We start from the raw sequence: 72,089 nt of genomic DNA on the forward strand, positions 1-72,089 counted from the left end.
TCCCACACTTAGACATATTTGGACTAACATTGACTTCAGCTTGCCCTAATACTATTCAACCAAACCTCCCTTTCCTCCTTCGTTCTCCACCTCCCACAAAAACCATCCTCCTCTTCGTTCTCCGCCTCCGACCATAACCCTCCTCCTCGTCTCCATTCTCCGCCTACAATCACAACCCGACCCTCCTGGTCCTCCTCCTTTTCTGCCTTGGACCAGCTCCTCTGCTCGAAGATGGTGAAGAGAATCAGCCTCTTCGTTCTTCGCCTCCGACAAAAACCATCCTCCTCTTCGTTCTCTGCCTCCGACCACAACCCTCCTCCTCGTCTTCATTCTCCGGCTACAATCACAACCAGAACCGCCTCGTCCTCCTTCTTTTCAGCCTCTGACCAGCTCCTCTGCTCGAAGACGGTGAAGAGAATCATAGATCGAGGCCGACCTTTTGGAGAAAATTTGAGTTTTTTGTCATAGGTAATTGACGAATTTGTTCAATGCATGTCTTCGAAGGATTTGTGAGTCCTTAATTCAATGATCTGATTTTGTTTCTTATTTTGCTTCTAAGGATTTGTGTTTCATCTACCGAAGCTTTGTGGGCTGCAGTCGAGCTTTCTGGGCATTCATGTTCTGAGCTTTCTGGGCATTCTCCATATCTGGTTTGCTCTCTTTCGATTCTTCTCATTGTTTGTTATTGATTTTGGGAAAATTTTGCACTTTTGTTGAGTTATAGGTTTTGGGTCTTGCAGAGGAGGCTTCGAACTGTGTTATCTAGTCATGAAGGTTTCTGTAGCCAGGGCTTTGATGTTACTGTACTTGAAAATGGTAGTCTTGATGATGTGGGTATCCATGGTAAACATCAACTTCTGTTTTTTTTTTTTTGCTTTGCATTTTTGTTACTTTTTGGATTTTAGAAACTGGGTTATGCTGATCATACATGTTTTTCACTTGTTTTTACTGAAGTTGGTTTTACCAATACTTTTTCACTTTGTTGGATTCTGATATATTATGATACTGCTGTTTTAGGTTATTGGTTTCCCTACAGGAATATATTCAGCCTTGTTGATGAGTTGGAGATTAAACCCTTCACTAACTGGACTAAGTTTGCGCAATATTCAGCTGAGGGATTGGAGGTAATCAACACCTTTTTTGTATTGGCATTTCTTGCTTACAATGTAATTTGGATTGATTTTAGAGGCTTTGAGATGTGTTAACACTGGCAAGAATGTTCTGCAGGTTGAATTTCCGGTATTTCGAGACCTTCCTCAGTTGCCAACTCCATCAGGAACCTTGTACTATTTACAGGTATATATTATTTGCTCACCCTCTTGTGTGCCATTTCTAATTCCAGTGGAAAAGTTAGCAGCCTTTTGGTGATGAATGAGACGGTATAATGTGCATTTCGTGCAGTTTGTTTAGTTTCCGTTGGTTGATAGATTAACTTCACTTCCTTTAATGGCTGCAGGTATAGTTTCCCTGCTTGGTTTTAAACTTTCAATGCCTAATGAGCAATTACCAATTATTTGCTGAAGGATATTGTATAAAATCCTAGTGAATTCTGTTACTCATATATCTTCTATCAAAATGTTACTCAATTGTTTTATTTGGAAAGGCAAAAACTGATTGCGGCGTAGAGTTGCTTGTAGTGTATGTTGAGGAAATTTTTGAAGGCATTTCATCTAATTCTTGTGAGTCATGCACTTCCCAACTCATAAGTGCATATTCTTTGCAGTAATCGACTTTGACAATACTGATATCGCCTGGAGACAATATGACTCAAGTAAGGATCTCTATCACTAGAAGTAAGTTTCAGCATTTGGGTTAGTAATTATCACATATGTCTGAATAAATAGAAGTTATTAAGAGGTTTTACTGGTAGTTACTGCAAAGGAGCTCTTTACGCAGTTTGGCTGCTCACAAAAGCTTTATCAGAAAGTCCTAGCACCATTGCTTCAAGTGGGTCTGTTTGCACCAGCAGAACAATGTAGTGCTGCTGCTACTCTGAGCTTGCTATCCTACATCCTTGCTCACCAGGTTTGATAGGTTTTCTTAAGTGTTCAGAATCATTTATAAAGCTCTCACATACTATTAGTATTATCTTAGTGGAGGCTGACTAATAGTCATAGGAGTCCATAATGAGTTTTTGACATCAAATTCTACCATCTTTGGAAAATAAAGACCGCAGCAAACTATCACTCTGGGAAATAAAAAATAAAAAAATTCATGACTCTCATAAAGTATCCTCTCTAAAGTCCTATGATATATTCCTTATTCCAAATACCACACAAGTCTCTACTTTACCTATACAAGATTTCCCCATAATGAGATTTCTAGTACACTTAGCATGGAATTATCACGTCTTTTTTGTTATTGTAATAATTGTATTAAATAAGTCCATTCACTTGTCACTTTTCAATTGTATTTTCTCCTTCCTGATAAATGTAATCATATATTTTTTTTCAGAAAGATTTTGATCTAGTGTTGTGTTGTGGAACAACTAGGGAAAAGATCTTTAAGTCGTGGATGGAGTCTATGACAACCAAAGGTTGCAAGTTTGAGAAAGGTCCAAGTGTAACAGACCTTTTGCTTAATGAGGAAACTGGCTGTATTTCTGAAGTAGTTTGTGGCAAAGAAATGTATAGTGCTGACGCAGTTGTCCTAGCTGTTGGAATCTCCACGCTTCAGAAACTTATTGAAAATAGGTATTTTGTTATTGAATCTCAGAATGTTTTATGCAAATATCTGTGATCCAATGTTTATTACAAATCAGGGTTTTTTTTATTTTATTGAAATCAAATCAATTAGTATTACAAGATATAATAGTGTTACGTTTACAGTGAAACTAGGTTCGTCCTGACTATCATTCACATAGGGAAGTCCATATACTAGTTTTAGAGCTCATTTCATGTATAAGACTGTGAAGTGCATGTTAGATCTTAAATTAACCCTATTCCTGCTATTTCTACCTTAATTAGCAGTACTTGATAGTGCAGTGTTGTGTACGAGGGAGGAATTTGTCAAGGTTCGAACCTGGCTACCATCGATGTACTCTCCGTTAAGCTCTGGCTCGATAGGAAGGTGAGTAGAGGAAGTTTAATTTTTAATTTTAACGTCACTATCTAGCTTGTCTAAATGACTCTTCTCTACATTTTAACCTTTTCTCCTAATGTGAACTGGGGAATTTTACGAGATTCCTATGAGCCAAACGAAACTGAGCATGTCCTTTGATTCTAGCTTTTATTTCTACTATGCTTTAGATTTCAATTATGGTTCTAATGCCTACTTTGCTAATTAGGCACTTTAATCTGGAAAATTTTAATATAAAAAGTCAGTCGATGGTACTTTTTCGGTCATGATTTGATGGAGTTGATTCTTTGTTGTGGACCACATAATCAGGTGAACATTCCAAATGCAAGCAATGCTTGCTCAGGTTTTGATGATTCGTTTGGGTGGTCTTTCTTTGATTTGAATGTAATTCATGATGACCACAAAGATAGTACAGTAATAGTGCTATAAGCTGATTTTGTGAGTACCAATGCTCCTGCCTTTCTTCTGATTTTGTAATTATTAATTTCATAAGTTCAACCGGACTTCTGTCTGATCCAATTTTCTTGTGCAGTATCGTGCCAATGAGTTGTTAGTACTGACAGATAAGCAAATAGTTGCCAAGGTGACATCTTACCTATCAAAGTGCATCAAGGACTTCAAGAATGCTACTGTGATAAATAAGGAGATTGGAAGATTTCCAAAATCCCCGACTCATTTCTTTCCAGGTATCAAACTTCATTGCATGATCTATGGCATCTTTTTATTGGACCTTGATTGTTTAGGATACCAAATCGATTTAGTATGGTAATGTCTTTCTAATTCAATAATGTGAATACATAGGGTGTACCTAAACAATCGACATTGTGTTTGTGGCTATTATGTAATGAGATACATGAAGGAGATTATAAATGATGACACGTTTTCGTTTCCGACTAAGGTGTATGCATTATAGTTGATATAAACTTTAGTTTAATTATAAATAGCACGTTTACCCGATGATTATGACTTACGCTATGAAATACATTCCTAGTGGGCAGCAAAGTCGACTCGGAAAGGATACACCCAACAACAACTTGACGAGGTGCGCATTGAGGTGCCTGACTATTTGCAGACTTTGCTATAGATGCTGACTAGCAAAGTGATTTTGAGTAAGGCTAGCTAGATTTTTTGTGAACCATTTTGGAGTAGTACATTGTACTATTGCAGCAACTGTGAACAAAACTACATGTACACTTATGTCAATGGTATGTTTTAGGCTAGCCTTGAAGTAGGTTGGGGTCTTTTTGCCTATTTTTTGAACTACTAACATCTTTGATGTTGGATACAAATTAATGCAATGCCGCATATTCAAATTATTTGGGATTTCATGTTGTCAAATGTGGATTAGATTGATTTTGTAGCAGCAATTACAAAGTTAGTGGACATCATGCTCATGTAAAAGACATGATGTATATACGTCTATTTCAAATCAGTATTAAAAGTCAAAAACAATGTCATTAAAGAGATGATACATCAGATTGGAAACAAAAATCGATGTCTCTTTCTTCAGTGCACATTGAGTTATTAAGTAAGAAACGATGTAACACAACTCAATGGACATCAACTTATTAAGTAAGAAACGATGTAAAACAATGCAATGGACATCGACATTGTGTAAGAAACGATGTAAAACAAATCAATAGACATCGATTTATTAAACGAAAAACGATGTCTAGTATAAGTATGAACATCGGTGCCAACCTCAAAAACTGATGTTTAATTAACAGAAAAATGGACATCACTTCATAAAAGGAAACGATGTTTAATAGAATAATGAACATCGGTCGCGTAATACAAAAGAATGTAGATTCAATCTTAAATAGTGTGATATATGGCAAGTACCCGTAAAGCTTATAAACAGTAGGCAAACTTCAAAAACACCGATGTATAAGAGAATATAACACATCGTTTCTAGAATGAGTAACGATGTTAAAATGAATACTAGTGTTGTTGGACCTATATTTCGTTAAGCCTTAAATGCATAAATATGAAGGTTTAACAATATCTAAAAACACAAATTTGTGATCATAATAGCAGTTTAACATCGATTCTGGAACATAATCCGATGTTTATTATTATATGGGACATCGGTTTTTAACCGATGTCTATTTTTTTGTGATCTTTTACATCACCCACTAACACATGGGTACAAATTTTTTTTTACATCGGTTTCTGGCCGATGTATATGAGAAAAATTCTAGTAGTGTATTGATACTAAAGTGCCCATGACTTTGGCTTGAGTGCTGCTGCTTTTGAAACTTAGCCTTTCCATCCTATTGAATTGTAGGCAGCCAAATGATGCCTTTCAAGAGGGGTTTAGACTTTAGAAGTTTGGTACTACATTTTCTCAAGCAATATTATGTTTCCTTATGCTTTTTCCCTTTCAAGTCTCATCCCCTTTCTTCAGCTTCCATCTTCGTGCTATTTGCAATTTTTGCAAAGGTTAATTAGAGTTCTGAAAAAGCAAGTTGACATGCTAAATTTGGTTGGTGATATAGATAAGTTTGCTGATCATTAGTTTCCTTATTTCTTGATGAAATTAAGTTAGAGGAAGAAGACTGGATGTTCTGGATTGAGAAGATCATTTTAATTTCTTTGGGTTTGTGTGCCTGCTGCTTTTTAAGATGCCTAGGTAGCTCTTATTAGGAGCTAAACATGACATTAAGTAGAAACTGATACTGAACCTCTTCATTAGAGTCAGAACATTATAAACAGAGATATTAATTAATCAATGATATATAGTGATCAGGACCTCAAGACGTAACAAAATGTTTTACATAAGTACAATAAAAAGATTATACCTGCTATTCCATGGCAGCCCATAATAAGATGTTCCAGTTTTTCTCAACAAATTGGTAATTGTCGACAACAACCTTCTGGCAATAACAAATGCAATTCACATTAAGATCCCTGCAATTTCTAACATATTGTTATTTCAAATCTGTTCCCTTTAACAAAGTAAGGGTCCAGATTACTTAGCAACTATGAGTCTATGACTGATATCTGCATATATTGATTTCTACCAAATTATTGTGCCTCCTGTGCTATATCAATGACCCTTTTACACTGCAGATTTTATTGAGAGGAAGCACTAATTTACACTGCTAGTTATCTCAGTGCTACTAACAAGCTAAGTTTTCTAATTACATTGATTTTGCTTCCACGTTTCATTAAACTTTCTATGTTTTGGATTGCTGCTTTTTGGTTTCTTGGTAAGTATTAGCATTTATTTCAATTGCTTTTTAGTTAGTTGGTTGAATTGTAGTCAGGTAGAGCATTGAAGATTCATATCTTTGTTTGATTCAAATTATTTAGTTATATAGTTTATGAACTTTATTTTCCGTTGTTTTGTTGCTGAGAAAGTGGATTTAGGATTAGAGGAAAAAAAAAAAAACCTGTTAGTTTTGTCGTCTGTGATTAATTGAGAGCCTCGATTTCAAAACCTATTGGTTAACATTACTCATCTGCTCTTCTTGATTGCTTTTTTAAGAAGAATGTATTCTGATGTTTTGCAATTTAATGTAAGCTTGGCTTTTGAATACAGTTATGGCACCTAAAGGCTAAAAGATGACAAGAAAAATGAAGGCTCTAGAAAGTGATCATAGCTCAGCAAATAAAATGAAAAGCTTATCAAGTAAGGGAGATATGGGAGAAATGAAGAATGATCAGACTATAGATATGGGAGCAAGTAGAACGATTATTTTTTGGAAAATGTTCCGGCAGCAACTGTAACCAAGTTAAACTTAAACTTGGATAGCCTATTTCTTGAACGCTACTATAATGGAAAATGCTGCCAGCTGTCGATATTGGAAACTTTGATAAGATCTCAAAGATTGGGCATGATCTAATTTATCTTTTGTTTTAGATGTTCTGCAGTGATGATATTGAAAACAATTCTGTCTTTTATATTCTCTCCCAAGTTTAGGCAGTAGGAAAAGGCACTATGATCCCGCAGCATGCGTGGGTATCTTTGCTAGAGATCACAAAAAAGCCACAAATGATCCAAATCCCGCAGCAACGCGCGGGCACGTATGCTAGTATATATTAAACATTGAAACGTAGCTAACATTTAAAAAAAAAAAAAAAGTATACTCAGTTGCCAAATGTCAAAAGCTCACTGGGGCAGCCGCCCCCACGTGTCCCTATGTGCGTCCGCCACTGAATTCATATATGCATATGTTTCCTTCCTGCTTATTGTTTTTTCCTCTTTGTAGTTTGACTAGTTTCTACACAAGAATTATACACCGTGCAAGCTGAACATTTTTTTTGTCCCGCATTTCTCAATGCCATCAATGAGGGTACAGAGAATAGTTTTAGAATTGCAATGGGCGAACTGGTCGAACCCTCTCCTGGAGTCTTTACATTTGAAATGCTTCAACCGCATTTCTGCGAATTGTCAGTATTACAGGTATCATTTCGGGTTCATGATATATTAGTTTTCCTGATTTCTTGATTTTGCTTGCTGACGTCGAGAATTTTGAATGGTGGGTCATGAGACAAGATTCGGAATCATGCGACCTAACACAGTGAACAAATATGGTGTTGTTCTTGATGACTTTGGCTTCAAAACTATGATTGACAAGTTAATAGAGGAGTTTATATGCCCTATATCTAGAGACATTCGTCTCGAATTTGTTATAAAGTTATAATTAAACCCAAAATTATTACATAAAAATTTGAACTAATGATACATGCACTCTTTTTTCTTGGGTGGGGCTATTATGTAGTTGTCTTTCCAGAAGTTGGTGGAGCCACAGTGGATTCTCATCATGGTTTTGTAGCTGAATATGGAATCGAGTAGGAACATAGAGCTTGGTAGTTGCTACTCATCCATCTGTGATTTTGGATTTCAATAACTTCCTATTCTTTCCTTTTTACGCTACCGAGTTTCAGTGAGTTATGCTGGGGCTTTGATATCTAAGAAAATAATGGACTCTATTGGTTATATCTACTGATTTTCACGTACCTCAGACAAAAATAAAATAAAATCATTTTTCACATAGCAGTTTTGTTTGATTGTTCAGCTGATACGATTTCTCCTTATTTGAATTTTACTTTATGTATGTGTACCCTTTCCTTTCCTTTCTGTTCTTAAGCATTTATGGACTCACAGTGGCTTTGTATTGTAGCTTTTCATGTGGATGACTCAGAAGTCCCCTTGAATGTTTGCTTGGGTAAGTAATTTACTGGTGGGGAGATGTATTTTCGAGGTGTTCGATGTCATAAGCATGTGAATTCAGAGATACTTGCAGAGGTATGCTGATCTTTGAGATCAGGTTTTTCAGTACAGTTTGATATGAGGCTACTTTTATGATAACTTTAGAAGTACAAATTCTTCAGACTATCATTTTGGATATCGTTCTAATTCACAATAGCGTGTTACTCTTCAGTATGCAAATTGAAAATTTAAATGACAGAAACTTGATATGCACTATGAATGTTTTTTTTCTGATATACAGTGGCATACTGTTCACTTATTAATAGGGAGGTTTTTGTTTCTTTGGATATCGTAATTGTATAATATATATAGGAAGTCTTTGATTATCCTTATTTTCTGGGAAGAAAAATTATGGAGATCAACTGACTGAATTAAGACTTTTGTGCCTTAATATAGCGACACCAAATTTTGATACCACTTTGTAGAGGGTATAACATAAGCTCTGAACTGCATCCCTGATTGAGGTCTCTCAGCTTTAGGAACCAAACTTACAATGGTTTTATTCTGAGCCATGAATTAGGACTAAAGCATCTACAAAAATTCTGACCTCACCCGTATTTTCTGATGTGGAATTTGCTTATCCAAGTGTCATGTTTTTGTTAGTAAAATGTGGTTTATGGGAAAGTTTACAAAGATATCATATCTGATAACACAATTGTAGCCATAAAGAAGAAGGATTCCTACAGGGTGAAAAAGAATTCTTCACCGAGATAGAATTGAGATGAAGGCTACACCATAAAAACTTGGTCTCTTTGGTAGGATACTGTGAAGAAGAAGGGAAGCAGGTGTGGAGCCTGCAGTCTTGAAAAATTAATCATTGCTTACAACTTGCAAGTTATTATCTAAATCTATAAATTATATGTTGGTGAAATAAGCAGCAAATAAATGTAAAGAGTCTCATATTGTTTTGTTTGGCAATTGAGTGAACGGCAGGGTAATCTTTTTGCATTACAGATACATATCTTTCTTCCTTCTCAGTCTGCACAAGGTCAGTTTAGTCTGAACTTTATCAATTGGAAGTTGAACTCATAAATGGATCCACTTTGCCGTTCTGCTTAATGAATCTTCACTGCAAAATCTTTAATCTTAAATTGCATGAATGTAAGAAATTGGAGTTTAAGCATGCGCTACATAGTTGTTTCTATGTAACATATATGTGTGTGGCATGCTGGTATCCTTGAATGGTTCACTGTTTTAGGACCACATGAAATATCATTAATCGAATTGTGTTTATTGCTACAGATGTTGGTTATGAGTTCATGTCTAATGGTACCAAAGTGACTGGCTGTGCGGTATGAACTTTGCAACATTTGAAGTTTTTAAAGTGGCTCCTCCCATACGATGCCTTTCTGGCCAAAGTTTCATTAGCTAATTCTGTTTACTTAATTTGATACGAGTCACAGATAAAATCAAGAGGAGCCTGGATTTTAGTATGAGGTTATGTATTGCTTCATTATGAGGCCACTAACATACTTTTGGACTTCAGTTTCTGAATCATGCCAACAGAGTTATGGGAATAGGCCTCAGTAAGGTAAAGCCAACTTCATATTAAAAAGCATTTCTATATATGTTTTCTTCTTCTCTGCATCATATGAACACAAAATGTGCTTATACTGCCATCCACAATCCTAATTCAAGTATTTACATGTCAAATAATACTGACATGAGTATTGTATAAAATGTCGGGACCTGGATCTGTTTTTAAACCTGTCTAGGACAAGCTACATTTCACTTTACATTTTTCTGTGACTGAAAATTGTGTCCAGCATATTTGACAAATGCAAATGCTCACTGTTTTTGTTGATATGGGGGATTTTTTTTTCCATGGTTGATCTATAGAATTAGCAGTTTCTCTCATGGTATTTCTTACCATGATCATGCCCGCATCATTGTTCTCTACTAGAAGATTTCCATCCATTAATTCATCTCTTTTATCTGTTTTCTTTTCTCCTCCTACCTTACTACTAACCAAATAACAGGGTAATACATTCATTATAAGAATAGAAAACTTAACATTCATTAACAGAGCTATATGGCAAAAGCTAGTCCGACTCCTAGTTTTTCAAAAACTTCTCAACAAAGTCGAACTATGCATCGTAAGGAGTTATTGTGTTGATTTAGAGTTTTGCAGGCAGATTTTCGCATTTGTGCAACAGCTAACAAGTGTATTTATTATATGTCAATAGTGTGAGTACAATCAGATGCATCTGACTATCTTCTTGCGATGGAGTATCAGATGAGCGATTGAGTATAATGGCTTTGAAACTGTGGTTGTTGCAGGAACTTGACATTTAATTGTGCATTGGTATCTCACATGCAGCTGTAAAAGTAGTTGGGCACTCTTGCTCAGTGAGTTTTCTTTTTTGATTTTGGTTTCGTTTCTGATATTCCTTTTTGTTAGAAAGGAACTGAACTTCATCCTTTTTGTATGAAACTGAACTTTATTTAATTACTGTTAGTTGTTAGTTCAGTTAGAAAGAAAGCATTTGATACGACTTGAATGCAGCAGCAAAGCGTGGGATCTCTAACTAGTGAGTACTATAGTCTAAATTGAACAAGTGAAGGATCGGATGTGCAGCTTTAGTAGATGCTTTGGCTCTAACATGCCCCACCATGTAAGTAACAAAAAAAAAAACAAAAAGACTGAAGCACTTGCCAGCTAGCTAGGATCCCTCAAGCTCTGCCTTGTAGTGAGGGGAACTCTTTTTGTTTGTTCTCTTACTTAATTATTCAACCTTTTGGCAATACTTCCACATCTTGTGGTTCGTTTTCTTCCCTCATTGTATGTGTGTGCATTTGTGTGTTGGGTATCGGCCCACCTGTTGATTCTGTTCCACATATATATAGCTGTGTGATGGATATTCTCAAGTTAATCATTAACAGAGACACCACATACAAAAGAGCGAGATAAAATATCTCAATTTAATCAGCTATAGGTGAATCCTCAAAGTTTATTTTAATCAGCTATCTAGATTCACCTAGCTAGTGATCGACTAAGAATTCATGCAAAATTGTTTTTAGTATTACTGTTGCCCTAGTATTGAAATTGATCAAATTAAGTTAATCCCTGAACAATGTTGAATCCCTGTGCATGCTCTTTGTGACTGTGTTCCTAATTTTCTGAAAATGTATGTTTGGATTGTAGCAATAATGAGTTTGAGACTTTGAGAACTGGCATACTATCTAATTAATGTCCCATGGGATAGAAAGAAATCTATCTTCTAATGCATGATATATAGAGCCACCTTATGATCAATCTGACAAAATTAAGTTTTTTGAACATAGATGTGACACGAAGAGTAGACATTTAAAATGAAGACTTCATGGGGACTTTTTAATCAACAATTTGAGATCTACTTTTCAATTACATTATGACAAATCAACTATTAAATATTTATGTATGGATGAGTAAATCACTTCTAAAATATATATATATTTTTCCAAATTGCTAATTATTAAGGTGTCGAACTAGATCAAATTAATAGACGAACGAAATCTGTCAAACTTAAACATTTCATGCCTTAACGATTTTCAATTTGATTAAAAATTTACATAAATGATCTATAATGAATATCTAAATATCTAACGGTTGATTGACATAAATATAATAAAAAAAATAGGTCTCATAGCTGTTGATTAAAATATTCTCATTGGAAGTTATCTCTAAAAGTGACACTACTAGTACTCCTTTTCGCAGAATTCAAACACGTGCTTATGCCTAGGTGCAGAATGTGCACGGTCATTTTAGTTGGTCAAGAAGGAACTAGGTTGTGAATAGATCGATCTTCTTTAAATTTGAAGTTGTTGAGTTTCTTCATTCATCAGAGTGTTAAACTGTTAATGCATCAACAATATGCAACCACTGGTGGGCCGAACATACACTATGACAAGTGAAGGCTGCTGCCCTCAGTGAAAACAAATTTCTCTTTTTTTCCTAGTAAAACATACCGTACAATAGTGCAAAGTCTCATCAAAATTTAATGCTTTCTTCCCCACCACTTTTACTCTCTATTCAGTTCATATTACCATTCTGTCCCTATATAAACACAATCATGGATCCGCCATTGAATACAACGACTATAGCTTCATGTAGTGGTTGCTGGATAACGAACGGGCGTGCAACTAATTTAACATTTTTTTTTTTTTTTTTTGAGAAGAGCAACTAATTTAACATTGAATGTAGCCATTCCGTGTTATATATTAGAGTAGAACATGGAAAAGACACATGACTGGTTAATGTTAGCGTCAATATATTAATTACTTTTCCCTTAGAAAGACTAGACTGGTGATGTCCATGGGAACTAGCTAATTGGTCAATAATTTGGAGAGTCAAGCCTGCCTGCCTAACCTTACGGCTAGCTATCAACTTCTTCTGACACTCCATTGAAGATTTCTGTTTTCATACAGTCTAACATGTCAAAGGTTCATGACTAATTTGTTGAGGTGATCAATCCCCAATAATTTTGAGAGTCAAGCCCGGAGTGGACTCATATCAGTGGTACTCCGTGCAGGGCATCTGGTAACTCGTCAACTCAAAATCACAAGGTACAGATCTAAGTTTTTTGTGGTATTCTAAAGGTGGGGTCCTACAGCTCCGCGATCCTAAATTAATGAGAAACCGACACGTTATGTAAGGCATCCCGATAATTCGTCAACTTGATTATTTTCTTACTTTTGACATAGGAGGATCCAAGAATTAAAGATTTAAATTTCAAAACTTTGTATATAAAAACAAAGGCTCTTAAACCATGAGAACAATAAGAATCTCCATAATGATAATATTTCTAAATACTAAAGTTTAATGTTTCTTTAGCTAGTCATTCCGTAATTCAAACATAGTATTTATTGTACTTACGTGCATTTGCACAAATAAGAATAGAAGTTTAGATAATATCAAGTATATTTTATTAAAAAAATGTTATCTATATATATATATATATATATTAACGGTTCAGAGCTCTGCTGAACTTGTTGGTTCACTTATATTGCCTGTACATAAAAGAATTTTCCTCTGAGTACCCTTCTAGCATGTTGCCCTTGTAAGTCTTGCTGAAGAAAAAAGAGAAACGAGTTATAGATCAAGCTGTTATTGTTGCCATTTTGTTGTAATGCTTATATTCGAGTTATAATGATTTTATTTTTCTATCAAATTTCGTCCCTAATTCCCAATCATTGGCTTCCATGTGTCAAAACCATTAAAAATTTAAGTGGTACCCATTAAAAAACCAAATAGCATTATTGATGTAGCAAAGACTTGCAAGTCATCATACCTTTTAGATGTGGTGGCTTTACTCGTTAACTCTCCCCATGTGTAATGAGGGAATAAACCCAAAAAATTGACATGCCATTTTGTGCAAAAGTGCCCTACGTCCTCTTCTTCTATCCGTCTCTGCCGTCAAGTTGGGTCCAAAATGCTCGAGTGGGTATTTGTCTTGGAATCCCCTCTTGAAACTTCAAACCTTCTTCCTCTACTTCATCTTGATTTTCATCTTCGTATATATACCACTCTTATATATGATTATGGCCTTATGGGGTTGTCTATAGGATATTATTGTAATGATATAAGAAGTAAATTAGTTCAATTCATATGTATACTGGCTCAAGATATTAATAGACTAGTTTGAGACTAATCTAATGTTGTATTAAACTAATTTACTTTTACATCGTACTAAGTCCATTTGATATGTGCGCAAGTACCTTGAGTCTAGTGAGGCCAAACTTTTGATAGCAAATTCTGTACTGTAGAGGAATCAAAGTGGCAAACAATAGTGCATTAACAAATTGTCTGGCTGTCTGATAATGAGTGCCCAACTTCCACTCTACCCTAATCTCTCAACTCTCAACCCCAAGACAAAATATACCTTGAGCTAGTTCTAGCTGTTTGCTCGTGAACCTTGACTATTCTTCTCTCAAGTCTCCCTTAGTCTCTCCTATATATGTATGACATTGTCTGTTAGATTCGTAATGTGTGCAAGCAAAAATGGGTACCAACAATTCTTTCTTTGCTTCAGTTTTGCTTTCACTACTTCTGCTACATTTGTGTTTGCAACATGATGTAGTTGAAGGTGCTGAAAGAGAAGCCTTGGAAATAATCATTGGTGGTGGCGGCAGCTACAGCCCTCCTCCTGCTCCCTCCCCCGAATACGAAGAATGCCCTCCCCTCCGCCTCCTCCTTGCCCGCCGCCACCATTCCCGCCACCGCCACCTCCATCACCACCGCCGCCGTCACCTCCTCCACCACCATCACCGCCACCTCCACCGCCACCTTCACCACGACTGCCACCATCACCTCCACCACCACCACGACCGCGACCACCACCGCCACCTTCACCACGACTGCCACCATCACCTCCACCACCACCACGACCGCGACCACCACCCCCTCCGAACACCAGACTTGCAATTGCCCTCCGAGTAATTCGTAAGTTCCAAAAGCTAATCGTCCACGACCCATACCACATCAGAGACACATGGAAGGGCAATAATCCTTGCAAATTCAAGGGCTTCACCTGTGCAATGTTCCCTGACGATAAACAAATGGCAGTCGCCGGAGTAGACTTCAATGGCCAACTGTTGGCCGGCGATAAAACCCTTCCCCTTGACGGTTTCCTAGACCAGTTACAAGAGTTGGTGTTTTTCCATGCCAACTCCAACAATTTCACAGGCTCAGTCCCGAAAGACACATCAAAACTTAAATACTTCTACGAGCTTGACCTCAGCAACAACAAGCTTGATGGGGGTTTCCCATATGAAGTTCTAAGTGCCAAAAATTTGACATTCTTAGATCTCCGGTTCAACAATTTCTATGGGTCAGTTCCACCCCAAGTGTTCTTCCTGGAAGTTGATGTACTCTTCCTCAACAACAACAATTTCATTGAGCAGATTCCTGATGCTCTTGGCTCCTCACCAGCACATTATCTCACTTTTGCCAACAACAAGTTCTGGGGTCCAATCCCAAATAGCATTGGCAAAGCATCAAAAACGCTTTATGAGGTCCTCTTCCTCAACAACCAACTCTCAGGTATAAATGCTCCCCAATCTCGATAAATGTTCGTGTCCTTAACAAATTAAACATGTTTGCCAAATTCTCTCTTAAAACATTACGATCCTAATTTCATATAATATCTAGCATGGATATTCAACAAGCATGATGATGTTCTCTTGCTAGATATCTGATATATTAAGTAGTCGTCAGACATGATTCGTAGTTAGCAAGAAAGACCTTATCCGTATCTACATATTTGTTTTGTTAAATATTGATATCTAATAACTTGCTTAACAGGGTGTTTGCCATGGGAAATCGGCAAACTTAACCAGGCAACCTTGTTCGATGTGAGCACCAACTACTTAACAGGCCCAATTCCTCATTCCTTTGCTTGCTTGGCCAAGATGGAGATTCTGGTCTTGGCTAACAACCAGTTCTATGGAACAGTGCCTGAGTTGGTATGCAAGCTGCCCGGCTTGAGGAACTTGTCGTTAGCAAACAACTACTTTACCCAAGTCGGACCGGAGTGCAGAAAACTGATCAAGAAAGGGTTTCTCGACGTCAAGAACAATTGTATCTTGGACCTTCCAGATCAAAGATCAAAGAGTGAATGTGGTTGGTTCTTCTCTAAGGCCAGACACTGTCCCAACGAGCGGTCCATGCTTTACATTCCTTGTCAAACGCACTATTCAAATGAGAAGAAGCCTGAACATCGAGGACAAGCTTCTGCCCCATTAAGCTATGGTACTCTTAAACCTCATAATCCGTGATCTTCATGCTCATAGGGGACTCATCAAAGATGAGTCATGGTGGGTCTTGATCTGCAATTTCTTATGCATATATGTTTTACTCGTTAATGTTTATAACTTCGATCATAATTTTATGGAGCAATGTAACCTGATTTGTAGTACCGATTAAGGTGCAAATAAATAGAATAATGATGAGGTTCCATTAGTTAATTTAAGTGTGGTCATTTTCAGAGAGGCGGCTCTTACACACACAAGGCTCTTCTAGTAAGAGATCCCATTTTTTTTTGTCTTTTTTAGGGATAGGAGATTAGACCAACTTTTTGATCATATATTTGCATTTCAATCGTTCGATTTTTAGGCCTTAATGTGTAGATCATTTTTGTAAATTTTCAGCAAAATTGATTATCGTTAAGGCATTTAAAATGACGATTTAAGATTATAAGTATGAACGGTTTAAATTTGACAGATTTGGTTCGTCCGTTGATTTAATCTAGTTTGATACCTTAACGATCAGTAATTTGGCTGAAAATTTATAGAAATGATCTACACATTAGGATTTAAAAGCTGAACGGTTGAGACACACACACTGTGTGTGTGTACAAGGCCCTGTATATATAGAGGGCCCTTCTAGTAAGAGATCCTTTTTTTTTTTGTCTTTTCTATGGATAGAGCATTAGATCAACTTTTGATTCATTTTTTTATATATCAACCGTTCAGTTTTTAGGTCCTAATGTGTAGATCACTTTTGCAAATTTTCTGCCAAATTGATTATCGTTAAGGCATTCAAATTGACAATTTAAGATTATAAGTATGAACGGTTCAAGTTTGACAGATTTGGTTCGTCCGTTGATTTAATCTAGTTTGATACCTTAACGATCACCGATTTGGCTGAAAATTTGCAGAAATGATCTACACATTAGGACCTAAAAGCTAAACGGTTGAGATGCCGAAATGTGATCAACAAGTTAGTTTAATGCCCTATCCCTAGAAAAAAAAAAAAAAAGATCCCTTAATGGATATATATATATATACACACACACACACATAAGTCCATAAGTCCAGTGATCTGAATTTAGCCTATTAGTTTAATCTAGGTAATATGTTATAATATTTCTTTTACTAGTGGAGAGATTTGGGGTGGGAAATTTCTACAAAAAAAAAGAGGATTAAATACTTGTTACTCCTCAAACTTTTGCTAGAAAAACAGTTTAGTCCATCACCTTTTAAATTAAACTAGATAGTCCTTATTTTCTCTAATTCTCACACAATAGGTTCTCAACATACCTAAATTGACTATTATACCCTCATTCATCTTTTTTTCATTTTTTTTAATTGTTCTCTGTCTTTTTAATTTTCCTTTCTTTTTTATTTCTTCTTCTCCTCCTCCTCTTTGTCTCTCTCTACCAAGCCACCCTCCGCGACCTCTGCACCTCCTGCGTCTTCTGCCTCCACCTGGTCAGATTCTCCCCTATCTACTTCCTCTTCCAGGACATCTAGCAACAAAATAGCTACAAACCCAAAAAGAACAACCAGAATCCATCGAACCCATCAAACAAAACTTCAAACTTTCAAATTCACATGATTACATAAACAATTACGAGACCCTAAAACCCAGATTCGTGAATCGAAACCAAGATCCAATCCCGAAAGCAATGCAAATTTACCATATCAAAATAATTGATAATTGAAATACGAAATTGAAGGTTGCATGGCATAGACGAGAAACTTTTCCATCTCCAAAGTCGCTGCCATCTCACTCTAGATCATACCCAAAACCCAAGTAATCAAACAAACAATTTGAGCCTTTGCCAATGACAATGAACCAGATTGAATGCTCATCACAGTATCTGCATTGTTTTCAAAAACGTAAGAGCATTTTATTAAATTAGTTCATGATTCAAAGCCAAGTCTATGTCTTTATCAATAGCTAATGTCTTGCCCATTTTCAAAAACTGTTTAGGGTCATAGTTCTTGACAAAGCTATGTCTCAAACACTTTTCCAAAACCCAGAAATCAGTTTCCAAAACTTAACATTAACTAGAAATGAAATGCAGAAGAGAACTTGAAAACAGAAACAAGCTGGGTCTGATCGAATACTTGGATGAAATTATTACAAGGGCCACTAATGCCCTAAGTGCTGAGATGCGTCAACAACTTCTTGCCTCGGAACACATTTCAACTCGTTTCTGTTGACGCCGGCGACGGCTTTGGCTGTCCGTACATTAGCTGTGATGACGCGGCGAGGTGGTAGGGCGGGATCTGGGCATCGTAGGATGAGGTTTTCCGATAATCGTAATCCATTGATTGAAGATCGGAGACAGAATCATAGAGACGACAATGAGGGTTTTCGATTTTCAAACGAGTGTGATTTGGTGAAGAAAATTGAAGAGTCTAAAAGAGAAGAAGAAGGCGGGGATGTGTGTTGATGTCTGATATCGTTTCGTTCTCAGAGAAGAAGAAGAAGAAGAAAAAGAAGAAGGAATAGACTCGAAGGAGGGCGAGGATGGGATGGGTGTCTAGAAAAGTGAGGCTTCTGGAAATCTCCATGAGAATTTGAGAGAGTGAACGAGGTGAGAGCTATGGTTAGGGTTGCCCTCGATCAAGGCGTGATCGAATGTAGTAACAAATATTTAATAAAAAAAAAAAAAACTTGTCCCAATCAAGCCTCATCCAATCTCACTCCTACAATTTTAAGTCGACTACAAGTTACATTGCTTAAGGTTATATGGGTCCAAATTTTGGCTGTCACAACTCTCATATGTTGCCAAGACTTGGCCGTATATGGTTTATCAATGACCACGACTTGGAGATTTTAAGTTGCTTTCTTGGCTGGTGATAACTTGCATTGGTCACAACTTACCCATAAACTTAGTCATTTGACTTCGGTAGTTAGGTCACGACAAGAGCAAACTTGTGCATTGGTGAATATAAAATATTACAAACTTGTCTCCATTTTTTAAGAGACTACATCAATGCTTCAGGGTCGATTATGCCTATGAAGCTCGAAAGATATATGATAACGATCTTATAAGTTAATATGAGTGAGGTTTAGATTTTATTTTTTTGTTTTTTTTTTTCTTTTAAAAACAAAGATAAAATTTTCATTCATCTCATCAGAAAAAAATGCATCGAGAGACATAAGAACCAACTTTCTAAAAAATTAGTGATTACAGAAACCATGAACCAAAAATGTTCAAACTCTAGACAATAGACAAAAATGGTCAGTTTCGACAGGCTACTAATAACAAGTAATTCCGAGAGTCTTCTGTTACCTCCAAAAATTCTTCCTTACAATGAAGTAGAGTAGTAGACAATGCCTCATCATAAGACAACCTTCAAGCATAACTGGGGAGAAGAGACGACGTCGGAATGAGCTAGCAAAAACATATCACCCAATAAACCAAATGCACACGTGGTTATTGTTATATGGCCCAATAATCCTTTTCTCTCGCTTGGAATGAGTCGAGCTCACTTTCAGATTTGTTGGTTTGGTTGCACTCAATATCAGCGATCACTTCAGTAGTTTCCACTTTCCAGTCCTCCATTAACAGCCAACAACACCTCCCACAATTTCCTATTGGACGGCGCACTGATTGCCCTTGCACACTAAAGTCTGGGTGATGCCAATTAAGTCTTCCCTGTAACTAATACAAAACCAAAAGACATTGACCCGAAAACTTGGAGCATCATCTTTCATCATCTTCACAAAAGATGATGCTGACAATTCTAGTAATACACACTTCGAGAATGTATAGGTTCACACGAGATCTCTCTATCCTTTAATCAATCGATTATGGCTTTGACGCTTAATTCCGTACGTGCTTGTATAAGTAGATCTCGTGTGAATCCAACTGTCGCAACTTAATTAGGTTTGAATCCACTAACAAAGTTGCTAAGCATATGCAGCAGACATTTGCAATATATAATTATGATTTTGAGATCCTCTACAACCGAACCGCATCAACGCAACTATAAAACACTTATCTCTTTCGTTTAGATAATACCATCTTCTTCTAATCTTGATTCTCAAATGGGAAGCTTCTGTTTACCATTTGTGCGTCTACTTTATACCATCGTCATCATCCTTCCCTGTTCCTTCAATACTGTAATTTGTACAGACCATGAGACTCCATCACTATTACCTCCATTAATCCCTGAACTCTTGAACTTCTCAGACCAAAGACTATCATTGATTTACCCCATTATACAATCCTTCAAGAACATCATCACGTCAGATCCATTAGGCATCACCAAAACCTGGGTTGGCGCTGACATATGCAAATACAAGGGCTTCTACTGTGACAAACCACCGGACAATGTCACCGCCACTGCACTCGCCTCCATAGATTTCAACGGCTTCCAACTCAGTGCTCCAACTCTTGACGGCTTCATAGATCAACTTCCTGACCTTGCACTCTTTCATGCTAACTCCAACAAATTCTCAGGTATATAGTCTGGATTTGTAATAATGTCCTGGAAGTTCTGTAGAGTTTCTTTCAATTTTTGATATTTCGATCGATATCAGTCGTATTTTGTAGTTTCAAATCCTTGACAGATTGACATGATAACAATATGCAACATACTCAGGTATCATTTCACCAAAAATTGCAAATCTCAAATACCTCTATGAGCTTGACATAAGCAACAACAACTTCTTTGGCCCTTTTCCCTTGGCAGTACTCACCATGAATAGTCTCTCATTCTTGGACATCCGGTACAACTCTTTTACCGGATCCGTGCCACCCGAAATTTTCGAGCAAACCCTGGATGTTCTCTTCCTCAACAACAACAATTTCATACAAAAACTCCCTGATAATCTTGGTGCTACACCAGCGCTTTATCTCACCTTAGCCAACAACAAGTTCATCGGCCCCATCCCAAAAAGCATCGGAAGTGCTTCATCAACTTTGGTAGAAGCGCTGCTCTTGAACAATTTGTTAACCGGTTGCATCCCTTATGAACTAGGGTTTTTGAGAGATGCCACTGTAATTGATGCCGGAAACAACCTGTTGACCGGCCCTTTGCCGTGTTCATTGGGATGCTTGGACAAGATAGAACAGCTCAACTTTGCCGAGAACTTTCTCTATGGACGAGTGCCGGAGGTGCTTTGTGAACTAGGGAATTTGGCCAATCTATCTCTGTCAAACAACTACTTTACTGGAGCAGGGATAGCATGTAGAAAGCTGATAAAAAAGGGTGTCCTTGACATAAGAAACAATTGTATTCATGGTCTTGCAGATCAAAGATCAGTGGAGGAATGTGCCTTGTTCTTCTTGACCCCTAAAAGCTGCCTGCGCCCTGAGACATTTAGTTCAATTCCTTGTAAGGCTCCACCAAAATCAAAGAGGAAATCGGCTCCATATTCTGCAGCTCCGAAGCAGAGGTTCTGAAAATTTGTTGTGGTCAATTTTTTTTTTTTTTTTTGAGAAGATTGTTGTGGTCAACTAAGGTCTAGAAATTAAGAAAGAAAATATTAACCAAATGAAGTTTAGTGTAATCTTCCGCATATTATTGTTGCGACAAAACGTTAGTGGAATACTAGTGATCACTACTAGATTGTTGAGAGGGAAAGATAACATAGTGTACCACCAAGGCATTGATTGAAACAATTAGAAATTGGCTAGTCTCATTGGCCAAAAGGAAAATAAATATGGCTAGTGTAAATGACCCACCACTATTGTTGCAGAATCTAGATAGATCGATGATGGATAATTCTATATATAATTGCCCATGAAACCAAATTTAAGCACAATATTTGCTCATTCCTTTATGCTATCATTTCGGACAGGGGAAGTACACGAAAAGGATTTTTATATGTTGTGTATGTAGGAAACATGCAATTCCACACGATTTACTTTAAGGAAAATGATTTGTGGCCTCAATTCTAGGTGTCATGCCATATCACCTAAACACATCACCTATTTGTTAAATCATGTCATGTAATTCTTGAGTAAAAAGACTATCTTATCATTTCAAAATCTAATGACTTTAAATTATTTTAGTTTTCATGTAAAAATAAAATATATTATTTTGGTTTTCTTTTTCTTTTTCTCGTTACATATATAATTATATATATATGTTTGTGAATATATATATATATAATTCTTCAAAAAAAAATTATAAACAAATATGTGTTTGTGTGTATGAATATATATATATATATATAATTATATTATATTTGTATATATATAATTCGTACAGAAATTTATATATGTATATTTGATGTAGAATTAATATGGTATAAATATATATATATATATATATATATATATATATGTCATAATTCTAACCCACAAAATTAAAAAAAAAATTGATTAAAAAAAAAGTCAAATTTAAAATTGATTCCACAAAAATGGAAAGAAAATATATTAATATCTTAATTATAACCCATCAAATTTGGTAAATTAAAGTAATATTCAACTCTTTTAATAAATGAATTTGATACAATTAATGGAAGATTAGTTTACCTTACACTAACAAGTTAATTAGAAAAGTCAAAAATTAAATTGGATCCACAAAAATGGAAAGAAAATGTATTGAAATCGTAATTAAAACCTATGAAATCTGGTAATTGAAGAGGTAAGAAAATATCATTAATAAATTGAATTGATAAAATTCTGGATTCCATCATTTCAAAATTTCTCGGCTACTGACGGTTACTTGGTCAGTGACTTAGTTACTTGGTTGTGACTTGGCTATTGACAGTTACTTGGTTAGTGACATGTGATTAACAGTGACTTGGCTACTGACAGTTACTTGGTTAGTGACATGGTCAGTTACTTAGTTAGTGACATGTGATTAACAGTGACTTAATTGGCTATTAACTTATGACTTGGCTACTGACAGTTACTTGGTTAGTGACATGGTCAGTTACTTAGTTAGTGACATGTGATTAATAGTGACTAATAGTGACTTGGCTATTAACTTGTGACTTGGCTACTAACAGTTACTTGGTTAGTGACATGGTCAGTGACTGTTAACCTCAAGTCACTGGCGACATTACTGGGAAGGCACATTGCATGTCACTGACTAGGTCACTGTTATACACAAGTTACTAACCAAGTCACTAGCTATGTCACTAGTCAGTGAAGTCATTGGCCAGATCACTGTTAACCTCAATTCACTGGCTATGCCACTAGCCATGTCACAGTCAATTACAAGTCACTGACCATGTAACTATCAAAGTCACTGATGATCTTCTCATTTTCACAATCTAGGTCACTGTTGTACACAAGTTACTAACCAAGTCACTAGGAAAGCACATTGCATGTCACTGTTATATCATCATTAGAGATCCATACCAGCCTTGGTTGCTAATTTCAGTGATCTGAGCCAAAGTAAATTGAAGATGTGTTTACAAATTTGAATAAGTATACAGGCTATTGGGTGTTAGCAAGGTAACCTAAAAAAAAAAAAGAGTCGTAAACAGACGATATTGGCAGTTGGCCAATAAGAGAATAGTCTTGGTTTTGTTGAAGCCGCAACTTCTTTCTTGGAGGCAAGTAGGGAGATAGATCAATATTTGGTGTGCTCGATACCAATTCGACCAAACATGGACTGACACATCTCACATTTTGAAGCAGATCTGGGTCACATCCCACGCTACCTAAAAAGATGAACTTTTCTTTAATGTTTGACAAGACGATAGTTGATTATATAGTCTACTAACAGTGGATGCATATATACTTCATATCAGGCATGTGTATATAAATATGATCTACTTTACAAATTACAAAGCTAAAAGGCATATAAATTGAACACGACCACAATGTATTTTCATATGCTAGGCTAACAACATAACAATAATTTTAGGAAGCAGAACGCTGCGAGACAACTATGATTATAATATGATGATGCCGTACACACCACCATGAGCTATTCATTCATTAATAATCAAAATCTGTAATACCAAAAAGCATCAAGGAAAAGAAGATTAAAGCAGTTGAAACATTAATCATCATCTTGATTATCATAGGCATAAGAACACTAATATACATCATCATCACCACCATCCAGTCCACACCTCTACCAATACCCATCACCAACTTCTGATTGCATCAAAGTTGATATTTATATGCATCCATAAAGATAAAATCTAAAGGCTATAAACTAATAAGGGATCCAACTTAGAAGAGTAATGATAATATCAAGAATAAAGTCAAAATAGAGCTCTCAAAATCAAACTACCTGTAAAGGAGAATCCCCAGATGCAGGCTTAATGCCTGTTACAGAACACCTTCAAGATAATATTTAATGGACATGAATGACAAAAATCAATTTTCCACATGTTCAGAGGAATTCTGATAATAACCACAAGGTGCAATTATACCAAGCTGAAAAAAGCTCACCTTCACTAGGCGTTGCACACTATCACTGACCTCCCCACAAAGAAATGTCTTTGATGTGTCTCCATGATATCCCTGTTACAGAAAGACATAATAGAGTATGAAGAAGAGTTGAGCTTCCACCTTGACAAGGAAGATAAAAACAATACCAAACATCGTACATTCATTATCAAATAACAGATAATGATAAAAGCAGCCAATGCACTGAAATACCCCACCGATTGAATCATGCCATTCATTATCCAATTATGAAGTGAGGCTTTCTATTAATCACCTTTCAGGTCTTAAATTTCACTCATTGTAATGACTTCACACAATAAACTATAGATAACTAATATATACTTGGTTCTCTATAAATCAGTAACACCTATATGATTCTTTATGTAAAATCAGTAATTTTACAAACTAGAACAGATTACTGATAAAATCATTTTGTTAGATCAAATTCAGTAGGTTAAGGATGGAATGAGCTAAGATGAAAATCATAAAAATCATAAAATCAGAAACATACATTTAGGTAGACAGTAACATCTATGTTTATGATGTCTCCGTCCTACAAAAGTAGAATATCATTAGTGAGTAATTTACAAGGAAAGAAAAAGTTAGTGAGGAGCAACTTGACTACTGTGCATGTTAGAAGTCAAATCGAAATCCTAGCTACAAAAATAACTCTCGAAAAGCTCAAGAACGAAATCGGACCTGAGGAACTCCAAAGCAAGTCTCGGATATCGGCGCCGCCTCTACTAGATCTCTCCATCTCTACAGAGCCGATTCGAAGCTTCCGCTCCGGCGAAGAAGGGCAGAAACGATGGCGTAGGGAGACTGGGCGTACTGGACGCCATTGGGGAGCGCGAGAGAGAGAGAGAGATGAATGAGTCATTGAGTCCGAATGGATAAGGGTTCAGTGAACCCGGGCTTGGGTAACGGGAGAGGGGGAGCTACTAGTGGCAGTTTTTGTAATTATTGTTATTTTTAGTGGTAGGTTGTGAAGAAGTGACCTTATTTATCATGGGGACATTTGTGTATCCTGAATTATAATAAGGCACTTTAAAATGACCTCTTTTATCATTGGCCCATATATAAGGGTGTGCAAAACATGGTACAAACCAGCTAAACCGGCCAAAACCGACCGATAAATATGGTTTGGTTAAGGTTTTTTAATTTTAAAAATTGAAAGTCGGTTCACTACTGAACCAAACCATTTATGAAATGGGTTGTTTGGTTTCTCTTGTGCTTAAACCGCAAAACCCGAACCGACCAGCATGTTAGAAATATAATAGTAAAAAAATTAAATTTATATATTTAATAAATAAATATATATATATATATATATATATATATTCATTTGTCCAGTCTATTTGTGTAAGTTCTAGATCCCAATTATAACTTTATTCTTAAATGATATACTATCATATTAAATCCAATGCCCAAAGGCCTAGAACTCTAATATGTAATCGCTACAATCACTTTGATTCTCTTACATCACATCTCTCAATCTCTCATTAACTAGTGAATTAAGCTATTACTAATGGGCTAATGGCTAAGCCATCAAATAAGTGAATCACTTTGAATCTATTCTAAATTTTGATTTTTGATCGAATATTAGTTTTGGATTTTAATTATTGAATTTTAAATTCAGTTATTGTTTATTTAACATAATTTTTGTTATTGAGATTGAATTTTACTATGATTTTTTTATAAATAATATTATTAGGGTTAAACCGCCTAACCGACCAAACCAAACCAAACCATCTTTAATTGGATTGGATTGGACTATGCTCATTTTTTCTGATGGTTGGTTGTTCATATTGCATAAACCGCTCACTTTGACATATAGATGGTTTGGAGTCAAAACCGATCCAATCCAATCTGTGTGCAGCCCTACCCATACACACACACACACACACACACACCACATTAATTCTCCATCCAAAATATATAAATTTTTTGGACGTATATATATACACACACACACCCATACTTTTTTTTGAATATGTATAATGAAAAAAAATTCCAAAATAATGAAAAAGAAAGAAAGGAAAAAAAACCAAACAATATTTTTTTTTTAGAAGAAAGTCAAAATAATTTAGAGCCGTTATATATTCATCAACATATATATATATATATATATATATATTTTTGACGAATTATATATATAATAAAAAAAAGAAAAAGAAAAAGAATAAAATAATGTATATTTTCTAGAAGAAAGTTAAAATAATTTAGAGCCATTAGATTTTGAAAGGATAATATAGTATTTTTATTCAAGAATGACATGACATGATTTGACAAATTAGTGAGGTGTATAGGTGACATGCCTTGACACCTAAGATTGAGACCACAAATCTTAGGCCTCATTGAGGCCCTATATCATTGCCCTTACTTTAATTATAAAAATATTTACATAAAATTAATCATACTGTAAAAGAAAATATTGATATACGCAGGGTCTTTCTTGAATTTTAAGAGCTCTTGTGCGAGAATTTATATTTATAATTATTATCTTATTATTTAGAAAAAAAAAATGGAAGAGTGAAGTGCCATATAAAGCAAAATTCATAGCGTTTATTTTTTCTCAAAAGAGTAAATTTTAGAACTAACGTGAAGGGGTTAGATGTATTATATAAAAGAGAAAAAAAATTCTATTTACTAGTGAAAACAAAATAAAAGACAAAAAAAATTCTCAAAAAGTAAAAAAGCAAAAAAAAACAAAATTTGACAGAAAGTAGTAGGAGAATTATATGGGAAAAGAAGGGAGGTTCGCAAAGGTCAAATTGTGGAGCCAAAGTGTAGAAACTCCGCCCCTTAATCAAGTGAGCTAACATAGTTTAATTAATATTGGCTTTTTCAATGTTATATATAGGTACCATATATTATACTTTACTTGATTGGAGGCCTCCTTGAGTCGGAGGACTAGTGTGGCTGCACCACCTCAGGGCTGTCTCTGCATGTACATACATGCGAGCGTGCGTCTCAAGAGGTTAATTGTTAAGTCCTATACTTAGATTTACTAATTTACTACTCATTTGGACGGTAACCGATTAAATTATTTAATTTTCGGTGGTTCTAGTTGGATCTCTAAATTTGATATTTGGACCTTTCTTACTTATTAAACCTCCAATTCACTATTTCTAATACTTAAATAGCTAAGTATACCTCCCTAATTTTACCAAAACACCCTTGAACAATTAAATTTGTATTTTCAACAATTTTTTTTGTTTTGTTTGTTTTTTTTTTAATCTCTAGCAACTCAACCACGAATAATTATATGAGGATGTTGCCTACATTTTTGGTGTATTTTTAGTGGCGGAACCAGAAAGTGATTTTTGGAGAGGCTGAACAAGTAGTTTTTTTTGTTAATCCAGATCGTAGTTTTTTTGTTTGTTTTGTAATTTGGATAGTTCTAGAAAAGACTTTGTTCTCAAATAAATAATATATCGATTAAATCTAATTAAAATGAGTTGATCTCAACCTAACAAGTGGATCAGAAAGAGCAACTAGGGTTTTTCCGTTTTCCGTCTCTGCGTCTCGTCCGGTGACTTCCGCCCAAGGCAGGACTTCGGCCTTGTCGAGGTGTGGTGAGTGCAGCCGGACGGCGCTTTTTCTTGAGGCTATTGCTCGACAGGTTTTGTGGGAGGGTTACTGCTCTACCTTTTGGCATGGCAGTTGAGGCAGAGTTCTGGGCACCGAACCTTTGATGCGTGGTGGCTGTGGTGTACGGTGGTGGAGCTTCATCGCTGTTATCCAAGACTTGTCGACGACGAAAATTGGGTATGGTAGGTTGTGATGATAATGAGCATGACGGTGCAAATCATGCGGCGCAGGCGGGGCGATGTGGATCTTGCAGCGCAGGCATGGTCGTGGTGGCCTTGATGGATCGAAAGTGATGAGGCAACTATGCGTGCAATTGTTGTGTAGAGGAGATTGGTACTAGACTTAGGTCTGACCATGCTTATTGGGCTGGAGATGGTGACTATCCTAGGGTCTGCCCCCTTGGGTTTTTCCAATAGTTAGTTTTTACTTTCTAATAATTCCTTGATTGTTTAGGGAACTATGCAATTTTGTGTCTGTTGTGTGCCTATTTGCTATGAAGTTCATAGTTATAGGCTCACTTCTTTTAAGTGACTGGTAAGTTCAAATATAGTTGGTCTATCCCTATGTAACACTATGGGTTTCACCACAAACCCTTGTTCTGTCTATAGAAGGCAGCGGGAGGGTATGTAATGGCCTTCTTGGCATGTGTATTAATTAAATCTTGACTGACTTTTCTGTCTTCTACTAAAAAAAAAAAAAAGTTGATCTTGAATCTTAATTAGTAATAACTACACCAAAATATTCAATGAATTAATTATAAGGAAATTTCAAATCAGATTATTTTGAATGTATTTTTGTATTAAATGATGGGCCTATGTATAGAAATTATTTATTTTTACTTAATTATTTTAGGTAAATTATAAAATTATATAGGTAATATAAGGAAATTCTGAAGAAAAAACAAACAATTTATTGAATTTTTTTTGTTTTGAAATGATTTATTGAATGTAATATAAATGGGGATGTAAGAAGAGTATTTGCTTTATTCATTTTTTTCTCTTTGTCCTTATTTGTCTTTTCATATGATTTGACAAAGTCTATTGATAATTGAAAAAAGATGGAGGTCCAAATATCAAATTTGGAGGTCCAACTAGAACCACCCTTTAATTTTCACTTTCACTACAAAAATTTAGGAGGTCCTAAAGTTGACTTTTTCTTCTACCCACTTTTTGAGGAAACTTTCTTCACATAATATGTAGAGGATGCGTAGCACACTAAAATAAGAGTTCATTTGAGTGAGTTATGATCTACGGAAGTTGAATTTCTACATTAAAGTTTCGGTGACTTTTATAGGGGCAACATCGACTTTTTGCTTCGTGAGTATTTAAAGAGAGAACCTAAAAATTGAGGGACGAGGGGATTCGGTACCAAAAACTCTTAAAACCCTCATACCTTAGACCTGATTAGTTGACCCGACCCGAACAGAAACCCAACCCGGACCCGACTCTCTCTCCTTTGTCCAACCACCCCAGGCTGGAAAAGGATCGCATTTCTCTTCTTCTTCTTCTTCTTCTTCTTCTTCGATCTACAACTTCAATTTAGTTCAATTGATATGAATATAGATGGTTTTGAAGCTATGAGCAATTTCGGGTTCGAAACCCTTGCCAACTGGTGCTCTCTCCTCCGACCACCTCTAGCCATGAAACCACTCAAATTTAGAAACTCTATGGTAGATGATTCAGACCCTCCATGCCTCATAGATCAATTCATTACACGGAGGTTGATCGATCGATTTAAAGTTTCTGCTTCCCGAAACTTTCAAGGTAATTTCTAGCCTTCTCGTTCAAAATTGATCTTACGTTTAGTTTGAAAAATTGTTATGGGTGTTGTGATGAGTATTTTGATATAAACTTTGTAGCCCAATTCGGTGGTTGAGATGACTGCAAGTGAGCTGATGGCAGCGTGTGACTGCTTATGGACTACTGTTTTGACACATTATATAGATTTTAATGTTGTGAGCGTGTGGATATAACTCAGTAGATATAAGTTGGACCTTAGAAACGGTAGGAATTTTCGAAGTTTCAGGCATTTGGGGTATAAAATTTAGATAAATCCAACGGTTGGATCATAGTGGTTTTTCATTAAGTTGTTAGAGTTATCGAGGTGATGAAACGCTTGAAGTTTGAGCCGATTCTGGTGTGAGTTTAGATTTTTTGGATTTCCAATGAATTATTAAATTAGGGTTTCAGGGTTTCATTTGAATTCGTTTTAGGTCAATATAAATGTATTTCCAACGGGAGTGTTGGATTCGAGCATTCATTTTGATTGACAATTTCTTCGAATTTCATTGTGCATATGATTTATGATTTCCGATTTACAATTCGTCATTGCGTTTTAATTAATTTATGAATTTCCAATAAATATCTCGGATATGGGCGTGTCTGTGATTTAGGATAAATGCATTGGCTTGAATTTCTGTTATGGTTTATGGATCTTTGGTTTATTGTCAGATTATAGATTTTATGATCATGATTGAATTATTATTATATTTGTGAGTTTAATAATTATATTGATTGGATTTGTTATGTTGTTGGAGGCAGTAGGAGAGAGGGGATGTGCTGATAGCTATGGCTGGAGATGAGGCACCATGAGAGAGGGGATGCACTGGTGGCCAATATTATTATTGTGGCACTAGGAGAGAGGGGATGAACTGGTGGCGGATATTATTATTGTGATACCAGGAGAGAGGGGATAAACTGGTGGCTGATACTATTATTGTGGCACCAGGAGAAAGGTGATGAACTAGTGGCCTGTATGACTGTACATACATGATACATGAGCATTGCCAAGCATAATTAGCTAAAGATTAAGGTTGGCTTCTGGCCACAGTCTCGAGCATTAACGCCACCATGGGTGCGACCTCCAGAAACACCACTATGCAGGCTGTCGCCTGGGCTCAGGCTCAAGCCAACATCACCCTTAACGCATCATCACACGTTGCGTCAATAACACCTCACTGAAGCATCAGCAGGTACTAACTGATCCTTATCAGTCCCACATCGGAAAACCAAATGAAAGACATTCTCCCTTCCACCTATAAAAGGTTCACTCATCTCTCCTCATTGATTATGCATTAAATACTTACCTAAAGTTATTCTGTCAATATAAATATATTAATTGACTTAGGCATCATCTGGGTTAACAAGAACTGACTACAGTCAGAATATTGAACATTAACATTGGCACCGTCTGTGGGAATTGTGAGTTAAAGGTCACTCACTCATCATGTGAGATCTTGAATTTTGAAGTTGGTCAAATTTTATTTTTTTGAGGTTGGAAGTGGAAAGTAGAGATCATCACGAGTTCACAGCATATTTTGATGAATTTTTCGGATTCCTAAACTATTTTTTAACTAATTTTTGAAGTTTAGTTGGAAATCAAATTATGTGGTGATGTGGCGCGTTACCATTGATTTGTAGGCTTGACTTGGAGACCAATTAGCAGCAGAAAAACTTGTCTTGCATGTGCAAGATAAGATTGACATTTGTCGATCAAGTGGTGGCATAAGGTTTTTGTGTGCTTGACAAGTGGCACAAGCTTGTAGGTGTTTCTTTAGGAATTTAACACTTGGCCACTTTTCATTGGTATCCTCTCCCTATAAATAGGAACTCAGCCCCCATATATTTCGTACCAATTTATGAGAAACATTCTCTCTCTCTAGTTTCTTTCTCTATCTTTCTCTCTCTAAAACTTCGGTGGATCATAACTTTTGATCCGTAATTCCAATTCAAGATCCGCAAAAGGCTACAGATTCATCTTGATGTCATCTTTCTATCCATAGAGGTTTGAGTTAGATCTTACGGTTATTTCTAGAAGGATCCTATTAGGAGGCTCGGTTTACGATCGATGTTCTAGGAGGCGATTGGTATTGTCGAGGTGAGTGGGTTTGTGTAATATGTTTCAAATATTCTTATTTTGTACAAAAATAGTGTGTTGTGTTTTAAATGATTACTCACAAGTGCACAAATCGATTGTAGTATTAGTGCAAGCACGAGGTCGTTCCAACAAGGATTGAAACTCGAATTGATTCTAACTCAAGTAATCAATTGAACACAAAAATAAACAAACATTTGGGAAGATTGTGATGATTGAAATTATAACTAAACAGCTAAGAATAGAAACAAAAGAATTTTTAGAAGGCTGAAAAATATGAGAGTTGAATGCTAAGACTTTGAATCCACCACCTAGTACTTCTACTCTATTGCTAGCTGACAACCATTGAATTCCCTAGATTTCATGCTAATGATTCCCGTACATAAGCCTTATTGATCCCGGACATATGCCAAAGTTCTTCTAACTTATGAATTCTAACTTATTGATCCCATATAGAACTCAAGTAGCCAAACTATAATTTACTTCACTTAATGATCAGGTTCAAGCAAACATGTTCAACTCCATTAAGCACAAAAGAACTAGGAAATCATGCAAACAAGAATATCGACTATGATCAAGCACTTGTATTCTCAATTCACAACTCTTTAATCACAAGATTGAATTATCTTTTGGCACCCTAGAAAACATCTACTCATTGATCATGCATCATGTTCTCCAACCAAATAACTCATAAACAAAACCTAGGTCTTATTGATCCAGAGCAAAGATTTTGAGTAAAAGTTTTATTGAAACAGTGATTAAGAGTTTAACATAGAAATTCAGAAATTCAATAGCAACCAACTAAACAAGTAGAATAGTCATAGTAGGGGCTTCATCTCAGCCCTAGCTTAGAAATTTAGCAAAAAGAAACGATAAAAATAACTAAGAAAAAAACATAGTGAAGGAGGAATAAAGATGAAGGTGACTCCTCTTTCTCTTGTTGCGTCTCCATCTGCTCTCCAGGCCCCCTCTTGTTTCTAGATGTCCTCTTTTTCTACCTTGTATGTCTCTTTTTAATTCCTACTTGACTTGGGCTTCTTAAGTCTTCTAGTCCAACTTGGAATAGATTTCTTCTCTCCAAAGAAACACAAGGTTATTATAGTCAACGCAAGAAATTACTCCAAATATGTCAGATACGTTCAGTCTTGTTCCATTCGAGTGCTAAGAACAATGGACTTGGGCCTCACAAGTCTGATTCTGAAAAGATATGCAAGATCCATCAGAATCTGCTTTCCCGAACTAGGTTCACTTAAATCATCATAACTTCATCCAGAAGAATGAGAATCCACTTCCGTAAAATTCCTCAAAAAGCTAACATCCGTATCTTTCCAATGGTTAGGGATCATCATGGGCCAGGCTAGGGCCAGCCCTACCCTAAATTTTAGGGCTTAGGGTAGGGCCGGGCCGGGCCTAGTCAAAGTCAACAAAATTTAGGGCCGGGTAGGGTAGAGCCGAGACTTAAATATGCTAACCCTTACCCACCTGAAAAGCCCGAGTCACTAGGGCCAAAAGGGCCGGCCTTCCAAATAGGACCGAAATGGGCCTAAAAAGGCTTTAATTTGTTTAACAAAAAGAAATACATTATTCTTTTTTCCTTAAAATGTGGCTCCATGGTCATATAGGCAATATAAGACTCATTGTTTTTTGTTGATCATATTTAATATATATATATATATATATATATATATATATATATATATTGAGATTAACTTATAAGTTATAACATTTATAAATATTAGTTAATGAGGTTATATTTAATTAACTATCTCTCTAAATCTCTAAATTAATTTTTATTTAACAAAGAAAACAAGAATTAAAGAAAATAAAGCTTAGGAAATCAATTACCAAAAAAGAGATAAGTTGTATGCTATAGAAAAAAGAGAAATTTATTTTTAAAATAGAAAAAATAGAAAATATTAGGGCTTAAACGGGCGGGCCTAGAGGGCCGGGCCGAGCTTGGCCCTAACGGGCTCAAACAGGTAGGGTCGAAAGGCCGGGTCGGGTTTTAATTGCATGGCCCTTACCCTACCCTATTTGAGAAAGGGTCGGACCGGCTCGCCCTAATGCAAGGGCCTGGTAGGGCTTCGGCCCTATGGGCCGGGCAGGCTTTAGGTGGGCTTAGGGCCAAAGGGCCAAATGATGACCCCTACCAATGGTATATGGCTCGCCTGCTAATACCTTATGAGAAGGTACAGTTTAATCCTCAAAATTGACGCACAACGGAGACAATTCTGGACACTTAGGATAGCAAGCACCCTTTCAATCCTGCATTTGACTTTAAGCTCCAAATCATTCTTTTCTCCAATTTAACCTACAAAACACAAAGACAAAGTAAATAACTCAAATATGGCAAGTTCTAAGTCTAGAATCCTACATTTAAGGGTATAAAAATGTATGAAATTATGAACTTATCATGGTGGAAAAGCATGATTTTATCTATTTATAAAATATCTCTCTATTTTCAAGTGAAGTATGTCTATTTGCGAAATATACGGAGTTTATATATATTATGTGCTGGATCCATTGTTTGACTAGTCATGGAACATGAGAACTTCTTGATTGGTTATGCCGAGGTACGGATGTGTCACACGGATAGGGCTTGAGAAGGCCATTAGGGTGCCTGTGGTGGACACTAAATTGAGGGATAATCAATAAGAAGGGTTGATACGATGTGATGAATTGCTGCGAATTGATGTGTATACTATATCTCTAATACCTTTTGTAGAGAAGTACGTAGGTTTTGACGAGCCTAGAAGGAAGAATTTACTTACATTCTGCTTTGTAACACTCACACCTCAGATTCGGGGTTAGGTGCTTAAAATTCACCAACACCAGGTCCAGGGCGTGACACATCACTACCATAACAAACGGTAACGAGGAAAGTGCGGCCAACCAGCTAGAGCAAACTACTAACCTCTAACTTGTAAATTCTTTAGCAACCGTAGCGCGTGCACTATTTGGCACCCTGGCTAACATTGACCACCAACATAAGGCTACCACCCTGGAGAACCCCTAACCCACTCTATGGTGGAAGATTAACCAGGCGGTAGCGGCCAAGTGCCAAGCCAGAATCTTGGCGCCAAGTTGGAGCTAGCACTGGTGGACATACATAAGGCCAACTGAGATCTAGAGCAGAAATGAAAGGAAAAGACAACAACTCTTAACCAGGCCGGGGGGGGGGGGGATTATTGGCAAAATTTGACGAGCTAAAAAAGGCGGTAGAGGAAACGCCAATCCAGCACTAAGCGAACACTCACAAAGCACAGGACCTAACACAAATGATAGAGCCAGAGTAATCCTAACACCACCAACTCAGGTGGTACACATAGGAGTACCATTAAACCCGCCAGAGTTGGCAGGCCTGGACCAACACCCCCACCACTGCTAATCCATGAGCAATTTTTTGATTCACACCCACCTAATAACTCCTTTAACGCAGGCCAACCAAGGGAGGCAGTCAACTTGACACCTTTAGTCAACTGCCAGGCCCAATCATAAATCAAGTCTACCCCCTTGATCCTTGACAAGGTGGAAGAGTTTAGGACTCCAGTTACCCGTGGAAGGAAAGTCTGTGATCACCGGATGATGTGACAAGATAAGTTTCAGAATCCAGGTAAGGGATTTGTGGCCTTTCTCGGTTAGTTGTTTTCATATTTTATATAAAATGAGAAATGTTAAGTTATACGGTTTGGTTATGTTCAAATGCAATGCATACTAACCATTTCGTGAGAGATATTGTTGATGATTTGAGAGAGAAGAGTAGCACTGACTTCCTTGGGTTCAATCCCCAAAACCTCGGGAGGGTTAACTACGCAGGTTGTCCGAGTATTTTTATCAAAATGACGGACTTGGTACATGGGTGTAACTAGGTAGTGGACGCTTTCTAAAGTGCAATACATACTAACCATTCCATTACATTGGAAAAATATTTTAAAAGTTAGTTGTTTTTAAAGTTAATGGTTTAAGTACGTTTTCATACTGGTGCACCTCTAAAGTTAAAAGTTTTCTAACCTAACCGGGATGAAGTCCTTATTCAGCAGCGAGGACGAAAGCTCACCCCTTATAATAGTGTGGATGTAGGTGTTGTGCACTTGTAAAGGGATAGTAGCGGATGGAGCTACGTGTGCGGAAACGAGTTCAATAAATTGTCGTAACGAAAACTAAATTCAGGTTTTAATCTCGATTTTTATTTCTTGAAATTCGTTTTCCGAAACTTGTCGGAAGTTTGTCTTGTGTTAAAACTTTGTTAAACTCTTATTTCTTGATGTATGTCATTTCTCGAGTAATCCTTCATATCAAGTTCTGGACGAACAAGTTGAATTTAATAATTAAAAAAATTTCACCTAAAAAGTATTTATAATTAAGTTTCTGCTGTGCATTTATGAAAAATACTCAATAAACTACCTTGCAATTCTCTAAAATGTAAATCAAATTTTTCGATTTATGTTTTAGGATCTCGTGGCACTATAAAGTGCTCAAGCTGATGATGTGCAATTTGGGGTGTTACACCTGTTATAGAGATCAGATCATAAACTCTATTTACTTTTCCCATGGGTAAAACATTGTTGCTAGTTTCCCATCCGGTAATGCAGAAATTCAAGAGTCCAAATAAATATTAACATCCGCTCCGCTTTGTATCTGCCAACATGAACTTCCTCTCAATAGTCTCTAGTAGAAAACATACTCCTCCATGAATTTGAGGGAGAAGCATGCAGAATTTCATACTAAAAGGACGTCTCTGGAAAGTACTTTACCTCTCACACACACACACACATGCAATAAGCGATGTTGGATTATGAATCACATGTCAGGCCTGTTTTCCTAACATGGCAAAATTAAAATTAGTGAGACTGCGAAAAGCCAAACCCCCTTCCTCCTTAGGATTACATAAAGCATTCAAAATCTTCCAATGTATCTTCTTTTTGTCTAAAGTAGAACCCCACTAAAACCTAGCACACATTTGTTCCAAATCTTTACAAAAAATTTCGTCAACTGGAAGACACTCTTGGCATAAGTAGGTAAAGCTTGAGCAATAACTCGAATTAGGATGTCTTTTCCTGCAACACTTAACATTTTTCCCTTCTAGTATCAAGTTTCTTGGCGAAGTTATCTTGGCCAAGTTATCTTTGATGTATTGAAATGTAGATGTCTTCTTTCTCCCCACATAAGTAGGTAAGCCGAGATATTTCTCATGTGAAGCCACCATCTCTACTCCCAAAATACTAGAGACCTCCTCCTTCAAATCCTTTCAAACATTCTTGCTAAAAACCATTGAGATTTTACTAACATTAATCAACTGGCCCGAAGCTCTCCCATAAGTCTCAATAACATCTTGTATCTCATCACAAGCCTCCAAGGAAGCATGAGCATAAAACATACTTAGGGGTCATCAATGGGCTCGACCGAGCCGGGCAGGGCCACAACATATATATATATATATATATGTATATTGTTAAAGGAAAAACATATTATGTGCCTTCGTCAAAGCGACTGACGGAGAGAGAATTAAGGAATCAGCGATTACCATCAATCAGCACAATTACAGATCAATTAGCATTTAATGTCATCATTGTAATTGATATTTCCGTTGTAATTCTCTCCCTATATAAAAGGACTATGAAATGAAATGAGTAGACCAATTCCAATTCCATTTTACTTTTACACGTTATCAGCACGCTCAGAGCAAATAGCCAAGAAAAACACCTAGTTTTCAAGTTCCTTTATTTCTCCCGTCGAAAAAAATCAAAACCCTAGAAGAAAAAAAAAAATTTCTTCTTCTGTGCCGCCACCAATCTCAAAAAAAAAAAAAAAAAAAAATCCTCTCCCTGGCCACGTAGATCCTCAATCGGCCAGCCCCAACGTAGCCTCGACCTCAGCCAGCTGCCCCGCGCGGCTCCTCACCTCAGCCAGCCCATAAGGAATTGTAGCACCTCCCAGCGAACTACACACCACCTCCTCTTCACCGGAGTCATCTGCAGCACCAACCGCCTGCATTCTGGCCTTCGATCCAGCTTCCTCACCAGAGCCTCCCAACCTTTGATCTAGCCTCCACCCGTGCCTAGTCCCCCTCCTGCTCACATTGCAGCATCACAGAATCGTCCTACCCATGCGGCCAGCACACCCGCGCTGGCCAACCCACGCAGCCCACAACGCAGATCCCAGCACAGATCGCTGCAGAATCGGCAGCCCCGCCCCGCAACCTGTGCAACACAGCACACCCACGTCTTGCGTAGCCCAACGCCTGCCTATCTCAGCGCCACCCCGCCTGGGCACACCCCTCTCGCCCAGCACGCTGCCAACCTATCTGCGCACACCTCACCCACCTGCAAACCAGAAGCAGACTCGAAGAAGAGAGAGAGAGAGAGAGAGAGAGAGAGAGAGAGAGAGAGAGTTAAAAAAAAAAGAGGTGACCCGGCCCAAAGAAAAGACCGGGCCCAACAAAAAAAAAAAAAAAAACCTATGACCCGGCCTAGAAAAGAAAAACTGCGGCCGAAACAAAACAAAAAAAGAAATAGGCCTTGCGGCGCAGAGAAGAAAAAAGAAAAAGTTGGCCTCTTCGGCACAGAACAAGAAAAAAAAAACTAGGCCTACAGCCCAGAGAAAAGCAAAGAAAAAAAACCAGGCCTCGTGGCCCACTGCTGAAAAGAGAAAGGAAGAAGCCCAATTTTTTCTCAAGCACAAAAACATCGCTACGCACGCCTGCATCAACACGCGCGTGTGCTAGGATTGTTTTATTTTCTCGAAATCAAGTATGTTTTCTTGATTTTATTTTATGATTTTAACCAAGCATGTTAATTTTATTTATATTTTCTATTTTTAAGCATGCTTTATACTTTATTGTTTATGCTTTTATTATATTTTGTTATTGAGCGTGTTTAGTTAGATAATTTTGATCATTTCAAGCCTGCCTTGTTATTTATGTTTTATATGATTATCTTTAAGCATGATTTATAAATATGTTTAAGCATGTTTTATATTTTATTGCTTATGTTTTTATCATGAAATTAAAGCATGTTTTGTGATTTTTTATTTATTTTATTCATGATATATTATTGCTAATTATTATGTGTACTATATAATTTGTTGTATATTTGTGAAATTTGAGCATGCCATGTAGTTCATTTTTATATATGCTATGTTTAAATGTGCTATGGTTATTTTTAGAATGCAACATATAAATTCCGTTTTGCCATGATAATGAAAATTCATGCGCATTATCCATACACACTTACCGTGATAAAGTATTTTCACATAGCATCAAAAAAAAAAATGTGAGCATTACGAATCTTAGTCTTGAAATCTAATTCATATTTTTGGAAAATAATTCACGTGTATGTCTTTATGACTGCGTAATTTATATATTCCCTCTTGTTTATGTAGATGGCTAATCTAACTCGACCTGAATTTGACATTTTGGACTCAGAAGGACTTGAGTACCATCGTTGGGTTTCCGATGTGGAAACTGCTTTTGTGGCAAAGACTACACTGCCACCATTACTGACCCCAAAGATGATGAACCATCTAATAAGGTGAAAGAAAATGTCTTAATGTTTCTGAGGCGACATATTGATCCTAGCCTACACTGGGAGTACCTTCAGTTGAAGACACCCAAAGAACTGTGGGATGCCCTTAAGGGACGTTTTGGGAACATTCATGACACTTTGCTCCTAGAACTAGCCGTTCCCAGAACTGGCCGTTCAATGGAATGGAATCCGCTTGCTTGACTATAAAATGGTCAATGACTTCAACAAGGACATGTTGCGCCTCAAGGCACGTCTCAATTTCTGTAGAAGGGAAATCACAGAAAATGATATGATCTACAAAACTCTTTCCACCTTTCCTACTTCAACGCTTATACTAGCAAACCAGTATAGGTTGGAGTATGACAACAAATGAATCACAACCTTCAATAAGTTGATCAGCCTACTGCAAGTGGCTGACAGGCATAATGAGGTTCTCTTGAACAACAATGTCAGGCCCACTGGAACAAAGAAAATTCCCGAGGCTAATTATGGAAAAATGAAAGGTGGAAAGAACTCCAATGCAAAGGGGTTTAGACGTGCTGATCCCTACCCACGTGGCAATAATGCACCATGTGGAAAGGGACATGGGATCGTGGAAACAAGATGCAAAAGGAAAGAGTTGCCAATGAACCATGATATAGGTGTGGATTCATTGGGCATTGGTACAAGAATTGCCAAGCAAACAACAGAGTAGCAGCCAATTACAAGAGGTATAGAGAGTCTAAAGAACAAGAGGCTCACTATATGGAAGAAGGAGGTAATGACCTAGACGTCAACCTTACAATTGCAGACTTCAATGGCAAAGAGGAATTTGCTAAGTCAATGGATGCTTTCAATCTTGATTGATCTGCTTTATTCATTTTATTTTCCAAAGACAGATGTGAAGGCATAATGCCTCATTTTTAATTAGACTATTGCTTGGTCTTAAAGTTTATTTCAAACATGGTTTGATGAATTAGAACAAGACTTTGATTTGATTATGTATATACATAGCAATTATCGGCCATAATCTGCACTCATACTTAACCATGTCACCTTCACAGAATAACTTCAATGGAGTAATCTCCAGAAACACAGCAAGACAACCTTCACCGACAAGCAAGCTCCAGGCCGAAATATGTCCTGACGCGCGGACACACGCCACCCAAAGTTGTCTTTGCAGAAAGAACCAAAACTCAGCAAACTAAAGGATATCAGTCCGACATCGAAAACAAGAGTGAGGTAACTCACTAGCTATTTCACCTATAAAAGTACATCATTGATAACACTTTCAGTCCCACTTCTCTCTCTTCATTGATAACACTTTCAATAGCTATTTACTGCTATATTTGTCAATACAAGTACATCATTTAACTTGCATCAGAGGAGCGAAGACCGCCAACCGCGGTCTCCCCTCTTGACGCCATTGTATTTCTCTTGACAGATTAGCGGGATTTCATGAACTACACATATATCGGAAGATTGGACCATTGTCCACGTTATCAGAAGTCGACATCATATGGCGGTATTCTGAGCATTAACATTGGCGCCGTCTGTGAGAATCTCTGAACAAAGAGTCATTTCCCATTCAACCTACTATGGCTAGCAGAAGCGGTGAGGGTGTTGGAGACCAAGTAGATCAAGCCACCAACCCTCAGCCCAACCCTACCAATCCATCAACCGTTAACCGTGAATTGTTCACGACACCAATTAACGTGGACGGCCAAAATCTCAACACCCCTGAGGTACTCCCAACACAATCTGTCTTGGAAAATCAGACCGGCACAAGCCGTCAAGCGCAAGGCCGGGATCTTGCTGCTATGTTAGAGATAGCATTGGCAGACTTGCACAACGCAAACAGAGATTAAGAAAAGGAACGAAAGGAGAAGGCAGAGGCTCAAAATCAAGTAGCGACGTTATTGTCAAAATTTGACTAGCTGAAGAAAGCGCTGGGAACAAATGCACGACCAAGCCAAAGTGAGCACTCCCAAAGCGCAAGGCTCAATCCAAGCACAGGGACAAGAGCATCACCGGTGCCGGTAGTCCGAATGGGTGTCGCCCTAAACCCAGCTGAACTAGCGGGATTAGGACTGACACCGCCACTACATATAGCACAAGAGCAAGTGGTGGACTCACAGCCGCAGTATAATAATTCATTCATCGTCGGTCAACAAAGAGGAATTGGAAACATGCCTGCACCACGACAACAGATTGTGGCACCAACCCAACAAGTGCCTAGACCGACTGTTGACGCCACCGCCTTAATACTGAAAAAAATGCGGGAGCTAGAGGAAAGGTTACTCAGAGCTGAGGCTGGCACCCCACCACTAACATAGAATCCACTCTTTGCGGCACGACCTGGTCCATTTACCGCCAGAATTTTGCAAACCGTCAGACCTACATATGCCAAAACACCCAAGATAGCCCAAATTGGTGGATCAACAGATCCATTCGTGCACATGGACACTTTCAAGAAGGTGACAAGTAATAAGGGATTTGAGGACGCAACGCTTTGTCACCTATTTAGCGAAACATTGGATGGCGAGGCAATGAGTTGGTTTTTCGAATGCCCTCCAGGTTCCATAGACTCATTCTCAGCTCTGTCAAATGCATTTCTATCAAGATTCATCCTCATGACGGACGGCTGCCACAACTCCAGCCAACTATTCAGCATTAGCCAGGGTATTGATGAGTCGTTAAAATCATTTGTAACAAGGTGGAGGACCGCCACATCAAGATGCCGGGATCTTGACAAAACAATGGCACTGGCGGCCTTCAAGCAAGGACTCCACAAGGCAAGTTTTCTATACCACCTCAACTGTAATTGTCCAAATGCCACATATGACTACGTCATGAATGAGGCAGTCCTGCATGCCCAAGCCGAGTACAACACTTATAGCGCCACACCACCACCACCACAAACTCCACTTAAAAACCCCCAACTCGCCACATTCCAACAAGGAAACACCACCACCACTCCAAACATAACCACACCACCCAATGACAAAAAAAGAGAATGGCAGCAGGGTAATTATCAAGACAAGCGGCAAAATGATCAACATTATCATAACAAGGGCAACAGATCTTTTCACAATGATTGTCGCGACAACTGCCACAATAAACCCGCCACAAGTGCTCAAAAATTTGAGGTCTACACAGTCTTGACGGCGTCGTATGAAGAAATATATGATCAGTGCAAGGATTAAATACCGCCACCACCCCCAAGAAAATACCCCAGAGTAGGAAACCTAGAAACACCGACAGATGGTGTAATACCCCGGAAATTTGGTATTAATTCCTAAATATTTCCTGGGATTAATAAAGTGTTCGTTTGTACGAGTTCGTGGTTCAAGGGTGGAGCGGAAGTGTTTCGAACGAATTTTTATTCGGAAAGTATGACTTTAGGGGGGCGGAAAGGTTGACTCTTTATACGTTGGGTTTCTCCGAAACTTCCTTCACAAAAGTTGTAGAGCGCGTCAATACGAGTTCGTGGACATGTGGAACGCAAGAATCGGAGTTCGTATGAGAAAGTTATGAGCGATTGAAATTTGGGGAAATTTCTATAAATATGAGAAAATTTCGGATTTTTCATTAAATCCCAAAAGTTTCCTTTTTCTCATTTTCCTCCCCAAACTCTCCGTTCTCTCTCCTCCCTATCCGTGCGACCTGACTGATCCGACCCGGCCGGAACCCCACTTCCCGGCGTCCTCCGGTGACGACCCGGCCCTCCCCGAGGTCGTCTCGCCGAGTCCAATCGATCCCTGTGGTTCCCTCACCCCGCCACAGCGCCCAGGCCTGGATCGAAGAGGCCCCAATCGTGCGACCCGACCCGGTCGGACCTCCTCGACACCGGAGTTGCACGGACCGATCCTTCTCGGTTTTGGGTTGTGCTCCTCCTCCTGATCATCCCCATATAGGCCTTGCATCACGATTTTGAGTGTAGAGTGGTAGATCAAGGTTTGAAGTTTTCGACGTCCCTGATTCGATCTAGGATCTGATCAGACGCACGAGAGTGATCCAACTTCCAAGCTTGATCTAGGACGATCCAGACTGAATCTCACTTTGCTCCAGGTATGAAAGTGGCTCATCTCTTCATTTTGAACATTTTTGTAGTTGGTGACTTTGGCATCGGAGGTGGTTGATCCGGCGTTGACTGCCGTGGTTGACCACAATCTGAACCACCACTTGTGGCGGCGCGTGGTGGCGCGTCTGGCCTTATTTTTGTGCTCTGTTTTCAGTTTATGTATCTACGCATCCATACGATCGTTTTGATATATTATAAGGTTATTTTGGAAAAAAGGTTGATGCATGCTAGATTTACGATTTTACGCGTTATCTTCGGTTTGCGATCCGTGAGGATTCGACCGTCAAATTTACTTCAAATTGTGATATGTTGATCGTAGAGCTGTTCCAATGACTTTGTGTGGTCATGGATGAGAATTCGACCGTGGGATCTTCGTTTTAGTGCGTTTTATGAATTGTGCGCTAAGTTAATTATCGTATTTGGTTAGGTGACTGATGGTTTGAGTTGGTGGACGATTATGAATCGTATCTTGGCTGTTAGAGAAGACGCAGCGGGATTTAGAGGTGAGTAAATCTCACGTGGTTCATTTACGAACGGATTTATTTATTACTCGGAATTACTTGTTTAATTGTTAAATCATTTTCGAAACAAATTATTTGTTTTAAAATATATGAACTTGATCGACAACGGTTCATGGGTAAGTGAAAACAATGTTTTGATATAAAATGATTTTCGAGAAGTATAATTTATAAAACTATAGTTGGTATTAGTAGCATCCATGAGTGGATGACTACGTATATATATATATATATATATATATATTTACGTGAAATATATGTCTTGGTGGAATTGAGTGTGTAGTTTACTATTGTTGTGCACTTGTGCAATGTGATGTTGAGGAAAATATATGGTTTTGGAAATAAAAGATGATTTTGTGATATGAGTGAATTGTGATTTATTCATAATATCGTTTTGAATTGTTGCTTATTGTGTTGAATGAGTAGTCGAGTTCGGTAAAGTTTTGAGTCACGTGAGACTTTAAATGTTTTCGGGTCTACGGATCCGGGTCACAAGTAGTGACAGAGGCAATCATTATCGTAGGTTTGAACCTCGGCCGAGGTGACAGGCTACGATTCAGTTAGAGCTCTAGTCTGTCTGCCATTGTATATTCAGGGGAGTAACACGAGGGTTACATGAAGCCTTTGAATACATGTTTTTAATTGAGAGTGTCGTGTGGGTTCTTTCTTTTATTGTCCAAAGGGACTTGATTTTCATATTATGGGTGAGTTGGGATAATATGATTTTTTATCACTTTTGTGATGTAAGTTACCTTAAGGGGTAAGGATGTCGAGGTTTGAAAACGAGTCATGTTGTGAGATGATTTATTTGGAGTTGATGGGTGATCATCGACTCTGGTGTGAGTTGTTTGACTTCTTTATCTATTTTCCGTGTCATTCTAATTGTTTGATTTTAAATGTAATCTCCTGAACTAAGTCATATGCAGGGATTACTGCCTTTTGTATTGTTTGTTTTATTTGTAATCTCCTGAACTAAGTCATATGCAGGGATGACAGGGTCCGCCCCGGATTCCACCTTGGAACCCGAAGTGGCCCTGCGGGACCCACATTTAAAGAAGGTTTACCAAAAATTTCGGCATAACCTCCCTTAAAAATGGGTAACCCAAAACCTGTAGCATTTCAATTTCACTTCAAAACAAATTATCCAATTAACTCAAATTACAACCAAGTCAGAGGTTACAATATTAATACAAAATCTCAAGGTCATCAGAGCAGTCTAACACCAAAAGAACAATGATACACATAGTAGGTTAGCAAGTAACCTACGAGGGATAGATGACAGCGGTGGTGCTAAGCCTCAACTCCTAAAGCCGAACAGCTACACTGCGAACTGGACATTTGAAACCGAAGGGCCCAGGGAAAAGTATATAAAAACGTTAGCGTGAGTGGACAAAAATAAACAATTTCAAATAAAGGGATTTTATACTTTCCCACATTTATTTCTCTAAAAACTTCCGATGCATGCAATAATTAAGAAAAGACCGACTAGCCCCGCTAGTCAAGAACAACAACAAAAGAACATGGGGAAAAATGGGTTCACCATACGGGAATGGAGCCCCTCAGGCTCAACCTACCCTCGACTGCCACTCACACATAGATTGTGCGAGGAGGAGAACTAATAACCTCAACTTCCATTCACACATAGATTGTGTGAGGAGGAGAATATCACCTCGACTACCACCCACGTGAGGAGGAGAAAGCTACCTCACTGCCACTCACAAACACAAAGTAAGTGAGGAGGAGACCTATTCACATGACCCGCGTATGGTGAGGAAGAAGATCGTAGAAAGCCAATAAATCTGTATAGTTTCCCCACATATCTCACGAAATAAGAATCCAAGTGTATAAAGACGTGACCCCGCACGCCAAGATCATCTCAAGTTCCAATATAAGTAGGGTATAAAGAAGTATAAAGTTTTGCTTCTCGAATTCTTATTTCGTAAGTCTCTTAAAAAAAGCTCCAAGAGCTGAATATAAATATAAAATCAATAGTATAAATTTCCGAATCCGCATAAAACAAAATCCTCAAATCGAGCATAACGAATCTTAATTCAAAAGTTCAAACCAATAAAACATTCAATAATCCAAACCAAAATAAAATGCTCGATAAATAAGTTGATAAATCAATAACTTAAAACTTGCGAAATTTAATTTGCATGCATCAATTAAAATCAAAGGTCCACTCACGATATACGGCTAACGTGGTATCCAAGCGTAAGGATCCTCGTCGAGCGATAGGTCGGTATCACGTCCTGTACACAATTATATTCCGTAAACAACAATTTGCTAAATATTTACGATAATCAATAATTAATCTCAAAACCCATAACCTCAACTTCTCCAATCCTCTCCTACACCCAATCAAACTTCACCATTAATATCCATCCGTCGATTGATGTATTCCATATCGGAACAAGGGAAATCCGAAGGTTGGATTCCCACAATTCAACAACCGAAACTCCCAAACTTCGGAAATTCATAATCCATGTCAAACTTCTCCCAAAATTAACCAAAATCACATATTTAACCTCTACAACAATTATAGAATTTAATAAGCTAAAAATTGAAATTAAAAAGCACCCCTACGCGCCTCCATGCGCAACCCACAGTGACGGCGCGTGGGGCCCACTCGCCGATGGCCACCACCTCCGATGGCCACCAAATTTCAGCAGCAACGACTACTCAACACGCCCAATCTTTTTCTCAACTACAACACACTCTAATTTTACCTCGAAGTGGTCGAATCAAGCCGGTGAAGAAAAGCCCGAAACTTCAAGAACCCTAAAAATGGAAAATTGTCAATTCGATATCTACACTGCAAATTGGATTGAACTACCTTAGGGGAAATGATCACCATCAAAAACCGAACCTTCGATGCTAACCTGGTGGCCGGAGGTGGCCGGAAATCGGCAAAACCCCAAAACTGCAACCGGAGCAAACCTTGCTTCGATCCGAGCTTTTCCGGCCAAATCGTCAAAAACTAAGGGCACCAGCGTGACCAGGGGGAGGAGGCGACCCTGTGGTGGCCGGCTTTCTGCCGGGTGATGGCCGGACGGCCGGGAATTGAGAGGAGGAAGATAGAGGCCGAAAGGGAAAGAGGGAGAGATCGGGGGAAAGAGAGAGAAAGGGTGGGTTTCCGGTTTTGGAAACCTACCACAGTAAAATTTCAATATATATAAATTTACCATGAACAGTAACTTCCTTATTTCGCTCATAACTTTCGCATACGAACTCCGATTTTTACGCACTACATATGCACGCGCTCGGTTTAACGTCCCCAACAACTTTCATGAAGGAAATTTTCTCAAATTTTGACCCGAACAAAAAGTCGACTTTTAGGGCCACTAAACGTACTGAAACGATAGTAAAAGTGAAAATAAAAGTCGTTTACCTTCCAAATGACTAGTAAACGGGTAATTGAGATACGGGACGTTACAAGGGATTACTGTCTTTTGAATTGTTTGTTTTAATGTAATCTCCTGAACTAAGTTATATGCAGGGATTACTGCCTTTTGTATTGTTTGTTTTATTTGTAATCTCCTGAACTAAACCATATGCAGGGATTACTATGAATTCTTTTGTTTGTTTTTATGCGATCTCCTGAACTAAGTTTCTATGCAAGGATTACTGATTTTTCTTAATTCTTATTGTGGGTACAGTTGTGGGTTGTGATCTGTAGTGATTGATAAATGAGTTGGGGTGGCATGATTTTGGCAACCGCGTTATGTTGAGGGAAATGAGTATGATTTCCTGGTTGTGCCGTTGAGGCAAAGGAATGGTGATCTAATAGATTGTGGGGACGTAAAATGAATTGAGAGACAGAGCATGTGGGTTTTTAATTGGGTTGCAATTGTTGAGCATGTTATTGATTAATTTGAACTTGACGTTTTGTTGTGATAATTGCATATTGTTTTTGTTAAGCTAAGATGGTGAAAACATATATTTTGTGGAATTAAATATTGTTGCTTTAATTATCTCACGAGCTGAGAAATTTTAAGCATGAGTGACGTGAGTCACTTTAATTGAGTTTACTCATACGGGCTGAAAAGCTTACCGGGTTTGTTTTGTTCATTCCCGGTGCACTATTGTATGGTGTAGGGGTTTTTGTGCAGGTTTGATTATCGAGTGATCATTATCAAAGCTGAGGTGTACGTTCGATGGTGTGGACGTGGAAGGGTGCTCTTAGTTTTAAGTCTTCTGCTGGGTAGTGAGTTGTGGTGGGTGTGTTTACTTATTGAATTGTCATTCAGTTTGATTTGTAAACTATCTGTAATGTAATATGTGACTCTAAAGAACGAGTCGGTATTGACATTGTGAGCTCAGTTTGTTTTGTTGCTCAATTTAAATGAAAAATTTTCTTTGTGTTTTTTTCTTGTGCTTGTTAAGTTATCGCGTTTCTTATTTGAATTCCTTTATTTAAAATTCGGGGCGTGACAGATGGTGCAAACACCATGAAGACAGCGGTCACAACACCAACGACTGCAACGCCCTCAAGACTGCAATTGAGTTATTATACCGTGATGGAAAGCTGGAGCAGTACAAGATCCGACAGCCGCCTCTGGTTGTCGCCAACATTGAACCAATGCAGCGGATCAACACCATTGATGGCTGTGCTTTCATAGGCAGCTTATCACACAGAGCAAGAAAGCGTTATGAGCGCACTAACCACCCAAAAGATGTATTCATTATCCGCTATAACCGGTCAGCCAAAATGGCCAAAACAGGTTGGGAGCCTATTACTTTCTCCGAGGAGGAGGAGCGAGGTGTTCACTCACCTCATGATGACCCATTCTTGATAGATGATGTCCTCGACAAATCGTCTGTAGGAAGGGTACTAATGGATGGCGGGTTAGCTGTCAACATCATATTCATTGGCTGTTACAAGCAACTGCAGCGCAACAACAAACTTTTGCAAGACCACGAGCCGCTACTCAGTTTGTCCGGCGACGTGACCCAACCTCTGGGGTCAGATTATATGTTCTTATCGGTCGGGACAATCTCTTGCACGGAGGAAATACATACTGAATTCATAGTGGTAGACTGCTTCAGCTTATACAACGCCATTATCGGTCGCCCAGCTCTTAACAAGCTAAAATGCATCATCGCTGGGTACATGTTACTCATGAAGTTCCCGACACCCAACGGCACCAGGTCTGTCAGGGGAAGTCAGTCAATTGCACGAGAGTGTTACTCGATCAACGACGGTGTCAAGATCAAGAGGCAGCCACGAAATTTTAATGGTAGCTAATACACCACAGTTGACGGGCAAATTCGATGACCCTAGAGATGACGAAGAAAAATACTACAAAAAAGAGCCCGTAACCTAGAGACGTCGCTCATTTTCTTATGCATCTCTGACGAGCACCCAAAGAGAACTGTTTGTATTAGAGCCCAACTCTCCCTCGAGATAGCGGCTGAACTCACCCATATTCTCAAGGAAAACGCCGTAGTCTTTGCATGGTCGTACGCCGACATGCCAAGAATCTCTCCCGACATAATTTAACACAAACTCAACATCAAGCCATCCTTTTATCCCATCAAGTAAAAGCGATGGGCATTTGACGAAGAGAGATATCGGGCCATCAGGGAAGAGGTAACCAAGTTGCGCGACATAGACTTCATTCGTCAGGTTCATTACCTACAATGGATCTCCAACGTGGTGATGGTAAAGAAACCTAACAGAAAGTGGCGGATGTGTGTCGACTTCAAAGGTTTGAATAAGGCATGCCCCAAGGATAGCTTCCCGCTACCTCGCATTGACCAATTGGTTGACGCAACGGCAGGACATGAGTTATTTAGTATGATGGATGCCTTTTCTGGCTACAACCAGATAAAGATGCACCCCGGCGACCAGGAGCACACAACATTCACCACCGACAAAGGTTTATATTGCTATAATGTCATGCCCCTTGGCCTCAAAAATGCCGGAGCCACATACCAACGGTTGATGAATGCAATGTTTGCGGACCACTTGAGTAACATCATTGAGGTATATGTCGACGACATGCTTGTCAAAATCGTAAAGGCCAGTGGTCATGTGGCCAACCTCCGCAGCATCTTTGCCATCTTATTAGCATTTGGGATGCGCTTGAATCCGAAAAAATGTTTCTTTGGCGTAACCGCTAGCAAGTTCCTCGGATATATAGTCAATGAGCGGGAAATAGAGGCTAACCTCGACAAAGTACAGGCAGTTATAAACATGAAATCTCCAGAGAAAAAAATTGAGGTACAGAGTCTGCAGGGAAAGCTAACGGCTATTTCCCAGTTCATCTCCAGGCTAACCGACAAATGCCTACCCTTCTTCAAGGCAATGAAGCGATCCCATTGCAAAATGGTAGATTGGATGCCTAATTGTGAGGTGGCATTTCAAAATCTCAAGGAGTATTTGGCCTCTGTTCCGCTACTCTCAACTCCTGTACCAGGCGAAACTTTATACATCTACCTAGCAGTGTCCAAGACCACCATTAGCTGTGCAATTGTCCGTAGCGAGCCAACATAAGAATTTCCGGTATTCTATGCCGGTAGAGGCAAGAATGGAGCAGAAACGAGATACCCGCCACTTGAGCAACTGGCGTTAACACTCATAATGGCCGCCAGGAGGTTGCGTTAATATTTCCAAGCACATACAATCCATGTTCTCACAAATCAACCGCTAAAGCAAGTTGTCCAAAGTCCGGAACACTCAGGACACCTTAGCAAATGGGCAATAGAACTCAACAAGTTCGACATCGATTACAGGCCAAGAACCGCCATCAGGGGGTAGGTTGTTGCTGACTTTATAGCAGAATTAACGGAGCCACAGCCTGAACATACCACCGATGTAATGTCGGAGGACGACATTCAACAACCTGAAGCCGCATAGGCGAAGACACAATCACAGTGGGATCTCTATGTAGACGGTTCCGCGGGCACCAAGGCTTGTAGTGCTGGTATAATCCTCACAGGGCCAGGAGGACTTAACGCTGAGTACACCCTAAGGTTCAACTTCAAGGCCTCAAACAATATGGCAGAATACGAAGCACTTATCGCAGGGTTATTATTAGCCATCGATTATGGAGCAGAAAGTGTCAACATCTTCAGTGATTCACAGCTCGTGGTCAATCAAGTCAACGACATTTTTCAAGTCAAGGACAAACATTTGGCGGCATACCTAGGGTACGCCAAGACACTACTCTGCAAGTTCAGTTTCTTCAACATCATGAAAATACCCCGTGAAAAGAATGCTAAAGACGACTCCCTGGCACGCCTGACAACAACTCAACCACATCAAAGTCCCGCCGACACTAGGGTGGAGACCCCTGAAAAGCCTAGCATCACAAAAACTCTTGCGGAAATCTATGCCATCGAGGTAAGCCCAAATTGGATGGATGAGATACTAAATTACAAACGTGACGACACATTGCCATCTGACAAAGTCGAAGCAAGACGATTGGTTCGAAGGGCAACACGATACAACATTCAAAGTGGCAAACTTTACCTCCAAGGGTTCACACATCCCAACTTAAAATGTTTAATGCTAGAGGAGGGAAAACAAGTCTTAGCAAAAATACACGCGGGAGAGTGCGGCAATCACTCAGGAGCTAGATCATTAGCCAACCACACCATGCGCCAAGGATATTTTTGGCCGACATTGGGAGATGACGCCAAAGAAACATCAAGATCCCGTCAGCAATACGCAGATCTGCCACATGCACCAGCAGAACCATTATCCATCATCATTGCACCCTGGATTCACTCCATATGGGGGCTGGACGTTGTCAGAAAACTTCCAACCTCCAAAGGTTAGTTCAAATACATAATCGTAGCCATCGATTATGACAGCAAGTGGATCGAGGCTGAACCTTTAACTGCCATCACAACCGCTAAAGCCCAGCATTTCTTGTGGTAATATCTATTGTCGTTATGGAGTGCCTGATACAATCATTACCGATAATGGAATGCAATTCAACAACGAAGAACTCATCAGCTGCACCGCCAAACTAGGCACCAAGATGCGTTTCGCTTCAGTGGCACACCCCCATACCAATGGCCAGGTTGAATCCGCCAACAAAATCATCAAGAAGCTGCTAAAAAAGAAATTGGAAGTTCTTTGGGCCATCCGGACAACGCCAACATTCGCCAACAGCGAAAGTCCATTCTGCATGATGTTTGGCCCAGAAGCAATCCTCCCCATTGAGGTAACCCAACCAACAGCTAGGATTGACGGACATGACACCACAACAAACATTGCCAGCGTCAACCTCGACAAAGATCTATTGGAGGAAAAACGAGACAAAGCCCACCGACACAACTTGCAAAACAAACGGTGGGTGTCGCATTTTTACAACAATCGTGTGAAGGCCAGAAACCTACAACTTCGCGACTGGGTCATAAAAGAAGTCATACCACTTCCAAAAGCACTTCGCCCAACTTGGGAGGGACCTTATCAAATCATAGAAGTAGTGAGCCCCGACACATTTTACTTAAAAATCAAGGAAGGCGTCACGTCCACTCACCCGTGGAACACTCAACACCTCCGCTACTACTATAAGTAGCGCTGTAACATGCCCACGAGCATCTTCACTTAGTTAATTTTTGCAAAATTTAGCTAAGAAAAGCTACCCTACGGGTACATATTTTTGTAAGAAGCTGGTTCCGCCTAGTCGTCAATGAAACGAGGAATTATTCAAACCATTATCCCACACATGCAAAAAAAAAAGAGCAAAAATATCAAGTCTGGCCAGGCCAACACCTTTGCTCCTCAGGACAAGGGCGATATACATACATTTAACGGGCCAATCTTAATCCCTTTCATGTTTCATTGACGTTCAAAAATATTGCCCCACAACCCCAAGGGATTTAATGGACAAACATCCATCACAACAAAAGTACTATTCTGCTTACAAAAATGTGGCAAAAACGCCACAATACTAGGAAAAGCAATTACATTAAAAATTCCATATCAACATATCCTAATCTCGACCGGTGGACCCCGAAACAAGATCACCACGGCGGCATTTCTCCTCAGGCGAAAGAGAGCCCATTTTTCTCTTCTCAGCTTTACTTGTCTGCGTCGGAGTCTCAGGATTACCATCAGACTGCGTGCCATCTTCTCCAGAAGAACCACTCTCTTCGCTACCATCAGAAGAGCCATTTTCTGAGGAATCGCCATCTTCAGATCTAGCAACATCCTCAACGGCGACATCCTGGCCAGGCGTCGACTTCGGAGGGGCTCGATCAGCTAGTATCTTGTCAAAGTTTAAGTAGCCGCTATCTTTGAGCTATTTAAAGTTGGTGGTCGCACCTTGTTTACCAGCATCCGTCAGAAGTGCCTTGAACTCTGTTGATTTCTTAAAGGCATCAACCTCCTCCAGGCGCACCAACTCCCTCTCGTCCTCCGCCAGCTTGGCCATCTCTTCCTTCCTAGCCGACTGGAAGTCCGCCAACTCTTTCTCTTTGGCGGTAAGCACCTCTTGCAACTGAGCGATAGGATCTTCTCTCTCAATTTTCTCCTTCTTTAAGACCGCCAGCTCGACATTAAGGTTGGCAATAGTGGCCGTATCGGTGATGGTCTTATCTACAGCACACTTGAACTTCTCTTTGACATCTAGAAGAGCACAGTCAAGCTTGGCAATGTCCCCAGCAGTGGACTTATTCTTCTCCCTTTCGGCCGCCAAGTCACGTTGTGCCTGCAGAAGTTCTTCTTTTAGTTTGCATTCCTCCGCTGAACCCTGGTGAAGGTAGAGCTCGTGGGCACCCTTCAAAATCAGATCCATGGATTTCTCCAGCTTTGACGACGCCGTTGGCCTAGGAACTCTCGCCCCACAACCAAAACCAAGGCGCTCACAGACCTTGTGAAGAAAGGCCTATTGATTGGAGGGTGCACTTTGCACTAATCCCACGACAGGGTTGTCAGAGACAAATTTTCCTCCTGCATCTATATGGCCAGCCGCAACATGTTTTTCCGCCACATGCTTCTCTCCAACCTTCATCTTCTTCGAGGGATCTGAAAGAACGGTAGAGGCGACAATCTTCCTCTTCTGTGGTACGCCGGATCCCCATACTGGTTGACCACCAACATCCCCACCAGTACCGCCAACAACCTTTGAACCGACCTGTTTTGACCCTCCAATGTCGGCCCCATCTTTTGTTCTTCTCTCCTTATCACCTTCACCCACCGTCATATCTGCCTCCCCGACAACAGTTGTCGCTTTCTCCTGTGACTTGTCAGAGGGTACCTCCAGGGCAAACCCTGTATCTTCCTCGTTCTCTTGTTCACTTTCCTCCGCCACATTCTTCCCTTTGCCCCCCGTTTTCTTCTTCTTCAGATTAGCGCGATTCGAGTGTAGCGGAGCAGCCAAAATCTTCGCCTCCCCCACCGTCGTTATCTCCCTCGTTTGGGGATCAACAGTTTGTTTTTGCACCTTGGCCGCCTCGTCAATCATAAAATTGACGTAGTCCTTAATCCTGCCAATGTCAGCCATCGCTTTTTTAAGAACTTCGGTGGTTCTTCTGTTCGTACGAATCGTAACTACAAAAGAAGGCACATATACCATCACTTTTGGGAAACATAATAGCAAATATCACAATTCTAATGATTTCACTTACTAGGCTCCCGAGTCAAACGCAAGCGAATAAGTAACGACGAATGTGAGAGGACGCGAAGATCTAGGTAGCTTTTGTGCTCCTAGCAATAGTGCACCCGACACACTCGCTGTCATTCAATGTCCGTGAATTTCAGTCTCCAACCCTCTGCAGGCAGAGACAAGATATCACATAACAAAACATGGCGGCATAAACAACAAGCAGGGCAGCAAATATCACACTCAATACAAAAACAAAGCCTTAAGCACATGGACAACAACCTTTTATGGCTTGGAACTTTGAGGGAACCCGAAACGGCGGAACCTTCACCCCATCTGGCCTCGTGTCATACTCCCAACCATCGGTAGCAACACACACAGCGGCCCGCCATGTTGTGGAAGAATCGGGCGTATGTTCCAGAAGTTTCGGAGCTCTAGGTCGACGAGTTAGTTTAACAGTCCCGCCACATTTTTTCCTCTCGTTATATGTCAACTCGTAGAAGAATAATACTTCAGCCACTGTCGGAAATTCACACCCCGACAAATCCCACAAGGCGGTCAAAGCCAATAACATCTTCCACATGTTTATGGACACTTGACCCACCGCAACATTCAATTTGTGCAGCAGACATTGCAGGCTCGGAAGTAGCGGCAGCTTCACTCCGTGATTCAGTATAGCCTCATGAATAGCGGCATAACCCTCCGACAAGTCAGTAGCCTTCTCGCCCTTCTCTAACGGCCGCAACTTCACGATTTGGGGCAGGCGAAACCTATCTCTCATCTGCTGTATTTTTCGCCACGACATAGTAGAGGAAGGTTCATCTACTCCAACACCATCACTCATAACCCACGAAAAATTGTTAGGTCCGGAACTCTGACCCTCATCCCCAACCTCAATCCCTTCGTCACTTTGTCCAGAGACACCAACACTTTCTTCGCTACTATCGGACACTTCCTCCTCCCTGGTGCAACGAACTTCGTGTTCCTCACTCTGACGTGCTGCCATAGATGACAGATAAATAGTCTGGAGAGGGATAAGATCTAGCAGTTCTTCAGGGCTACCTCCTGTAGAAGTAGGACGACGCAACGAATCAATAAAACCCCTCTCCAACCAATTAAGCGACGACACGTCCGATTCTTCACTACTTGAGATATCGACAAACGCCGATATGCCACACAAACACTCTAAACCTAGAAGTTAGCAGTCAAGTCAGATCTAAACCTACCCCATGCTATCAACTACAAGAACTCATTCAAGAACAGTCACTCCAAAACCCCAGAAAATACCCAAAAGATCCCAAAAAAGCCAGAAACCCTCAGACACAGAATAACGCAAAACCCGAACAAACAGAGCAAATACATTCACACAAACCAAACCAAAACAAGAACACAAAAAAAAAAAAAAACCCAGAAACAGAGCATACCTCAAATTCGCGGAAACAAACGCTGACGAGCGACGAAGCAGATCAACCATAGGATGAGATCGATCACCACCTCTTCACTCCTTCAAATTGTTCTCCTCTTTCTTTCCTCCACTCGTTCAACACAGTTTGCAGATCCTTTCTCTCTGGTTCTCTTGCTCGGAAAAGAATGCAAAGAAACAGAATAGGGCAAAGTGAGTGAACTCAGTTTCGTTTCCCCCTTAAATACAAACTCTGGCGACAAATCTCAGCCGTCACCGAAAAGTAACCGCCTGCCATGATCACGCCACGTACCCCCACTAACCAAGACGACGCCTCGGTAAAAACGACGTGATCATAAATGCAACATTTATGGTGAAGCGACAATAGCTGCACAGCGACATTTTCGCGCACACCATTCCTATCAACAGCCCCCACGTGTCACCTACAATGTCAAAAGATCACGCAGAATCTGGCAAAATAACCCCAAAATTCAAAAATCACCGCCATAGACACCTATTTGCTTCTAAATAGCCTCATTCTCCCGATATTTGGCCTTCTCCTCTGCTACTTAGCTTTGTCCTCCGCTAAATATCCTCATCCCCTCTACGACTCATCAAGCAACGAGTCAACAATCCGCCACAACACAAGTGTTACCGCCGACAATGTCATTTCACCGCTAACATTTACTTTGCTCCAACAAACTTGCAAGGCAAGCATACCATCACTCATCAACCGACAACTACTGGACCACATGTCTCAGACATCGTGACTTCCGATAGTAGTCGACGGTCACTCACCCGACACAATTTACACTAAGCGGAACATTCCCAACCAAGGATATCCCATTTATCATCAGTATACCAACCTTAACGAGGCAGTGCAGTCAAGTTCTTCTCCTCTGGGAAAGAGTAAGGGAGCAGTTAAACACAGCCTGCGGTAGCCACTGATCCGATAGTTAACTTCCCGACGCTAAGGCTCTGAAAGAGTGGGATAGCTACCCACCGCCTCATTCTGTCACACAGCTCCCCTTAACAAACAATCATACGACCAAACAGAGGTCTTTCTTAGCCGGGGAGTGGGGGACTCCCTGGAGGGCCTAGTAGGGACCCACTAGAAAGGGCAAAAAGCGCTCGCTCAGACAAAATCCATGGTTGACGACGCACTCGCACTGATTATGCCCGACATAAAGCTAAAGGTTCCGCCTTAGTTGTGGTAACTCCCCAACCAAGAAATCCCTCCTTGACTTGGGACTTAGGGGACTTGTATATACATAGCAATTACCGGCCATAATCTGCACTCATACTTAACCATGTCACCTTCACGGAATAACTTCAATGGAGTAATCTCCGGAAACACAGCAAGACAACCTTCACCGACAAGCTAGCTCCAGGCAGAAATATTCCTTGACGTGCCGACACGCGCCACCCGAAGTTGTCTCTGCAGAAAGAACCAAAACTCAGCAAACTGAAGGGATATCAGTCCCACATCGAAAACAAGAGTGAGGTAACTCACTATTTCACCTATAAAAGGTCAACTTCTCTCTCTTCATTGATAACACGTTCAATATCTATTTATCGCTATATTTGTCAATACAAGTACATCATTTAACTTTAGCATCGGAGGAGCGAAGACCGCCAACCGCAGTCTTCCCTCTTGACACCGTTGTATTTCTCTTGACAGATTAGCGGGATTTCATGAACTACACATATATCGGAAGATTAGACCATTGTCCACGTTATCAGAAGCCGACATCATATGGCGGTATTCTGAGGATTAACAGATTATCGTTGGCTTATTAATAATTTTGAATTTTATTCTGAAGCACTGAATTTATTCAAATTTATTTACTACACATCTTTACATGATTCAAAATAGCACTATAAAGATGTAAAGCAATACATCTAGAGAAAAATTATTAGAATGAAAAGATTATCATTCTACCTAAATAGAAATACTCTAAAGAATATGAGATATGCTCTGTATGCACCAAAAGCTAATCGAACCTTGTTAAGATATTTGTGCCAACAGTTATCAAGTAAAAACACACTGTGAGAATGGAACTGAATACCTTTATATTACCTCTAATGAATGTGAAAGGAAACGCATCTTAGAGAAACTTATGAGTCAATCTAGTGGACTGTATCTCACTACGATTCGGATCATTGAATCCTATACTGTCACCAACAATGAAATGTGGGACACTGACTCATACAGGCTTTGGCATGACCACCTAGGGCACCCCGGTCGTGACATGATGATCCGTATTTTAAAGAACTCATATGGACATCCCTTCTTTTGAGTGAAAAATAAAATGGGACAAAAATCAGTCACACTGCAAGGTGTCAGTCCTAGTACTGCTCAAATGCAGTCATTGACTTCTGAAGTACCAGAAACACTACCTCCCTCCCATTTTGCCCCATTGACTATTTCAAAGGCACATCACTCATTTTGCAAAGCCTGCACTTTAGCAAAAACAAGATCGAGACCTTCCTATGCGAAAGATACAAAACAAAACATTTCATTCTTACAAAGGATAGAAAGAGATATATGTGGTCCTATCCATTTAGAATGCGGACCATTCAAGTACTTTATGGTTCTGGTGGATGCTTCGACAATTTGGTCACATGTCTTTTTATTGTCCACAAGAAATGCTGCAAAACTCCTAGCACATATTATACGTTTAAGGGCTCACTACCCTGATCACCCTATCAAGTCTATAAGGCTTGATAACGCTGGAGAGTTTACATCAAAAGCATTTGATGATTATTGCATGTCTATTGGGATTGATGTAGAGCATCCCATACCCCATGTGCATACACAAAATGGTCTCGCATAAGCCACCATTAAAAGGCTACAAATGGTGGATAGGGCATTGGCTATGCGCACCAACCTGCCTATATCTGCATGGGGTTATGCAATATTGCACGCAGCTTTACTTATTCGTTTCAGACCCACTGCTAGCCAACCATTTTCTGTGTACCAGTTGGTAACTGGTTATGAGCCTAACATTTCACACTTACGCATATTTGGTTGCACATTATATGTGCCTATTGCGCCCCCACAGTGCACCAAAATGGGTCCTCATAAATGATTAAGTATTTATGTTGGATACGAATCTCCAACAATTATCCTCTACTTGGAACCCTTGACAGGCGATCTCTTTACCGCTAGATTTGCGGATTGTCACTTTGATGAGACAATCTTCCCGTCGTTAGGGGGAAATAGGAAAAAAGATTTTCCAAGGGAATGACATGAATTGTCGTGGTTTGTCCCCACTCTATCTCATTTTGATCCCCGCACTCCACAATGTGAAAGTGAAGTGAAAAGAATAATCGATCTTCAAAACATAGCAAATTCAATGTCTGATGCGTTTACTGATATCGCAAAAGTGACGAGATCACATATACCAACTGCAAATGTGCCTGCAAGGTTAGAAGTCCCCAACAAGGGGCACGGTGCCGCAGATAGAGGCACTGCTACCACACTTAGTGGAGGTGTGGTTAAGGTCGTGGCTCCCTAAAGGAAGATGAGGAGGCCACTTGGTTCGATTGACAAGGGGCACGGTGCCGCAGATAGAGGCACTGCAACCACACTTAGTGGAGGTGTGGTTAAGGTCGTGGCTCCCTAAAGGAAGATGGGGAGGCCACTTGGTTCGATTGACAATCACCCAAGGAAGAAGAGGGCGAGTAAGGCACAAACCGATCCATTAATCATCAATGTAAAGAATCCCTCTCATGAGATTGCCTCTGATGATAGTTATGTCCATGAATCAATACTGGAGGATGCTCCAATGTTTGAAATGATTCCAAAGAACAAAGAAATCTCAATGGATTATGAGAGTGCATATGAGTTGATAGAAAGATCTTCCATACACATTGATGATGTATTTGGATACACTGTTGCTCAAGAAATCATAAAGCACGATGATATCGAACAACGCTCTGTTGCAGAATGTCAACAAAGAGCAGATTGGCCTAAATGGAAAGAAGCAATCCAGGTAGAACTAGATTCTCTGACAAAGAGACAAGTATTTGGTCCGGTAGTGCTAACCCCACCAAGTGTAAAGCCTGTAGGACATAAATGAGTCTTTGTTAGAAAGCGTAATGAGAAGAATGAAGTCCTGAGGTACAAGGCTAGCCTTGTGGCACAAGGTTTCTCACAACACCCTGGAATTGACTACGAGGAGACATACTCTCCAGTAACCAGTAATGGACGTTATAACGTTCCGCTACTTAGTTAGCTTAGTAGTTTCCGAAGGACTTGGAAATGCAGCTCATGGATGTAGTTACTGCATATTTCTATGGGGATCTAGATTCAGAGATATATATGAAAGTGCCTGAGGGCCTTACATTACCCAAGTCAAGTGACTCTAAACCATGGAGTGCATTTGCAATTAGGTTGAAACGCTCACTTTACGGATTGTTTCAATCCGGGCAGATGTGGTATACCCGTCTAAGTGACTACTTGATTGGGAAGAGATATAAGAACGATGAATTATACCCCTGCGTATTCATGAAGAAAACAAGTTCCGGATTTGCAATTGTAGTAGTATATATCGATGATATGAACATACTAGGTACTGTTGATGAAATAAGAGAAACCGCGAGCTACTTGAAATCCGAATTTGAGATGAAGGATCTTGGGAAAACTCGATTCTGTATAGGCCTTAAACTAGAGCACCGAGTTTGTGGAATAATAATCTATCAGTTTGTGTATGTCCAAAAGTCAGGCGATTTAACATGGACAAAGCGCATCCTGCTAGCACTCCCATGATCGGTCGAAGTATGGATGCAAAGAAAGATCCATTTCATCCAAAGGAAGATGATGAAGAGGTGTTGGGAGCTGAAATTCCCTATCTAAGTGCAATAGGCGCATTATTGTACTTAGACCAATGTACTCGACCAGACATTGCATTCTCAGTGAACTTGTTAGCTAGATCTAGCTCAGCGCCAACGCTGCATCACTGAATGGTATTAAGAACATTTTTCGATACCTAAAAGGAACTATTGACTTAGGACTGTTCTTTCCCTACATAGAGACAAGAGGGACCGCAGCGGGAACTGCAATCCTTAAAGGAAATGTTGATGACGAAAACGCCACTCACTACACTAAAACGCCAAATGACGTTTTGGTCGGTTTTGCTGATGCTGGGTACCTCTCTTACCCACATAAAAGTCGTTCCCAAACTGGTTATGTATTTGCCATTAGGAACACGACGATATCTTGGAGACCAACCAAGCAAACCCTTGTGGCTACCTCCTCGAACCACTCAAAGATTATTGCTCTACATGAGGTGGTTCGTGAGTGTGTATGGTTAAGAGCTATCATCACACATATTCGAGGGACTAGTGGTTTGAGTTCTACCACTGAAGAGCCTACCTGCATTTATGAAGATAATGCAGCTTGCATCGAACAGATGAAACTAGGATATATCAAGGGTGATAATACAAAACACATATTGCCAAAGTTTTTCTACAATTAGCAACAACAGACCCTCCTCAAGATTTAAGTGAATCAAGTAAGGTCTGAGGAGAATGTGGCAGATTTGTTCACTAAATCATTGCCTAAGGCCATATTTGAGAAACATGTGAAAAGCATAGGAATGCGAAGACTGTCCAAGCTCCCCTGATTAATGTAAGTATCAGGGGGAGGTGAAGACGTCAGGGGGAGTCTAACACACACATGTCATCCTCAAATGTAAAAGGTGCGTTGTGCTCTTTTCCTTCGACCAATGTGTATTTTTTGTCCCACAGGGTTTTTATTGTTACTTGGCAATGTTTTTAGTGAGGCAACAACTCATGCACCATTTCGTCTTTGACTTGGCACAATGGGGTATGTTAAAGGAAAAACATATTATGTGCCTTCGTAAAGCGACTGACGAAGAGGGAATTAAGGAATCAGCGATTACCATCAATCAGCACAATTACGGATCAATCAGCATTTAATGTCATCATATAAAAGGACTATGAAATGAAATGAGTAGACCAATTCCAATTCCATTTTACTTTTACATACATATATATATATATATATTTTTTTTTTTTTGAGCTGGGCAGTGCTAGGCTTTTTCTTAAAAATCAAGTCCCAAGCTCACTTATAGGCCCAAGGCCTTACAGGCTTTTTCGGGTCGAGTTGGGTTTTTTGAGCGGGCAGGGCTAAGCCTATTATATTTATATGTAATGTTCTTTTATTAGGAAAAAAAAGGGAGAAGAAGCTATGAAAAAATTATAATATGTAATGATTGAATAAGATAAAATACAAAATTAAAAGAAAATATGACGTAATGCAATAATTAGTTCACATATTCAACCAATTACTACATAAAAAATAATTATTACTAGAATTGACTAAGCTTATATGGCCGGGCCGGGCTGGCTTTAGTGTGCATATAATGGGCCAAGCAGGCTTTAATGGGTTAGGTTGCGGGCCAGCTTGAGCTTTGAACCCTCCGCCCTAGCCCTTCCTCATGCCTAACAGGCAGGGTTGAGATGGGCTTTGTTGCAGGCCAGGCCGAGCTTTTGCTCATTGGGCCAGGTTGGCGCTCATGGGCATTTGGGATAGTGGGCCAAATGATGAGCCCTAAACATACTATCATCGGCGAAAACATGATTTACAGAGGAAGCATTGTCACATACCTCGATCCCAGGCAATAAACCAAATTTCTATTTTTGTTGAATTAACGTACAGCTCCAATTAGAAACAAATAAGAAGACATATGGTCCCCTTGCTTCAAGACCCTACTCAAACAGACAAAACCACGATGTTTCTCATGCACCAAGAGAGAATATCTCACAGAGCTGATACACTGCATAACCATCGTAATCCAATCATGTGCAAAATCAAAACTGAGTAAAACTTTCCGTAGAAAAGTTTGCTCTATCCTATCATATGCCTTGCTTAAGTCAAGCTTCAAAGCTATACAACCCTCATTACCCTTTTTTTTATTATGCACGAAATGAGCAATCTCATTAGCCACTAGAATGTTATTAGTAATTAACCTCCCTAGCACAAACACACTTTGAAAGGAGAGATTAAAAGGCAAAATCAGTTTTAACCTGTTGGCCACAACTTCAGAACAAGTTTTATAGATAACATTATAGAGTGCAATTGGCCTCAAATCCAACATCTGTTCAGGGTTATTCACTTTTGGGATGAGACAAATGTGTGTTACATTAATATTTTGTAAAAGTTGACCTGACTGTAAAAGTCTTTGCACTGCTGAGGTGACATCCTCTTCAATGGTCTCCCAGTAATGTTGGAAAAACAACTGAGGCATACCATCTGGCCTTGGTGACTTGGTAGGATACATTTGAAATAAGGCACATCGAACCTCTGCATGATTACAAGAAGCACACAACTGATCATTCATAGCTTGAGTTATACAAGGTTGGATGGCTGCAAGAGTAGTGTTAATCATTTTAAGGTTAATATCTTATGCAGTAAACATCTTGGTAAAATAGGAAGCGACTACTTTCACCGTTACTTCATCATCATCACATCAGATTCCTTCCTAATTATAAAGTCCTTGTAGTAGATTTTTGAGCCTTATATTTAAAGCCTTTCTATGAAAAAAAAAAACTTGTATTTATGTCCCCCTCTTTAAGCCAAGTACGTAATCTTAGTGCGTTGGCACCAGAAGGTCTCTTCTAGTGATAAAAGAACTTGGAGATGGTTCTTCAAATTCTTCTTCTCAGACTGCACTGCCTCCGATATAGAAACGTTTAGCTCTTCCATACAATCTCTAATACAAAGCAAATTCAACTGCCTCGCCCTAAAAGCCTTCCTTTTCCATTTATCTAAGTGCATACATGTATGCAAAATCTTTTTCATCACACAGTACGTAGGCGTCCCAGTAACATCAGTGTTCCATGCTTCCTTCATCACTCATCACATTTAGTATGTTGCAACCAATAAGCTTCAAACTTGAACCAATGATGGCGCGGAGGATGTACCAAAGGCACTGAACTGACAAGACTAGCCCTGAATTTCACCTTGAAATCTGAAGTGGGCATGTGGGGCTTACCTTAGAAGAAACTCTATTGAAATTTCGACAGTGTCACTCTTAAAAATGGACTGCCCAAAACCTGTAAAGACATTTGTTAGGTCCATAATTACCTAGTAATTATTCCCCTAATCTTGCACTTTTGCTTAACCTTTGTGTTTATTTATGTTTATTTATTATATTTTCCTTATCATGCTAGGAAACAATGGAGAAGCATGGAAATGCACTAAAAAGTCAACCTTAGCATGTTTTCCTACTCCGGATAGGAGAAAGCAAGCTATACAAGGAAGGAGGGGCAGCAGCCTGACCAAACGAACTCCAAATGAGTTGAAACTATCCATTATAAACATTCTAAGGATCATTTCTTATGAAGAGTTCAAGAGCTAGTTCGGAGTGGAAGACTGTCAAAAGATCGATCCAAGTTTCTGACTAAAAGATGAAAACTACAAAACAGGAGCTATAATGATTCCGGCAGCATTTACTGCCACACCACTATGAATTAGGCTCTGAAATTTTACCAGGATGATCTACACGCATGGAGGAACATTTGTTATGAAGAAACAGAAGGCCAATTCCGAAGTCTCATTGGAGATTCAATTGAAGGAAGAAAGGAGAAGAAAGTGCGCAAAAAGACAAAAAAAATGGGTCAATGGAGGTCAATGCCGAATTTCCGACCATTTCTAGCCAAGGACATGTGTGGAGGGCATGGAACAGCTGTTGACTAGGGTTAGAGAGTTTATGTGGGAAGACTTTAGGTGTAGGTTATTTTGAAATCCAAAATTTGAAGGATGACAGGTGGTCCTCCTCTTACATCTTACACCTTTGTCTCCTAATGACCATTCTATCCTTACTTTATCTCCTCTACCAAAATATCTATGGGCTTCCTAAGTCATTTTCATGTAGAGTTAAGGATTAGATCCATATTTTGTGCTTACACATTTGTTCTTTACATCTAGCCCTTCATTTCCTTTGATCTCCACCCTCCATTTATCACTTTTGGCCTATAAAAACACCCTCCCCTCATGGTGGACGTTTTTCATGTTCTCCTCTCACTTTGTCACACATCTCTTCACACATTTCTCTTAGTTTCATAGCTTTAGTTCAGAGTTTCTTAGTTTTGTGTAGAGATAGGTGTATAGCTTCTTGGGTTCTTGGTTTTTCCTTACCAAAACCGAAGTATCTATACACTTTTGATCAATCACAACTCTAGTTTTATATATTCGAGTCTTGCTTATCATACTTCTAAGAGACTTTGTGGAGTTGCATGGTGTTTTTGGTTCCTTTCTCTTATTAGAAACCAAAAATACCATGCTAGGAAACATTTCTCACCTTATTTTGCATCTTGGAGGGTAGAAAGTGTTCTTAGAGGTACGGTTTGGTTCTTTTTGGAACCAAACCCATGGGTATTCCTTCCTTTATCTACTATTTTCTCTCTTGACTTGATGCTTTACAAGTTTATGGCTTTAATTTATGGAACTATGAGTTGTGAGTAGAATAAATTTGGGGCTAGGGTTTAGCCCTAGCTGAATTTGTGTACAAACTATGTAGTTAAATTTAATATGGATCATGCCATGAATTTTTACTTTGCTAGTTTAATTGTTCATCATTTATGCTTCTTATATTTGTCACCTAAGGTTGGTAAATGTTGATAATTTCATGGAAGTATGCTAGGCTTGACAAACTTAGTAAACGAAAGCATGTTGCAAATGTAGAAATGGTAATCTTGTGATAATCAAATAAGGTTGCTTGGGTCCTTAGAATTGAGCTTATCATGTGGATGTGGCTTAGGTGTCCGATAATCAAGGGATCTTAGCTTGCATTTACATAGGTCTACTTGTGTCCGATAATCAAGGAATGGGTAAAAACTAAAAGGATTGTAGGAGAGTTATGTCCGATAATCAAGGGGTAGCTTCAATACATTCTCTAGTATAATTGTTTCGTGGTTACTCGATAATCAAGAAAACCGAGGGGGATTCCATCTTGGCATGAGCATGTTAGATTTGGTTACTTAGAATTTGCACAAAGGAGGTTAGGTGTGATGCCTTACAACCCCTTTTATCTCATTTGATCAAATCTCTTACACTTTATTAGTTTATTTTGCTTTATTTGCACTTTAATTTTAATATAGTTAAAATTAATTCAAAAGCCGATTCACTACTATTCATTGTTAATATCACTTTTGGTAGTTAGGCTTCCAAAGGGCCAAAACTATTAAACTTGTAAAAAGGTAGACTTTGCATGTGTTTTCTAGGTTTATTTTCGCAGTGATCTAGGTATGGTAGAGTTACTCAATCCCTTAGGTACGATACTATTTACTTTTTCTCTTTACTAAAACTTGACCTCCTATACTTTAGAGTAGGGAACATCTCACAAATTTCCACATATTTTCACACTCAATGATGTCTCCAACAACATTCAAACACTTCTTACTATTCCAAATCATCCGAAGCTCTTGGAGCAAACATACTCCCCACAATTCAAAACCAACGTCACAACTAGATAATATGAATATATAACACTGAAACTTCTCAAATTTACAAGTACACAAATGGTTGGTAATCGAAGCAATCTAATAGTTTCATTGGATATACAAGATATAAGGGTAGGATAGATAAACTCTACAATGCTGAAGCAGTGACAACTATGCCTCGACTCTAGGTACGCCCGACCTCAACTATTCTAATCTATAAACTGGGCATTTGAAACAGAAGGGTCCAGGGGAAAGTATTCGAAAAACATGTTAGCATGAGTGGACAAAAAGAAATATTCGCATTAATTGAAACTAAAAGGAACTTTAATATTTTCCTGTTTTAATCTTTTAAAATCAACGATATGCATGCAAACATTTATAAAAAATTTCTTAAAGAAAATCTCGTATAATCAAATCAATCCCGCTAGTTAAATAGAAAGGTAGAATATGGGGAAGGAAGGATCACCATACAATAAAGAGCCTCCCACGCTCTGGTTGGAGCTTCACAAGCTCTTATAATAGCCTCCCAGGCTAAAAGCTCGACTACAACCCATAAGATATTATGAGGGGGAGAAATGAGCTAGCTAGCAATAAAATACAACCCAAGTATGGTGATAAGAAAATCTGAAATCGATAATCAACATTCCCTAGAAATCTCGCATGAAACTAAAATTGCAAAAGAAGGATAAGCACGAGTACGATTCCCGATTATACTCTAAAAATTATCGAAAGATATCAAAATCAAATAATCACAATTAACCAATGCGATTTAGCTATTCATAAAGAAAATCATAAACCGAAAATCTCATTTTCAGAAAGTTCATAAAACAACGAAAATCAATTTCAATCCCCCAAAAATCTCACATAAATAAATTATCGCAATCTAAAGCACGAGTACAGTTTCTAACCGCACAAAAAAAAAATTCATAACAATTTCATGCTCAAGAAAACATATAGTAAATCAATGCGATTAATAAACCTAGTAAGATTCTCAAATCTATAATCAAATATGCTAGATTAATGAAATTCATAATTCAATTAGTAAACATGTTTCGAAAAAATCTTCAGAAAGCTCCATATCATTTCATACTTGAAGCAAATCCATTTTCGAAAATCATAATGGAAATTGAGTCAAGTTAACAATTCTCAATCCATTTCCGAAACCAAATGATATGCTCAAATAAATAAAACTATTATTACGAAAATCATTGCATGCTTATATATAGTAAAAACAAAATGTCCACTCACAGTACAACTTAGACCATCACGCGTAAGGATTTCCTAGTTGAGCAGCTGCAAAACTAGGCGGTCGTCACCCTCCAAAATCTAAAATTTCCAAAACTCCTTAGAATCAAACTAAACTTCACAAACATCGTTGTTTCATCAATTCTAGCGTTCTAGAATGGAAACAAAGAAAATCCAACAGTCATATTTCTATAAATTACACCCAAAACTCCAAACTTTGGAGTTTTCTGATCAATATCAAACCTTCACAAAAATCCACCAAATTACATCAACATGTTCGTATTTTCGAGCTCTATCTAACAAGCTAAAGAAACTCAATAGAAGTGGCGGCATGCTCTACCACGCGCCACCGATAGCGGTAGCTAGCCGCTTGTCAGACCACCCAATCTCGGCTCAAAGCCTACATCAAAACCTTCCTCTCAATGACCCCAACAACTTCTTCAACTACGACAAATCAAAATAACAATGGGTTTGCCTAAGCTTGATTCTCCTTCCTCGTTGTGATTCGTGATATGCGTTCGGAGGGATGGTAATACGTGCAAAGAGCTTCAAAAACGAACCGCTATAATCAGAAATGGTGGCCGAAAAATGGATTTCTGACCAGATCTTGAAAATGGGTCGTCTGCCGCACAAATAATGTTGTAATTGCTTCATAGGCGTGATTCGATCTAAACCACCACTACAGCTTCAAGACGAGGAAGAAGCAATCCAGATGGGACTGGTGGCATGCATTTTGGTAGTCGGACGGCGAAGATATTGTTGGGTCACCATTTAGGTAGCGGCGAGGGTCGAGTTAGCTACCGGGTCAGCGTAGAGAGAAAAGTTTACAAGGGTTTGGGTGAATTCTGACTTCCACTTACCCGAAATATTAAATTTCCTATTTGTACTCTAGTTCGAAAATGATAACTCGAGGTTTTTAGACCATAACTTTCTCATAAGAATTCCGATTTGAGCGTACCACGTGTCTACGGACTCGATTTAATGTCCTCTATGACTCTCAAGAAGAAAATTTCTAAATAACTAATCTATGAAAGGTTGACTTTTGGGAGCCCCTAAAAGTCAAAACAGAGTTAAAAAGTGAAGATAATTGTTGTATACTGTCTGAATTACTAGTAAACAGCTAAATTGAAGTACAGGGTGTAACATGAATTAGCCTCAACAAGATTGGAGCATGTTCTAAATCGTTGGGGGGTCAGTGACGTAACCTTGAGTGACCAAAAATGTCACACCACAAAGGGGTACAAACCGCCCTATCAAGACACAGCTATGTCATTGAGTTCCACCAACTACACATAGGGCAAAGATACCCTAAATCAAGAAAGCCACATGCCCTAAGGCTTCACGAAAACCTCTCATCTGTCGTTCAGCCCTTAACATATGTTAATCGTCTCACTGCTATTTAGAATCTCATTGAAGTCATCGATTACAACCCAAGGAAGTGAATCAAGGTCATTGAGTTCCCTTAACAACGTCCAGGATCGGTCCCTATCTGCTGTCCTTGCATAGCCATAAAATTTTATTAGTCGCCAATTAGGATCTCCTAGACCGCCTTCAATAACTAGGTTGATGTGATAGGCAGACGAGATGCGTGACTGAACCACCATATCATCATTCCAAAACATACTTTCAACTCCCCCCCCCCCCCCCAAGTCCCGCAGCGGCGAACTCCCATCACTCAAGACCTCCTTATAGTGTTGAAACCCTAACGCTATATACAAGTCAAGAAAGTTTGACATACAGCTGAATTTCATCTAAAAAAAAGACAATTTGAGGATGATTCTGAGATATAAGATCCTACCAAAGCCCTCTTGGTTGTGTTATTGCATATTCCACTACAATTCCAACTGAGAAAATTCATATTCATGGCAGATATATTATAACCAACGATCTAGAAATCTAGAGGCAAGCCCCAGGTCGGAGACGCAAATCCTAGGTCATATTGTAATGAAGACTTTGAATTGCTACTACTACTACTACTTCCACCACTACTCCCACTACTAAAAAGATAATTGATGCGTGTTTTTTATGAGTTTCAAAGAGAATGTTATAAAATTTTGTTATGTTTCCTTTTCTTTATGTCTGATCATATTATTTACATGTGTGAGGTTGGATGACATGTGAGTTGTAGAATTAATTTGGACCACTTATCTAATCGTTGATTTGAAAGTCCTCACTAAAGCCTTATTTAAATTTTCAGATATAGTTCGACTAAAATTTGAACCACTTATCCAATCGTTGATTTAAAAGTCCTCACTAAAGCCTTATTTAAATTTTCAGATACAGTTCGATTAAACACAATAAGAATCAGAATCAATAAGTTAAGGTTAAATGGTAAATCAATCTTCTATCTTCTGTGAGGCACGTCCAGGTATGAGAGAGTATTCAGTGCATCGACGTGCACTTGCACCAACAAGATTAGACGGTTGGATAACCTCTATTTTTTTTTTTTATAAAAGAGACGGCTGAATAACCTCAAGTATATATTTTTATTATTAAAAAAATTACCTATAATTATCAACGGTTAAGATTTGTTGAATCGGATGATTCACTTCCAAGGCCGATGCATATATAAATTTTCCTCGTAGATATGTGTTTCTTCAATCTCCAAATTTTGTGCTGGCGCGGTCGCACCGACACTCTCCCGCTAAAAGCCTAAAACCCTGTCTCTTCCGCCTTAACGTCCGCCATCGTCATGTGACAGATTACAAACGCACAGTTTAATCTGGGGCCCACTTCCCTTGGCCTTTCTAATTCCCACTCACTGCTCCGAAGCTTCCCATTTACAATCGCTCACCTAACCCAATCATTGCACGCGTTCCCTATCATGCTGGATCGCGGCGCGTGTGGGCTAGTTAAAATTCCAATTCCATAATATTAAGATATTAAGATACGCACCACCCCCCCCGGCCAAAAGAAATAACAACCTTGAAATACACGTGTGGTCAACTGCTATAACCACCACTCGTGTCATGGTGGTCACCGACACCATTTTAGTGAGTTTAAATGTTTACTCTCTCCTTCACATATTGGTTTTTCACTTTTTTGTTTTGTTTTTGAGAAACTATACACATTAGCCGTAAAATATAAAGAACAAAGAGAAATGCAACACAAATTGAAATTTGAATTTCACTTCTCCTACCTTGTTTCAAAGGTTGTTAGTTTAGTGGCATATATTTTAACATACCTCTCAAATTGAAGGTTTCTTTTTCTCAGACTCAAAATCAAGCTTCAACTTTTGGAGTTGGATATGTTCAGGAATATAAACACTCTTCTTGTTTGGCTTAGGGTCAGATATGAGACTTTGAAGTTTGATGTGAAAAATAAAAATAAGCCAACACCTTTTGTAACATAGAGAAAAAATGAAAGCAATATAAATAGATTCGAACTTAGGCTAACAGAACAAAAGGGAGGACAGCTTGCCAACTTCATCAATATTAATTGTCATTCAGTAAAAGCCAAATATTTTATGAAATTAATAGTTTTATCAAAATTCTCATAAGAAAAATTAGGTCCCAATGTAACGCCGGCTTGAGTTGGCCGCCTCACAAGCTTCACCTCAGGTTTGGGTCTAGTTGGCTCCGCTCATATCTTGTTTACTTGTGCATATCTATATGGAAGTTAAATCTTATATGGAAGATAGTCTTTCTAAACTTTTATCTGTGTCATCACTTGTTTTTCTTTTCTTTTTTTCATTTCAATAATTAAGTACTTGTTGTGTTAGGCTTTTTGTTTGTAAGTTTTTTCCTTGCATATTCAATTTTTTGTTGCTTCGACTTCAAACTTGTGTTAAAGTTAAACACTTTGTATAAAAATGCACATTGGTATGAATGGTATCGCTGCAAGCATATTCTGAAACATCTTCCTTCGCATCCCTCCAAACCATTAAAGGTGGTTAAATTTAAAAATCTAGCAGATACAAGTACAGAAAAACCAATAAAGATTCCTTGTTCATTTTATCTGAGGTGGTTTGATTAGTTAGTTAACAAGTCACTTTCTTCTTTGTTTAATGGCCAAATTAGTCCGATAATTTGGAGTGTTTGAAGATTCAAATACAAAATGAAAACAAAAATGCTAGTCTTTTCCCACCAAATAAGCAAATCGACCAAAATCAACTCAAACACTAAAGCCTTCCACTTTCCAGATACCTAAAGCAAAAGCATGATCGTTCATCATTACTTTGTAAATTGCTTATAATAACAACTCCCACCTACAGAACCAAAACTTTATGTAATATTATTACAAAGTACTGTATATAATTTACAAAACCCAAAAGATTAAAAAAAAAAAAACCATCTAAAATTAATCATCTTCATCATCATCACCATCTTCATTCCCTGATGATTCAGACCAAGATCGTAATGATGATGACGATGATGATGATGTCGAGTTTCTGCAAAACTCAAATCTGTTATCTTCCATTTTCTCCACAACAAAATGGCCCAACAAATCCACAGCCTGCAC

General features: G+C 38.9%; 1 protein-coding gene, 2 long non-coding RNA genes and 3 pseudogenes across 3 annotated transcripts; 4 read left to right on the forward strand and 2 right to left on the reverse strand.

Annotated features, from left to right (window-relative positions):
• The first annotated feature begins 231 nt into the window (after window positions 1-231).
• LOC112173493 lies at window positions 232-3,890 on the forward strand (annotated as a pseudogene).
• A 4,049-nt stretch (window positions 3,891-7,939) lies between these two features.
• Window positions 7,940-11,030, forward strand: LOC121050248. Its single transcript, XR_005802465.1, has 4 exons — window positions 7,940-8,332; window positions 9,539-9,588; window positions 9,700-9,827; window positions 10,577-11,030. It is a non-coding gene; the product is annotated as an uncharacterized LOC121050248 (long non-coding RNA).
• A 3,094-nt stretch (window positions 11,031-14,124) lies between these two features.
• LOC112173370 lies at window positions 14,125-16,245 on the forward strand (annotated as a pseudogene).
• A 3,726-nt stretch (window positions 16,246-19,971) lies between these two features.
• On the forward strand, window positions 19,972-21,701 carry LOC112172487 (uncharacterized protein At4g06744). The gene is made up of 2 exons (XM_024309846.2): window positions 19,972-20,475; window positions 20,618-21,701. The coding sequence occupies exons 1-2, from the start codon at window positions 20,061-20,063 to the stop codon at window positions 21,418-21,420; spliced, it is 1,218 nt and encodes a 405-aa protein (XP_024165614.1). The 5' UTR covers window positions 19,972-20,060; the 3' UTR covers window positions 21,421-21,701.
• A 1,698-nt stretch (window positions 21,702-23,399) lies between these two features.
• LOC121050194 lies at window positions 23,400-24,918 on the reverse strand. Its single transcript, XR_005802312.1, has 3 exons — window positions 24,887-24,918; window positions 24,379-24,498; window positions 23,400-23,636 (listed from the first exon to the last, which is right to left on the reverse strand). It is a non-coding gene; the product is annotated as an uncharacterized LOC121050194 (long non-coding RNA).
• A 46,922-nt stretch (window positions 24,919-71,840) lies between these two features.
• Window positions 71,841-72,089, reverse strand: part of LOC112172632 — a 1,347-nt pseudogene continuing 1,098 nt past the window's right edge.

Source organism: Rosa chinensis, chromosome 6 (genome assembly GCF_002994745.2).
Source record: "Rosa chinensis cultivar Old Blush chromosome 6, RchiOBHm-V2, whole genome shotgun sequence".
Lineage (NCBI taxonomy): Eukaryota > Viridiplantae > Streptophyta > Magnoliopsida > Rosales > Rosaceae > Rosa > Rosa chinensis.

Coding starts and splice junctions, on each gene's coding strand:
- LOC112172487 (XM_024309846.2), top strand. CDS start 20,061: ATGGGAAGCTTCTGTTTACCATTTGTGCGTCTACTTTATACCATCGTC. Junction 20,476..20,617: donor TAACTCCAACAAATTCTCAG/GTATATAGTCTG, acceptor CAACATACTCAG/GTATCATTTCACCAAAAATT.